The sequence below is a fragment of the Capra hircus genome, chromosome 3, assembly GCF_001704415.2.
Source record: "Capra hircus breed San Clemente chromosome 3, ASM170441v1, whole genome shotgun sequence".
Lineage (NCBI taxonomy): Eukaryota > Metazoa > Chordata > Mammalia > Artiodactyla > Bovidae > Capra > Capra hircus.
Window position 1 is genome coordinate 116880634 of NC_030810.1, and position 72089 is coordinate 116952722.

The following is a 72089-nucleotide window of genomic DNA, read 5'->3' on the forward strand; positions in this document are numbered from 1 at the left end:
CGTGTCCGACTCTTTGCGACCCCATGAATCGCAGCACCCCAGGCCTCCCTGTCCATGACCAACTTACGGAGTTTACTCACTCACGTCCATTGAGTCAGTGATCCCATCCAGCCATCTCATCCTCTGTCGTCCCCTTCTCCTCCTGCCCCCAATCCCTCCCAGCATCAGGGTCTTTTCCAATGAGTTCACTCTTCGCATGAGGTGGCCAAAGTACTGGAGTTTCAGCTTCAGCATCATTCCCTCCAAAGAAATCCCAGGCCTGATCTCCTTCAGAATGGACTGGTTGGATCTCCTTGCAGTCTAAGGGACTCTCAAGAGTCTTCTCCAACACCACAGTTCAAAAGCATCAATTCTTCAGCGCTCAGCCTTCTTCACAGTCCAACTCTCACATCCATACATGACCACAGGAAAAACCATAGCCTTGACTAGACGGACCTTAGTCGACAAAGTAATGTCTCTGCTTTTCAATATGCTATCTAGGTTGGTCATAACTTTTCTTCCAAGGAGTAAACGTCTTTTAATTTCATGGCTGCAGTCACCATCTGCAGTGATTTTGGAGTCCCAAAAAATAAAGTCTGACACTGTTTCCCCATCTATTTCCCATGAAGTGATGGGACCAGATGCCATGATCGTGTGCCTTTACTGGTGAGCTTTTCCATTTTGTAATTTTTTTGTTTCCAGCTCTGGCCTTTTTTTCTGCTTAGAAATTTCCATTAGCATTTGTCATAAAGTTAATTTGATGATGCTAAATTCTTTTCCTTTTACTTGTCTGTAAAGCTTTCTAATTCCCCATCAAATCTGAAAGACACTTACTCTTATAGTTTTCTTCATTGAAGGTTTTTCCCTTTAATCACTTTAAATATATCATGCCAATGCCTTCTGATCTGCAGAATTTCTACTGAAAAACTCAGCTGATAGCTTTATAGGGATTTTCTTGTATATTATTTGTTGCATTTCTCTTGTTATTTTTAATGATTTCTCCATCTTTGATTTTTATAAACTTGATTACTATGTGTCTTGGCATGTTTCTCTTTGGGTTAATTCTGTACAGGACACTGTGTTAATCCTGTGTGAGACTTGGGTGACTGTTTCCTTTCCCATGTTGGGGAAGTTTTCAGCTATTATCTCATCATTCACTTTCCCAGGCCCCTTCTCTCTTCTTCTGAGATGTGTATAATGTGAATTGGGGGGAATTTGATGTTGTTCCAGAGGTCTCTTAAACTGCCCTTATAGCTATGCGTTCCTTTTTTCTTTATTCTATTCCATGGCAATGATTTCCACCACTCTTCCAGCTCACTGATCCATTCTGCTGCTTCATTTATTCCGCTATTGATTCCTTCTAGTGTGTTTTTCATTTCAGTTATTATATTGTTCAACTCTATTTGATTGCTCTTTGCATTTTCTAATTCTTTGCTAAAAACTTCTTGTAGCTTTTTGCTCTGTGCATCCATTCTTCTCCTAAAATTTTGGCTCATCTTATGATTGTTACTCTGAACTTTTTTCTTAGATAGATTTCTTGCTGTTCTTGGGTTTTATTTTGTTTCTTCATTTGGAACATATTCTTTTGCCATCTCATTTTCTTAAAAGTTCTAGTTATACTTTCATGTATGTGGTAGGTTACATTACCCAACCTTGAAGAAGTGGCCCTCTGTATGGAGGTGTTCTATCTAGCTCAGCAATACACTCCCCTCTCATCACCCAAGGGCCAGCTGACCCCAGGGTGAGTTCAGCCCTGTGTTTGGGGACTCATTCCTTAGCTGTAAGCTCCTGGCTCTCTTGCTTCTGGTGTCTGCCCCTGGCCCAGATGCTTGTGCAGGCTTTCCGGTGTGGTAGGTCCGTGCCTGCCCACTGGTGGGTGAAGCTGGGTCTTGGCCCTCTGATGGGCAGTGCCGGGAGCCAGCGTGAGGAATCCCGCCCATGGCAAAGATCATGAGGAAGGAAGCCCGACAAAACACAAAGGCATGATCTGGCTTCGGGGGTTCCCGCTGAGTTTTCCTGGACATCTACCCCCCAAAACCAGAGTCTGTCTGCTTTATTACTGTGCTTTTCACTCTTCCGATATTCTCTGGAAAAAAGTTAATTCAGGGCTTCAGTCTCCTGCATCAGCTCAAACCCCTTTGATAGCTCTCTAACTTGCCTGACAGGTTCCCCCGGACTTTTTACAACTTGTGAATTGCTTACAGCCCCCCAACCGCGAAAGGCACAAAGCTTAAAGCATCTTAAAGATACAGAGCCTTTTCTAAAGAGCTAAAAATTATATTGGTGACGGGTTTTCACTGTTGAGTCAATGACTGCTGCAGGCCTCCATTTTCTTTATCTTTTAGGCACCTGAAGGATATTAATCAATGTAATTGGGATATAGAAATAGGAATATAGTAGTTTTGATGTTAGCAACACTAGACTTTTGAGTTAATTATTTTTCTTTGTTATAAATCACTGTGCTCCTTTTACTTACTATAAATTGTTGTATCTTTGCTATGTAAGAATGTAACTTTATTTAGTGCTTTCTGAGAGTGGCACCAGACTTTGGGAAGAACAACACTGTTAGGAAAAATAAGCCTTCTGGTTGACAAATCCTTATCAGAAAAGGGCTGTAAAATGTTAATTGGCCTTCTGGCCAGAAGATTATGTAAATCACCTAAGACTTGTGTATACAACTAAGTATGCAGAGAGAAAAGCCTGGTCTCGATAAGAGTCAGGGCTGCTGATGCTGCATAATTTTATATTATCCATTGATATCTATGTACAAAAAAATGTATAAAAGGCCTTTCTGGACAATAGAGGATGGGCCAGTCGCTGGGCTGGTTTCCCCCATGTCTCCTCTTTACTCTATTTTCTGGCTGAATTCCCGTCTGGGGCATGGAGGCTCGCCATGTCTACTTACTTGCCCCGGCTTCTAAGATCTGTGAGAGAGGGAGCCCAAGGCGGGGCACTCTCTGCTATTCAAATGGATGCTGGTGGCCTAATGTAGATGGCGCAAACTTCTTGTCCTAAAAGTGTTATTGGCTTTCCATGTAAACCAAGTTATTCAGACTCTTTTCGCCACTAGATTTTCCTACTATACTATTTCTTCTTAATTTCTTTTATATTTCTAAATAAATAAGTCTTTCCTCGCCTACGCTGTTCACCCTTCGAATTCCCTGGATCCACCGCGGCAGGACCCTGGCAGGGCAGGGCTGTGTCAAGGAGCAAGTCTATAGGTGGCTGTGGGCTCTGGAATTCTTTAGGTAGCCTGTCTGCTGATGGCTGGGGCCAGGTCTTGGTGCTAATGTCCCACAAGATGTCTGCTTCCATGATAGCTCAGGCAGATGAACACTTCCTAACATCTCCACCATCAGTGCCCATGCCCCAGGGGTAAATGACAGCCACCCTCTGCCTGCTCAGGAGACCCTCCACGACCAGAAGGAGGTCTGATTCAGGTTCCTATGAAGTCACTGCTGTTGCCTAGGTCCTAATGCACACAAGACCATACATGCACCCTCCAGGAGTGGAATGTCTATCCCCCCAGTCCTATGGAGCTCCTGTGCTCAAGCCCTACTGACCTTCAGAACCAAATGTGCTGGTGTCTCCTTTTTCTCATGCTGGGCCTGCAGGCTGCAGAGCCTGACATGGTCCTTAGAACTCTCACTCTCATGGAGAACTTCTGTAATTTATTCTCCAATTTGTGGGTTGCCCACCTGGGTGGTACAGCATTTGGTTATATCACAAGGGCACCCCTATTTACCATCTCGTGTGGTTTCTATTATATGTCTTTGGGGGTAAAATGCCTTTTCTGGTAAGTTCCAGTCTTTGTATCGATGGTTATTCAGCAGTTAATTGTAATTTTGACGAACTTATGAGCAGCGGTGAGCTCAAGTCCTGCTCTGCCATCTTATCCCAAAGTCCCATCTTTCTTATCATTTAGTCCATAATGCCTCATTCACAATTCTGAAACCCAACAGTCTCTGAAAACCAAGTTTTTCTATGGCTCATTTCTATAACTTTATAATGGTGAAACTTGGCCTAAATTGATGTAGATTATATATAGTTTTAATTTATCTTGCTTAACCTGAATGATCATACATCTTACTGCAGAACCAGAAATGTATTTGATTATGGGGTGCTGCCCCCAACTCTGCTAGGGTGTCTTACACTACACAATATATGTACTAGTAACTTTCTAAACTTCAAAAAATTCTGAATTCTCAAACACATCTGGCTCCAAAGCTTTTAGATCTACACCTTGCTAAAAGGAGCAAGCAGCAGCCAACTCACCCTAAAATTCTGGCTCTTTCCAACTGCTTCTTCCATAACTACAGGCTCAGGAGAAACTTGTAACTGCCTTCCTGGTTATATCAGAAAGTGTTGTACCAACGGCATTTCCCTCAGATAACAATGATCTAAAGCTCTCCATTTCCTCACTGCATGCTGCCAAACTGCTAAGTCAGTGCTACATATTTTTGACTTTTATTACAGCAGCACCTCCTCCTCATTCTAATTTCTATATTTTTAGAGTAGTCTGGAGTGCTGCAATAAAACAGAATACCAAAGAAAATGGCTTAATCAAAATAAACCGTTATTTCTCATTCATGTAACATCCTGGGAAAGCTATTCCAGGTTGGCAAGCAGCACTCTTCATAGAATCATGCAGGGCCCGAGGCTGGTAGCAGCTCTACCATCTAAGGCTATTCTGGTCATTGCCATTCTAGCTCAGGAGAGGCAAGAAAGGAAAGTGCAGGTAGTTTTCTGGGTCAGGTCTGGAAACAGCAGACCTCAGCTTCTGTTTACACTACATCACTCACACAGCCACACCTGACCACAAGAGAGGTTAAGAAATGAAGTATAGGGGACCCCCTGGTGGCCCGGTAGTCAGGACGCTGTGCTTTCACTGTCAAGGACATGAGTTTAATCCATGGTCAGGGGACTAAGATCCCACAGACCACATGGCATGGCCAAAAAATAAATAAAAATAAATGAAATGGAGCTGGACAATCTTTGCCAGCTACCATTTATGTACCATTTATGTACAACATTCCTGATCACACTTGTTCTAGCCAAGGATGAGCTCGGCTAGGTTATTTTTTGGGATTTTTAGGGATACAAAATATGGCAGAAATGGAAAAGGAGGGGCTAGTGATCCCTGTTAAGGCCAGGGGAAGGATTTGGGGAAAATCTGGAAGAGAGGAATGAATGAGAACATCTGTGACGTATGAGGAATATAAACACAAGTTGGAAATGAAGCTTTTCAGAGTAACACTGTAAACTGAAGTCCATTTTGTGGTATTCAGGAGAAATGCAAAAAAGAACCTGAAACTTTTGAAATTGTTTTTTGACTAATGAGTTATTTAGTTGGTAGCAACACGCTTGAAGCCACGATGGGTCATAGATTTACATGTGCAATAAGATGCTAAACTGGAAGTTTTGATTGAGACATGAGACAGCAAAGTAAAAGGGGAGAGAATACCATGCAGAGAGGTGTGAGCAGGCTTCCAAAACCCAATTACATGAGTGATGCCTATCAAAGGTACAAAGGGTCTGAGGGGCTGAGGATCAGAAAGGACTTAGGAACAGTCTTCCGTACTGAAGTTCCAGCCTACCCCAAGGGGTGTGTATAAGCGAGTGGTGCTTCCCGCGTACCTCAAGCATGGTGGGAGCACCTTTAAGGACACCGCTTTCGGAGCTTGTTAGATGTCCCCGGGAGGGAGGGCTGTGTGTTTTTTGGTGTGGAGAATGATAAGTTGAATAGATGAAAGAGCAGACTGCACTGGAAGCCAGCTTGCCTCCCTAATGAGGGTAAACGGTGAGCGAGTGCTGCTGGGGACCTCATGGAGGCCACCACAGGGAGAGGAAGTGGGCTGCAGCCCATCCAAATTCTGACCAGCAAGGGTCTCCTTGAAGGATGGTGGGAAGCCTACTGAAAGTCTGACCAAAGACACCACAGGAAAACCGGAGGCTGAGAGAATGATGGACATAACCTGTATTGTGAGAAGAGCCAGCAGAGATTCTGCTGGAGAAGCCAGGAGAAAGGCCCACAGAGAGTCAGCCATAATGACCTACCAGACCCAGAGAGTTCTAACCTGTTCATTCATTCAACAGATATGTATTGAGCACCTACTGCATGCCAGACAATGCTCCAGGCCCTCCAGCATGTATCAGTGAGCAGTGGAGCCTGTGTTCTTTAAAGAAACAGTAGGGGAGAGAAGACAAACAATAGCAAATGACATGATGAATATATGAATTATAGAGTATGATAGATGTTGAAAAGTGTTAGAGGGGATAAGATAGGAGTTATACTTATTTAAATGTACATATATTAATTTTATATTTAAAAAATATTTTTAACAGGGAAAGGATAATGGTAGTTGCATTTTTTCAACTTTTAAATTTACAACAATTCCAAACTTATAGAAAAGTTTTAAGAATATTACAGAGAACTCCCATATGCCTCCTATGTATATATATAAGTATATATTACATATTATCTATATATTATCAGTACAGCTCACAGTCTTATTTAATGAACTGTAGCTTATTACTATCCGTACTTATGTTAAAAATCAAAATTTTTTACCACGTCTTTACTTTTTAGCACAACAAAAATTTCCTAGGCTACCCTGGTCTTCAGCCATTTCCGCAGAATCCCTGGCTTCCCCTAGTGGGGAGTGGCATTTGTGTATTTGATTTCTTTTTGGCTGCACTAGGTCTTGGTTGCTGGTCAGAGGCTCTCTCTAGTTGCAGAGCACAGACTGTAGGTGCAGGGGCTCAGCGGCTGTGGAACGCAGGCTCTAGGGCTCAGGGGCTTCTTTAAATGCAGCGTGTGGGCTCAGATGATCTAGCTCTCCAGCTCTAGGGCAGGGGCTCAGCAGCTGCGGTGCATGGGCTTAGCTGCTCCATGGTGCACAGAATCTTCCTGTATCAGGGATCGAACCCATGCCCCCTGCCTTAGCAAGAGAATTCTTATCCACTGTACCACCAGAAAAGCCCAGGAATGGTATTTAGAAATCAAAACAATCAAGATCTGGGTCCTAGGTGTGTTCCTCACTACTTGGATGTCATTACCCTTTCAGCAGACAAAGTTATAAATATTTGTATATATATATTTATATACATATACGCATATACTATGATCTGAATATTTGGGTCCCCTCTTCAAATTCACCCTGCTTATTTAACTTATATGCAGAGTACATCATGAGAAATGCTTGGCTGGAGGAAGCACAAGCTGGAATCAAGATTGCTGGAAGAAATATCAATAACCTCAGATATGTAGATAACACCACACTTATGGCAGAAAGTGAAGAAGAACTAAAGAGCCTCTTGATGAAAGTGAGAGAGGAGAGTGAAAAAGTTGGCTTAAAGCTCAACATTCAGAAAATGAAGATCATGGCATCCAGTCCCATCACTTCATGGCAAATAGATGGGAAACAGTGGAAACAGTGGCTGACTTTATTTTTCTGGGCTCCAAAATCACTGCAGATGATGACTGCAGCCATGAAATTAAAAGACGCTTACTCCTTGGAAGGAAAGTTATGACCAGCCTAGACAGCATGTTAAAAAGCAGAGACATTACTTTGCCAACAAAGGTCCATCTAGTCAAGGCTGTTTTTCCAGTGGTCATGTATGGATGTGAGAGTTGGACTATAAAGAAAGCTGAGCACCAAAGAATTGATGCTTTTGAACTGTGGTATTGGAGAAGACTCTTGAGAGTCCCTTGGACTACAAGGAGATCCAACCAGTCCATCCTAAAGGAGACGAGTCCTGGGTGTTCATTGGAAGGACTGATGCTGAAGCTGAAACTCCAATACTTTGACCACTTGATGCGAAGAGCTGACTCATTTGAAAAGACCCTGATGCTGGGAAAGATTGAGGGCAGGAGAAGGAGATGACAGAGGATGAGACGGTTGGATGGCATCACCAACTCGATGGACATGGGTTTGGGTGGACTCTGGGAGTTGGTGATGGACAGGGAGGCCTGGCATGCTGCGGTTCTTGGGGTCGCAAAGAGTCGGACAAGACTGAGCGACTGAACTAAACTGAACTTCGAATTCACGGGTTGAAATTCTAACTCCAAGCTGATGGTATTAGGTGATGGGGCCTTTGGGAAGTGATTAGGCCATGAGGGGCAGAAAGAATAGAGTGAGAAACCTGAGACTCAGAAGAGGGCCCTCCCCGACCATGCTGGCACCCTGATTTTGGACATTCAGCCTCCAGAACGGTGAGAACTAAATTTCTGTTGTTTACGTAAGGCATCAGACTGTGGTACTTTGTTGCAGCAGTCCGAACAGACCGTATAAATATATACGTATATATATAAACCCATGAAAATACGGGAGGTCACTCACATTTATTTGCCTGACTGATAAATGTGTATTTTTCCTTTTTCCCAAGAGAAAGAAGAGAGAAGTTGAGCCAGCTGCGTTCAGTTTATTCTTCCCAGAGTCGCCCGTCAGGTTAAGCCATTCTTCCTCCCTGGGGACAGCCCGGGCAGGGGCAAAGAGGGGAACCAGGAGCCGCAGTAGTCGAGCTCTCTCCACCTGGAAGGAAAGGAGCGTGGAGATAGGTGTGCTTTCCCGATTCTATTTTCCTAGTAAAAGGTATCATTTTTATTTTTTATCTCCCTTCCTGTTTAAATATATGTATATTAAACAGTCTCGCCACTTCTTCCATCTATCCCTGGCTGGCCAAAGATTGCCTTCTTCAGTCATACCATTTCTTACAGCATCAGATTTTCTCATTTTTATAATAAATTATATACATTTACATATATATTTTTTATTTTTATAACAAAGAGCCTGTTGACCCTTTATTTTTCTACTTCCCCTCACAGCCAAACATTATCAAAGAGTTGTCTATACACTGTTATCTCTGTTTCCTCATCTGCAATTTTTTCAATCTACCTTTAATCAAACTTCCTTCCTTCCCCATCTCTCCTCTGACGCTGTCCTTATTCACGTCACCTCTCTTTCCAAACCTTACTTGACCTTTCAGCACTACTTGCCAGCTGACCACTCCTTCCTCCTCTGTCGTCTTGGTAACGTCATTCTCTCCTGGTTTCCCTCTGACCTCATTGGTAATGAGCGCTTACCTTCTTGTTTTCCTATGCCAGTTCTTCCTGCTTGACCCACCTCCAAATGCTGAGGAGCCCAACAGTAGGGATCTTTATCCTGACCCCATTCTATTCCATCTGTGTGTGACTTTAAATACCATCCACGTGTCTTTCATTTCTAAAAGTGTGCCTCACGCTCACACTGGGAGCCAGACTCTTAGGGTAACTATCTTCTCCTGGATATCTAAGACAAAATAAGACGTAGTGGAAGAGACCAGCTGGTTGGTCACCAAGTCCTTTTTAATACGGTTATTTATTGGCTGCACCAGGCCTTAGTTGCAGCATGTAGGCTCTCCCATCTTTGTTGTGGCAGGTGGAATTTTTCATTGTGGCTCTGCTTCCCTGATCTGGAATCAAACCTGGGCCCCCTGCATTGGGAGCAGGGTGTCTTAGCCACTGGACCAACAAGGAAGCCCCCTTGAGCTTCCAGCCAATCATTTCCTAGCTTCCCATGCAGCCAGATGTAGCTCTAGAGCAGGACAGAGTCACAAGATCGAGCTTAGATTCATGAGTCAGTACACAAACATCACCCACTGAATACCCACATTGAACTGTTTTATCAACAAGAAAAGAAAACTCTATTGTGTTCTGCCATTGCTATTTTGAGGTTACTTATTCAATAGCAATTAGCTTACCCAGACTATTAGAGATGTTAAAAGCTGAGCTTGACTACCTTACCCAAATTCTTTCCCCCACCAACTTGATAATTCCTCGATAACTGATTTCTTTCTCCATTCTGCTGAAAGACAAAAGCCTTGATTTCTTCCTTTTCCTTATCCACACATCCAGCCTACGAGCAAGCTCTCTTGGTTCTATCTCTGTATTATTCCAGTTTTGCTAAAGTAACTTACAAACTCAGACTTGCAGTGAGTTACAGTAAATATTTATGTCTCATGCAGAAGTTGGCAAGCTGGTTGTGCTCGTGCTAGGCTTGGCTGACCTTGTTTGTTTTCAGCCAAGTTTGGCTCCATATTGCAAATCAGGTTTGGGTCTGCAAGCCATGTATCCCATTCTGGGACTCTGAGTGAAGAAGCAATGCTTCCTGAAAAATGTTCTTTTCATGGTGGATGACAGAAGCACAAAAGAGACAACAGAAGTCATTCCTGCCTCCTAAAGCTTCAGGTTAAAATCTCAGTCACAATCTGTGACTTATCTTGCTTTCACTGTCTATTAAAGTAGAGTACTATTACTTCCTGGCATCTAGTAGACACTCAACGAATGCTTACGAAACTAATGTTAAATGAGAAGGTTCTGGAAAAGCAGTTTAAAGCTAGACTGTTAAAGAATCTTGGAATATTGTGTAGGAGAGTTTGGACTTCATTCTAAAGCTATACATCAGTCACCAAAGGAGAGGTCTGCTTTGAAAAGGTAACTATGACGGTTTCTGGGTGATGAATGTTTAAAGAGAAGCCAGTTAAAAGGTTACAGTCATTGTCTAGGTTAGAGGAGACTTGAAGCCCAAACTAGGGCAGAGGGACTAGAAAGGTGACTGCTTTGAGGTGTCATCAACAAAAATCAGTTAGTAAGAGCATTAATTAAGTGCCCTTAGTAGGCTCAGGCTTCATGCTATCTTTACAGGAGCCAAGCAAAATAGTCATTAGTATACTAACTTTACATTAAAAAAAAAAAAAAAAAACTTCAGAGAACTTATACAATTCCCCCGGCACCTCACCCAGAATCACACTGCTCAATAAAACACTATTCTGGAATTCCACTGCAGGAGTATCTGATTTCCAAGGACAAGGAGTGGAAGACAATTATCCAGCCAAGATAAGTGTTTAGATGATGTACTTTGCATACATACAAGTTTGCTGGGAAGGTAATAAGCGTGGTTTTGGTTACCCTGTAGGTTAGAGGCCTGTGATACAGTAAACTGTTCTGGCTGAAATAGAAACTGACTCTTGTTAGCTCACTGAACAGGATATTTCCTGAAAGGCTATGGAGACTCACAGAATCGGTGGTAGGCTTGAGGGACAGGCTCCATGAAAAGGTCACGAACCCAGGGAGTTCCAGATAATGAGGCAACAAAAACTAGCCATCTATATATTCATGAAACAGATGGTTATTGAGTGTGTACCCCATATCAGGCACCTCAGAGCCCTGGGGACACAGCTGCAAAAATTCCAGAAGCATCCTCACCTTCATGCAATTTTCATTCAAATGAGGGACTTGGGTCATAAATAAATCGATTGATTAAATCCAAAAATATGTCAGATGGTAGAAAATAACACAAGGAAGGGGGATAAAGAGTGCCTTGAGGAGAGAGAAGTTGCAGTTGTCAATGGAGTGGTGAGAAAAACCTCTCCAAGAGTTCTGGTCCATGCACTGCTACAGACACATGGATGAATGAGAAGTCCAAGTGTCCCCTGTTGCTGCTCATTCTCTTGAGTGTCGAAGTCTTAGAGTAATATTTGACTGGCAGAGATGAAGACATGTGCCCAACCCCTTAGCTCCTCTGAAATGAGGCAGAGGAAGAATTGCCATTCAACTCCGATATTTTGATAAGCACTACCTCCAAAGAACATACAGAAAATGAGAGATTCTCCCCAAAGAGAACAGGGTTTGGACTCTAAACAACCCAAATAACCACAGGAGTGGGTGTAATCAATAAGGCAGAGTCAAAGACGAGATTCATCAAAGAGAAGAATGAGAATGAAATAAACGACAGTGCTTTAGAGAATCCTGGATAAGTTTTAAGATACAAGTCGATGAAGAGGAACCAGTAAAGGAAAGTAGAAAGAAAAGCATCTGGAGAGAGCAGTGTTTGAGAATCCAAGGACAGAGAGCTTAAGAGGTCAAAGGCAACCTTATGGAGAAGCTTGGAAGAAGACACTGTAGATGGAGAAAAGAAGCAATAGTGAATGCAATAGGGATAAAGTAACCTCTGAACTAAAGTGTTCCAGAATTCATGCTGCTGTAAAGGAACTTGAAAATTACATTATCCTGTGTCAAAAGGAGTGTAGGACTTCTGCCCTCACTTCCCTGAACTTTCACAATAACCTTGTGAGAAAGAGCTTATCCTCACTTGGAGATGGAAGGAAATGATATAATACCCAGTGTTGGAGATTATAAACCTTTTCCTGGAGTACATCTTGTCAACAGATAGCAAAAGACCTTAAACGTATGTATTCTCTGACTCTTCCTCTTTAAAGGAATTTAGCCAAAAGGAATAATCAAGAGCATGCACACAGATTTATCTACAAGGTTGTACACTGGCTATAATAGTAAAGAATTGAAAACAAGCTAGTTCCAACACAAGGGGACTGGTATGTCCATGCTGTGAAATGATGTGCAGTCAGTACCAAACGAATGTTGAAGAATGAACTATTCAAGAAAAAAAAGAGTAAATGGTCTATAATTTATGAAGCAGAAAAAGCAGAGAAAACAAAAAGTATATACAGTATGATTCCACTTTTGCTTCTTATGGTTTCCTGCCACATTTTCCAAAATGTCTGCAATAAACAAATACTACTTTTATAAAACAAACACTATTTATATAAGACTACAGACCTCTCCAAGAAAATTAGAGATACCAAAGGAATAGTTCATGCAAAAATGGGCAAAATAAAGGACAGAAACACTATGGACCTAACAGAAGCAGAAGATATTAGTAAGAGGTGGCAAGAATACACAGAAGAACTATACAAAAAGATCTTAATGACCCAGATAACCATGATGGTGTGATTGCTCACCTAGAGCCAGACATCCTGGAATTTGAAGTCAAATGGGACTTAGGAAGCATCACTATGAACAAAGCTAGTGGAGGTGATGGAATTCCAGCTGAGCTATTTCAAGTCCTCAAAGATAATGCTGTTAAAGTGCTGCACTCACCTTATGACCCAGCAATCCCACTGCTGGGCATACACACTGAGGAAACCAGAATTGAAAGAGACACATGTACCCCAATGTTCATCGCAGCACTGTTTATAATAGCCAGGACATGGAAACAACCTAGATGTCCATCAGCAGATGAATGGATAAGAAAGCTGTGGTACATATACACAATGGAGTATTACTCAGCCATTAAAAAGAATTCATTTGAATCAGTTCTGATGAGATGGATGAAACTGGAGCCAATTATACAGAGTGAAGTAAGCCAGAAAGAAAAACACCAATACAGTATACTAACACATATATATGGAATTTAGGAAGATGGCAATGACGACCCTGTATGCAAGACAGCAAAAAAGACACAGATGTGTATAACGGACTTTTGGACTCAGAGGGAGAGGGAGAGGGTGGGATGATTTGGGAGAATGGCATTCTAACATGTATACTATCATGTAAGAATTGAATCGCCAGTCTATGTCTGACGTAGGGTGCAGCATGCCTGGGGCTGGTGCATGGGGATGACCCAGAGAGATGTTGTGGGGAGGGAGGTGGGAGGGGGGTTCATGTTTGGGAATGCATGTAAGAATTAAAGATTTTAAAATTTAAAAAATAAAAAAAATAAAAATAAAAATAAAATAAATAAAATAAAAAAAAATAAAGTGCTGCACTCAATATGCCAGAAAATTGGGAAAACTCAGCAGTGGCCACAGGACTGGAAAAGGTCAATTTTCATTCCAAAGAAATGCAATGCCAAAGAATGTTCAAACTACCACACAATTGTACTCATCTCACACACTAGCAAAGTAATGCTCAAAATTCTCCAAGCCAGGCTTCAACGGTACATGAACTGAGAACTTCCAGATGACCAAGCTGGATTTAGACAAGGCAGAGGAACCAGAGATCAAATTGCCAACATTCACTGGATCATATAAAAAATCAAGAGAATTCCAGAAAAACATCTACTTCTGCTTCATTGACTATACTAAAGCCTTTGACTGTGTGAATCACAACACACTGTGGGAAATTCTTTTTTTTTTTTTTTCTTTTTCTCTCCTTTTTTTTTTTTTAGTTTTAGTTTTTTATTTTTTAAATTTTAAAATCTTTAATTCTTACATGCGTTCCCAAGGGAAATTCTTAAAGATATGGGAATAGCAGACCACCTTACCTTCCTCCTGAGAAATCTGTATACAGGTCAAGAAGCAACAGTTAGAACTGTTGCTGAAACAGCAACATGAAACAATGGACTGCTTCCAAATTGGGAAAGGAGCATTTCAAGGCTGTATATTGTCATCTTGCTTATTTAACTTATATGGAGAATACATCCTGCAAAATGCCATACTGGATGAAGCACAAGCTGGAATCAAGATTGCAGGGAGAAATATCAATAACCTCAGATATGCAGATGACACCACCCTTATGACAGAAAGCAAAGAGGAACTAAAGAGCCTCTCAATCAAAGTGAAAGAGGAGAATGAAAAAGCTGGCTTAAAACTCAACATTCAAAAAACCAAAATCATGGCATCCGGTCCCATCACTTCATGACAAATAGATGAAGAAACAATGGAAACAGTGACAGACTTTATTTTGAGGGGCTCCAAAATCACTGCAGATGGTGACTGCAGCCATGAAATTAAAAGATACTTGCTCCTTGGAAAAAAAGCTATGACAAACCAAGACAGCACATTAAAATGCAGAGACATTACTTTCCCAACAAAGGTCCATCTAGTCAAAGCTATGGTTTTTCCAGTAGTCATGTATGGATGTGAAAGCTGGACCATAAAGAAGGTTGAGGATGGAAGAAGTGATGCCTTTGAATTGTGGTGCTGGAGAGTCCCTTGGACTGCAAGGAGATCAAACCAGTTAATCTTAAAGGAAATCAACCCTGAATGTTAATTGGAAGGACTGCTGCTAAAGTTCCAATACTTTGGCTACCTGACACAAAGAGCCAATTCATTGGAAAAAAGACCCCAATGATGGGAAAGATTGAAGGCAAAAGGATAAGGGGGGAACAGAGGATGAGAGTTAGATAGATACCATCACTGATTCAATGGACATAAACTTGATTAAACTCTGGGAGATACTGGAGGACAAAGGAGCCTGGGGGTCCTGCAGTCCATGGGGTCTCTAACAGTCAGACACAACTTAGCAATTGAACAACAACAATCTGTGTGATTAAGTACTTATTTGTGTCAAACAGGGATAACTGGGAAGGGAATGGCCAGAATTACTCTTGATTCTTCAGTCATTCCTTCTACCACCTCAGGCTGCCTTTTCTTACATAGAACAGTCACCAAGTGTCTTACTGCTGGCCTACTGCTATAACAAAAATACCACAGTATGGGTGACTTAAACAGTGAACATTTATTTCTCTGAATTCTGAAGCCTGGGAAGGTGAAGATCAAGGTGCTAGACGATTTAGTGTCTGATAAGAACCTTCTTCTTGGTTCATAGATGGCTGTCTTGGCTGTGTCCTCATACAACAGAAGAGCCAAGGGAGCGATCTGGGGTCTCTTTTACAGGGACACTTATGCCATTTGTGCAGGCCCCACCCCCATGAATGGTTGGATGGCATCACAGACTTAATGGACGCGAGTCTGAGTGAACTCCGGGAGTTGGTGATGGACAGGGAGGCCTGGCATGCTGCGGTTCATGGGGTCGCAAGGAGTCAGACACGACTGAGCGACTGAACTGAACCCTCATGAACTAACAGCTCCCAAAGGCCCAACCCATGAATACCTTCAGAGAGGGGATTAGGTGTCAACGTATGAAATGAGGTGGGAGTAGGGAGGAGTAGGGGAGGGGCGGGAGGAGGGATGGCGGGAGGTAGACCAAAAGACTACAACAAAGAACACCCTCAAACTATGGAAGCAAAGGAGTGGGGAAATGCCCCTCAATAATGTACAAATGCTTTCCTACCCTTTTATTTGCAGTGTTCAATGAAAACTGTTCTTTGCCAGAAACCCTAAAATACAAGGGGTTCCCTGGTGGGTCAAACATAAAGATCTGCCTGCTATGCAGGAGACCAGGGTTCCATCTCTAGGTTGGAAACATCCCCTCGATAACGGAATGGCTACCCACTCCAATATTCTTGCTTGGGTAATTCCATGAACACACAAGAGCCTGGCGGGCTACAGTCCATGGGGTCACAAAGACTCTGGGCAGGACTGAGCGAATAACACCTTCACTTTCCCTTTACTGAAGAAGTTGAAAGCGTGAGACTGGTTGGAAGTTGTTGAGACAACAGTAACTATTTTATGAGCCCTCAAAATACTTCCGGGTACGTGAATATGAAAAATTACTTACAAGGAAAAAAACACCCAACCTAGAGCCTTTCCAAGATCAAGATTCCAACCTTTCTACACCTCAACCTGGAAGCACAGGCTCTCATAGAGAGAGGAAGTACCCCTACATCAAAGACACTAGGGTTGGCTCACATGCGGTGATCCCCTCGTAGGATGTGGTGTCCAGAGTAAAGGGGTGACGGGCCTACTGAAGACACGTGAAAACTGGAAACTGGTGCTTTCTGCAGTAGACTGTTTCCGGGGCTGAGCTTACAGCACTTTTAAGTAAGCTCCACTCTTTCCAGCTTGACCCAGCCTGCAGCCCTCACTTAAAATCTCACCGCACCATGCCCAGACTAGAGGGCCTAATTGGGGCAGAAATTCGCTATCAAGGATCTCTGGGTCCCTGAGGCAGTGCGGTCTCGTTTCCGGAGAGCTGGAGCGGGCGAGCGGGCAGTGTGTGTGAAGAGGGGGGCGAATGGGTGCGGCCATCACGCTCGAAGTGCTAGGTGCCCGATTTTGGAAAAACTAACAACATTAGGGAAACACACCGGCTCTAACATCCCTAAACCCTTTCATCCGGTGAATGCAGCAATCTGGGACCGTGAGCGCCTACCCCAAACTAAGCGCAGCCAGAACATACGCACCCCTCCCAGGTAACCTCTGCTTGGGCGCCCTCCCACTTCGCGCACGCGCCCTTCCGCCCTCACCGCAGAGCGCCTAGAAGCGAACTACGGTGGCTCTGCTGGGGATAAATTATTAAGGTCCTACCATGCAGCCTGGGTCGGGAAGTTCCCCTGGAATAGGAAATGGCAACCCACTCCAGTATTCTTGCCTGGAAAATCCCATGGACAGAGGAGCCCGGTAGGCTACAGGCCATGGGGTCGCAAAAAGTCGGACACGACTGAGCGACTTCACTTCACTTCATGCAGCAAATGCAACCCGAGAAATATGAACTGGCTGGGAGAGTTTAGGAAGGCGGCCACGACGGCATTTGCAGAAAGGAACAGATAAATGTATTTGGGGGTGGGAGGGTTAAATCTCCCTGGAGAATGAAATGGCAATCCATTCCAGTATTCTTGCCTGGAAAATTCCATGGACAGAGGAAGACAACCGTAAGGAGGAAGAAAATTTAGACTCTGCCTCAAAACCAGGGGCCCGGGGGTGGTACTCTGAAGTCCCTCTCGGGCACCCGGAGCCCAGCCTTGGGGGTGTGGCCTTGTGCTGCCCGGGGTTGGGGCGGGGACTGCTCCGGGCCACGCCCCACTCTGATAGAGGCCAAGGACGCCGCACCTACAGTTCTGCGGCGCACTACGTTCTGCACCGGGTGAGCGAAGGTGATCCAGGTGAGTCCCGGCCCCTGTGGGCAGCGAAGAGAGTGGGCCTCGGGGCGGGGGGGGGGGGGGGCACTTCAGCTTCTGCGCTGGGCACTGCCCATATCTCTGCCATCTCTAGCTGAACCCAACCCTAGCCAGCTTGCTCGCTGGCTCCCTTCTTTTTTCTACTTTTCCAACCCTTTGCCCTCCATCCTCCCTATGATGTAGTGAGTGGAACGTCTGAGTCAGGCTAGCCTCGCTATCTGAAACTCAGGGAGATTCTCAAGGTCAACGCTTCCTCAGTTACTTCCTTTTTTCTCCCCCGTTCCCTGAGCTGTGTTGACCCCGGGCGCTTTCTTTCTGCCTCCCGGAGCCCACCCGACTTTGCCAACTGCATCTCTGGTGCACAGGATGGGCGCGCAGGGCACTGCAGGAGCAGCTGGCAGTGCAGGCCTGATGGGTGACACAGGTTTTTAAAGTGGCCTGCAAGCGCTGCGCCAGCTGCGGCTGTGCATGTGTTGCTAGGAAGTTTCCGGGAGGGCCTCCCAGGGAATTGTGTTTATTTTCCTCCGGCCTCATAGAAACATTTTTCCGTATGTTTGTATTGGAACCTACGAGTGGGTCATTTCCTACCTCCGCCTTAAAGCAAGAGAGGAGGCGGAATCTTCGTTTAGATTCTGTCTTGAATTTCAGAGGAGCCCTTCGTCTGATGTGGATGCAGGGAGCCCTAGGGCCCCAGGGGTGGGGCAGCTGCAGGGCGGTGGAAGGGGCTGGGGGCTGATTGGTAGCTTATTCCCCCATGTTCTGGCTTCTGCTAACACTTTCCTCACGAAGTTTACCGCTACGTTGTAGCTTCGGGGACCAGAGTGTGGGAAAAGAGGTAAAAGAAAAGCAAAGACGAAGAGTGTGGGTAGGAGAAGAGCCTCGGGCTTGTGGCGTTAATCCTCTAACAGAGAAAAACGGTTCTCGAGGGAAGGACTCCCAACTGCCCTGCAGATGTGGCTCTTTGCAGGTGCTGTAGACCTGGGCGTGGTCGTGTGGAATTGCCGCAGATGTTAGATTTCTCTGTCCGTGGGAGCTGGAGCAAGGGCACCCCATGGGAAATCTGTAGATCATCGGGAGCCTACAGTTTCTGGGAAGCACCCAAGGTTACTGGTCAAAATTACAGTCTGTGTTTAATTTAGGTCAACCAATTCAGTAATGAGCATATAGTACCATAGTCAGGGAATTGTTTATTCTCACAGAAGTTAAATTTAACTGAGTTTAATACGTTTATATCTAAAATCCAAACAAATACTTTCTGCCGGGAAAGACATTCTGTTAAGCTTCCCTCCTGACACAGTGTTACAGAAATAGAAAACTTTGTCAAGCCATTCCCCACCCCACTCCCAAATGATGTTACTATATATAAAACAGAGATACTGGTAGAGGTACTGTGTCCAGTCACAGAAACCGCATTTCGGGGCTTATTCCATAGATAAGGAACAAAACTGGAGAAGGGCAGTCTTACCCCTTATTTAGGCTTAATCCTGCCAGTTTAGGGTTCTGCGGAGATGCAGTTTGTGAAGGAGAACCTCTTAAGCTGGAGAATAGTAAAGGAGCTGAACCTACGTGGAGAAATCTGGAATGAAGTGAATGACAAACCAATCTATCAAAACATAATGTAGTGCCAGCTGCACAGATAGCAGTATCTAAATATATCCCCCGTGAAGTGAAGTGAAGTCTCAGTCGTGTCCGACTCTGCGACCCCATGGACTGTGGCCCACCAGGCTCCTCCGTCCCTGGGATTCTGCAGGCAGGAATACTGGAGTGGGTTGCCGTTTCCTTCTCCAGGAGATCTTCCCAACCCAGGGATCGAACCTGGGTCTCCCGTATTGCAGGCAGACGCTTTACCATCTGAGCCACCAGGGAATCTATATTCCCTATATTTCTATTTAAATATTCTGAATCTGTATTCAGAACAGCCTTGCCAACCACAATTGATCATGAACCGTTTACCTTTTTTAAGAGCACTATTTGTTTAAAAGAATATACTGCTACGGTTTTTTGCAACTGGTTTCATTAATACTACTTATGAGTATATTTATAATACTACTTATGAGTATATCATCCTTTTGAAAAAGAAGAATTCAGAAGTTACCAGGTAGGTTACTACTATGTAAAATAGAATTTTTGTATTGCCCTGTCTGGTGGCTAAGAGGTTAAAGCATCTGCCTCCAATGCGGGAGGCCCCGGGTTCGATCCCTGGGTCGGGAAGATCCCCTGGAGAAGGAAATGGCAATCCACTCCAGTATTCTTGCCTGGACAATCCCATGGATGGAGAAGCCCAGTAGGTTACAGTCCACGGGGGTCGCAAAGAGTCAGACACGACTGAGCGACTTCACTTTACCTTACCCTGTCTTTTATGTTGTCTATCTATTTTCCTATGGGGAAGTTATACTACCTTCCAAATATATTTGCAAATACCTTTAAGGATTTCGGCAATTAGAATCATCAATCCTCTGTTACCCTCTGAGTTCTTTCTTGAGTCCACCTACTCATTAACTGGAACTTGTATTCTAATATTTTGATGCCTTAATTCAATCTGTTTTATTTAACAGCCTAAGAAATTTACTTTTATCTATATGCTTTTTTTACTTCTCCAGCCTAAGAAATGTGAATGATTGTGACACAGCTTCAGTCTAAGTACAGACAGGCCTGAAGAGTTAGACTTGTTTCAGACAAGCGCCGCCGCCCGTGCAGTTCCTTCATTCAGAGGGACTCTGAATGGAGACTCACGGGAACTCAGCAACTGCTAAGAATTACCTACAGTCCACCCACATTTCTTGTGATGGAAAATCCACGTGGTGTCAGTGTGACCCAGAGGTTTTTTTGTTCCTCTTCAGAAGTCAGAGCTTAGTTTTACTCTGCCCCTCCAATCCTATATAATGCTAATTAAGGGACAGGCTGTATGGGAATCATAATATAAGAAGTGCCAATTTCGTGCTGCTTTGCTCCTTACAAACCTGTACACCTGAAAGACTAGAGGTTGGTTTTTTTTTTTTTTTTCCTGTAATATCTCCTCTGTCATACTGCAGTGCTGCTGCTACTGCTGCTAAGTCGCTTCAGTCGTGTCCGACTCTGTGTGACCCCATAGACGGCAACCTACCAGGCTCCCCCGTCCCTGGGATTCTCCAGGCAAGAACACTGGAGTGGGTTGCCATTTCCTTCTCCAGTGCATGAAAGTGAAAAGTGAAAGTGAAGTCACTCAGTCGTGTCCGACTGTTAGCGACCTCATGGACTGCAGCCTACCAGGCTCCTCCGTCCATGGGATTTTCCAGGCAAGAGTGCTGGAGTGGGGTGCCATTGCCTTCTCCAACTTCAGTGCTAACACTCATTAAAAAGAAAGGAAAAAAAAAAAACCAAACTTGGACCTTTTCCAAGTTTTTTTCTTCTTGCAATTAGAAAGCTCTCGGGCTTTAATCAGTCACAGACTTGGAGTTAATTATTAGCTTTCTATTCTCGTTAATGTATTTTATCCTCAGGAGAGGGTCTGGGGAAGTAGAAAAGTTGCTCCCCAACCTTGTTGAGAAAAGATATATAGCCAAGGGTTTAGTGCACGACTCTTGAGCCAGACCACCTGGCTGTGTGTGAATCTAGGCTTTCTCTGTGATAGCTGCGTGTCCTGGGCAAATGACTTAACCTTCTCATGTTCAGTTTCCTCATCTGCAAAATGGAGTAATAATATATCATAGGGATGCTGTGAGGATATAGATGAGTTAATATTGATGAACTACTTAGAACTGTGTTTGACACATAGTAAATAATGTAAATACGAATAATAATGTTATTAATAATTGTTGATTTTCCTACCACTCTTTGTCTAGTCTTATATCACTACTCTCCAGCCAACACTGGTCTCCTTTTTCTTCCTTATACAAGTGAAGCCCTTTCCTTTCTCTGCCTCTGTACTTGCTGTTTTCTCTACTATATTCTCACATCTCACATCACATCCTTCAGAGACCTTAGTTCAGTCTCGTCCCCTCCTCCCAAGTTGTCGTCCTCCTTTTGACTCCATTTTCTGGAATGTCAGGACCTCCTTTCTCTGTCTTGATGACCACTGTGACCCTGCACTGCACGTGGTACCCAGCATTCAGTAGGGGATAACACGGGGAAGGCCTCATCTTGAGGCAATACTGAGGAAGTAAGTAGGTGTGGACTTGGTTAAAGTGAGCATTCCTTCCGATGAAATGGTTTGTTCTGAATGGATTGTATCAAATCAGCTCCCTTGAATGAACTGTTGTTGTTCAGTCTTTGTAACCCCAGGGACTGCAGCACACTGGGGTTCCCTGTCCTCCACTACCTCCTGAAGTTTTCTCCAGTTCATTTCCATTGAGTCAGTGATTCTATCTAACCATCTCATCCTCTGCCGCCCTCTTCTCTCTTTGCCTCTCCCAGCATTGGGGGAATGCGTTGTTACAAGAGTTTTATTCTCTTCTGCATCCCATGACTTCTCCCTATTCTCCCCGCTGTCCTCTGAGGTTGGTGCCCTTAGACTATGGGACATGTTCTGCAGCCTGTCCCTGGGATCACGCCTCCCTGGAGGCCGGGCTCCAGATGGTCCATGGTGGCTCAAGGCTTCTAGGCCAGCGCATCAAGGAACTCTCGCCCGTAGGGTCAAGAATTCTTGGCTCAAGAATCTGTTTGGGAGAATTCATCACTGCACAAACAAGGGAACCCAGGATTTGTTCAGTCTTACAGTCTAGTATTCTTCGATTCCTGATGAGCTGACTTAGCGGTTCTTCCCAAGGGCAGTTCCATTAGGCGTGTGTGTTCAGTGTGTTTTCACGCTGAAGTCAGACTCCAGAGAAGAAGAGAGCAAGTAATTTGCTTTGACCTTAACAGAGTGTGGCTCAGACGGTAAAGTGTCTGCCTGCGGGAGACCCAGGTTTGATCCCTGGGTTGGGAAGATGCCCTGGAGAAGGAAATGGCAACCCACTCCAGTACTCTTGCCTGGTAGGCTACAGTCCATGGGGTCGCAAAGAGTCGGACACGACTGAGCGACTTCACTTAACAGAGGATGCCTGTCAGTGCAGGCTCATCCAACATAACCAGGAAGCATTCACGCAGACTTGAGCATCAAGCTGGTCCTTCACCAGCCCCTCTCCTGCTCCCAGCGAGTATAGTGGTATAGCCATGTGTCCTCAGCTCTGACAGTTCACCGAAACATTGGAATTAAAACGACGTATGTGAGGCTTCCTTATGGCCCTGGGGTAAAGAATCTCCCTGCCAGTGCAGGAGGCATGGGTTCGATCCCTGATCCAGGAGGCTCCCACGTGGCTGCAGAGCAACTAAACCCACTGCCCCACGACTACTGAGCCTGAGCTCTAGAGCCCAGGAGCTGCAGCGACTGAGCCCGCATGTCGTAACTATTGATGCTCCACAATAGAGAAGTCATTGCAACGGAAGTCCATACACTGCAAGTATAGAGCAGCCCCCTGCCTGCCACAAGTAGGGAGAACCTGCACAGCAGCAAAGACCCAGCACGGCTGAAAAAAATAAATAAGTATTTTTTTTAATGGCCTGTGGAACTTGAATATTTTATATTCCAAGCTGTGGCTCCTTAATCTTCAATGGAATAGATTTGGATCGTAGGACATTTATCTCTTAAAAAGACAGCTCTTCCATTCCCCTAACTTATAGCTGACTTCCACCTGCTGAGTGTTTTGCTAGCAGTGTTGATGAGGAATTAAAGAATGTGAGAAACTCGGAGAGACCCACTTTATGATCTGTCTCTGCTGTTTGCCTCACTTGGACTAATAATTGAGACTGGAGAAGTGATGGCCTGCCTATTCAACTGACTTTTCATTTTTAGCCCTTGGAGAATTGTCTACTGAATATGCAAAACAATTGTGGAGAATAGTTCTTCTTTCCTTCTTTTAACTGTCGTGTCTTCCTTTTAAAATCTAGCTGCCATTTGAAACTTTGACTCTCAAACAGATTTTACCATCTGTTTAGCATAGAAGTTACCAGACTGGCGTTTCAAAAATGTAGGATGAGCCCAAAGAAGCTTTTTTTCCTCTCCCATCATGGAAATAGAGAATTACGTTTGTGCTGCTTCTCTCCCAGCTCTTAACTTTCTCCATGGAGCTTTATATGGGCTCAGCTCTCTTGCCTGGAACTAATTTTGAGGCCTTTTCCTTTGTAGATACATCTGGAGGCAGAAACGAGGCTGGACGACTACTTCATTAAAAGGGTATAGGCTGAGTAGACCTCTGGCACAACTTCTGAGTTTTTGGAACCACCTCCCAGTGCTGGGTACTCATAGAAGTCCATTTGATATGGTCAGATGAAGCCTTTTAAGTTACCATCCTTGTATTATTCTCATGAAAAAATACCACATAAAATGTAAGTAAGGAAGATTGAATTAATAGCACAGGCAGCCAAATAAGGATTTTAATGAAGTCCTGGGGAGTGGCGCCCAGTCAGCTGTCCCTGCTCTAGCATTGGCCCACTCCTGGTACATTAACAATAATAATAATAAAAACTTGAGAAATTGCTGTACCGATGGAGAAGAGCAATCTTGCAAATGGAAGTAGGGGTTACCATTGCCCACTCTGGCTTTTATTTATTTGTTTGAGGGCAGAGAGGGAGTTGAAAGTTGAAATGCTCTCTCCCTTGAAATATGTGATTGATTTTCATTTAGTAAAAGATAAGTTGTTTTAACTTCATGACTCAAAAGTCATAAATTATTTGAGACTGTTGCCCAATGCTCCAGCTTGCCTTTTGCTCCATTTGCGCACGGCTGATTGTGCCTGGGGAATTTCTGTTGGCAGCTCAGAGGGAGTGGAGTGAATAGTGAAGGAGAGCTTTACCCCAGGAGTACTCTGCTGAGTGTAGTTCAGGAAGTTCTCTGATTAATCCTTTTGTAACTGAAGGAACCCCTGCCCCATTGAGATAAGGGGAGTGCTGGCAGAAGCGGGAATCGGAGGAAATAGTAAGTGAAGTATAAGCGCTGCAGTGGTGGTGTTTCTCGGAGAGTCAGCCAGTCATTCCTGCAGGAGAGTACCTGAGCCAGATAGCATTATGAACCCCATGCCTTCAGGCACTGGAAAAGAGCGTATCTTCTAGGGGGTGAGACAACACAGCCTCATTTGAGTCCTAAAGTGAGACTTGAAGGCGGTGCCTCGTAGCTTTTACAAAACCCACGCCTATTCACTGGTTGTACCAAAGACTTGTTGCTCCAAGTCCTGCTCCTTCCAACGCAGACGTCAAGGCCCCACCAGTCACCAGGGCATCAGTGTTTTCTGATCTCCCCCTAGAAACCCATTGGTCTGGTCCCATGCCCCACCTGCTTAACTACGCTTCCTAGGTTTTTTCCCTCCAACCTGATATGTGCTCAGAAAGTTACGTTTGGCCAGTAATAAACATTTTGATAAATAAAAAAGTTACAAACAGAAATGCTGCTGTTTAAATATATATATATTATAGGAGTAATTTGGTTTCTAAGGCATTCTCAAAATATGCAAACATCCAAAGGTAGAGCCCGAGGCTGGTGAGGGTCCATCGGGAAGACAGGCTGCCTGGGAAGGGGTAGGACTCGCCCAGGCCGTATTGGCGGGACTGGACAGCGGGGGCGAATTCAGGAGGGGGCGCTGCCCGAGATGTAGTCCCTTACAGCCCACTTGTCTCTTGACCTTCGACACATGGACTCCACTTTCTGCTATTCCCCTAAAGCCTGGCCGCACAGGGTCCCCCTCGCCAAAGTCAAGGGCATATTCTGTTCATGATTCTTCACAGAGGGGTCCACTTCTTTTCAGAATTCTTTCTTCCTTACCTTTAGGGTCTCTCCATTTTCATACCTGGAAAGCTCTTGCCATGTGTTGGAGTTGAATCCACCCCAAGGCTCACGTGGTTAACGATGGTCATGTTTGCTTAATCAAGCACCTTTCCCTTTGGAGAGTGATGCTTCCTCTGCCAACACTTAACAGTTGCATACGCTTTCTTCTTCTGCTCATCTCATCTTAGTTCCTTGAGGGAGAAGCAGGAAGTATTGAAATGTTACATGGCGTGTAAAGACCCTTTCGTAGTCTGGACCTGACTCTCTAACCTTGTCTCCAGCTGTTCTCACCGTTCACTGGAGTCCAGGCCTTCCCTTACCCAGAGCCTTTCTTTGCACTTGCTCTTCCCTCTGATTGGAATGTTCTTTTCCTCAGTGTTGCATGGCTGTTTCTTCTACATTCATGTGTCAGAGCAGAGGCTGGCTGCAGAAAAGCGATCTTCCCGCAGATGATCCTGCTATAGTAGCCCCCTCCCCCAGCCATCCCCTTTTCACCACTGTCTTGTATGTTCTCCGTAATAGTCACTGCTGAGGACTTCCCTGGCGGTCCACTGGTTAAGAATCTGCTTTGCAATGCAGGCGATGCAGGTTCAATTCCTGGTTGGGGAACTAAGATCCCACATGCTGTGGAGCAACTAAGCCTGCATGCCACAGCTAGAGAATCTGTGCACCATAATGAAGGGTCCTGCATGATGTAACTAGGACCTGATGCGGCTGCACGCACACACACACACACACACACACACACACACACACACAGTCATTGCTCTCTCAGGTTGACTTTGCGTATTTCATGTCAGTCCTCTGTCATTAGAATGTCAGTGTGCTGAGATCAGGGACTGCATCTTGTCCACTGCTATATTCCAACACCTAAACAGTGCCTGGCATAGAATAGACACTTTGTATACTGTGGTTGAATAAATGAATTAAATGTTCTCATGCTGTCCACACTAGGAAATTAACTTCTTCTGTCATTATGCTGTCCACATTAGGAATCTAATAGACCAGCTTTTTGCCAAATTTGAATCTATCCCAAACTATCAGAATTAATTCCTAAGTCAGAGCACATTACTGATTTGTAGAAAAGTCGATATCCTCCTTACTTAGGAGGTATTCACATAGATGGACAGATATGCATACTTGCCAGGACGTATGATATGTATTTGTGTTTGGATCAACATTTAATAAGTGTTCATACCAGGTGCTTAGTCTAGCTTATCTCATTTAACTCCTCAAACCATCCTGTGAAGTAAAAAGTATTCTCCAATTTCCAGAGAAATTAAATAGCATTTACAAGCTCCCAGAGGTGGGGTCTGAACATGAGTCTAACTGCAGCATTCTCACTGTCTGTGCTTCCTTAGATTTTCCCATAGCAGAAGACAAATCATAAACAGTATTCAAGTCTGCTAGGAATAAAAACATTCCCAAAAGGATTTCTGCTATTAAATAAGAGACAAGAATTTTCTAAATAAAAAGGAAAACTAATTCTTTGTAAACCTTCAGTTTAATGTTCTCTCAACTGTTTTGACTTAAGTGTGCCAGGAAGCAGTTAACTAGAAGCAAATACCTCTGTAATTACAGAGGAGAGAATAGAAACACTTCTGTCCTATTTCTGCCTTTCCCCAACCCATGTAGCTTCATTTTTTTTTGTTTTTGTTTTAGCTTCATTTTTGAGAGGAGTTTTTAACAATATTTGTTTTGGCTGCATCAGGGCCTGGTTGTAACATCTTTTTTTTTTGTAGTGCGGGCTTAGTTGCCCCTTGGCATGTGGGATCTTAGTTCCCCAACCAGGGATCAAACCCACATCCCATTGATTGAGAGGTGGATTCTTAACCAATGGACCACGAGGGAAGGCCCTGGTGGGGAGTTTTTGCACCTGGTTTCTGATTATTGCTATGAGGGAAAAATCTGGAATTGAGTATTTGTTTTCTTATTTGCCTACTTCCTCCAGTAGAACATGAACTTCCTGAGGGCAGGAGCCAAATCCAGCGTATCATCTTCTCTCTTACACCAGCCCATGGAGCAGCCGTAGTAGGCACGCAGTGAACCCTACAAGTCAATGAACACGCGCTCAGCCCCGTGCAGTGTGAGGGGGTCTGGCTACAGGGGGGGCTTACGTGACTAAAGCTTGCTGATTTCCATGGTCTGTGCTAGAAGCCTGCTTCCTTCTGGACGCTCCTGCTTCTCAGATAACCTGTTATAACATGCTGGCTATTAAGAGTTTGGAAAAAAGGGGCCTGTGTGCAGTTATAAGCTATGTTTGCTCTCTTAAAATGGTAATTCAAAATTATAAATTCTTAAATGTTTCCTATCATCATATATTCAAAGTGAAAGTGAAGTCGTTCAGTCATGTCCGACTCATTGCGACCCCATGGGCTGCAGCCTACCAGGCTCCTCTGTCCATGGGATTTTCCAGGCAAGAGTACTGGAGTGGGGTGCCTTTGCCATCACCTTTTATCACTGAATCAGAGCAAAGACAGTTAACGGAACATTAGCACACATAGTGTAACCTGATATATAACATTCTTGGGTATTTACTATGTGGCAGGTAGCTTGATGGGTGTTTAGAGACAGTGTCCCTATTTAGCTTTACAGCTACTGTATGAAGTGGGGTAGGTGCCATGATCATCTCCAGTTAACAGGCGAGGAAGTCGAGGCTGCTGAAAGACACTGAGTAATTTTCTTGAGGACACACAGCTAAGAGTATGAGATCCAGGTTCTAAACCCAGACAATTTGATTTCAGAACTGCACCCTTACCTGCAAGGCTGTGTACTGCACTTAGTGAGTAAGTAACAGGGTTCAAGCTAAAAGTCAGGTCTGATTCTTTGACTCCATTATAACATACTGCCTGTTCCTTTGTCTCCTCAATTACTAATTATTGTCAGACCTTTTTTTTTTTTTTTGCTGGTTTCTTTTTTAATTTACCAATTTTTAATTGGAAGATAATTGCTTTACAATGTAGTGTTGCTTTCTGCTATACATCAGCATGAATCAGCTGTAGGTAACGTATGTCCCCTCCATCTTGAACCTCCCCTCCAGGTTGTCACAGAGCACAAGGTCCAGCTCCCTGCTCAGCCAGCAGAGTCCCGCTGGCCATCCCTTTCACATATGGCAATGTATATGCTCTAGAGCTACTTCCTCAGTTCATCCCCCCTCTCCTCCCCCCACTGAGTCCACAGGTGTATTCCCTCTGTCTGCATCTCTGTTGCTGCCTTACTGTAGATTCATCAGTACCATTTTTCTAGATTCCATATATATTCATTAATATATGATATTTTTCTCTTTCTGACTTACTTCACTCTGTATAACAGGCTCTAGGTTCATTTACCTCACTAGAACTCACCCAGATTTGTTCATTCTCATGGCTGAGTCATATTCCATTGTGTGTATGTACCACGGCTTTCTTATCCATTCATCTGCCGATGGACATCTGGGCTGCTTCCGTGTCCTGGCTATTGTAAACAGCGCTGCAGTGAACACTGGGGTCCATGTGACTTTTAGAATTGTGGCTTTCTCAGGGTATGTGCCCAATAATGGGATTGCTGGGTCATATGGTAGTTTTAGTCCTAGTTTTTAAAGAAATCTCCATGCTGTTCTCCATAGTGAGTGACTTTATCAGTTTACATTCCCGTGAACAGTACAAGAGGGTTCCCTCTTTTATCCTCATTCTGTCTAGCATTTATTGTTTGCAGATTTTTTTTATCGTGGCCATTCTGACCAGTGTGAGGTGAAACCTCGTTGTAGCTGTGATTTGCACTTCTCTAATAAGTGATGTTGAGCATTTTCCCACGTGTTTCTTAGCCATCTGTATGTCTTCTTTGGAGAAATGTCTGTTTAGGTCTTCTGTTAGGCCATTTTTGATATAACTTTTGGGCATATATTTGCTATTTTCTTCTTTAATTTTTTCTATTATTGAGAAAACTAAGATATACACTTTGTTGTCTTTTTTTAACCTAACATTCTGTATTTTAAATCTGTTTCACCATCTGAAATATTTCACTATTTTTGATAATTATATTCTATTTTATGGCCATCTTATTTATTTAGGTAGTCCTTTTTGTTTGGACGTCTGTACCATTTATGTTTTTGCTGTTATAAACAGTGCTGAAGTGAATGTCTTTGAACCATATCTGTTGCCTTCCTGATTACTCCCTTAGGATTCCCAGTAGAATTATTGAGCATTTTAAAAATATGAACAGTATAAAGCATACTACCTGCTTTCAGGCTGTTGTCCAGATGGTTCTGTTTTACATGTCCCCCAGAAGCATGTAACACTGCAAAGTAACTAACTAAATTTTTATTTGTACAGATCATAAATTTTAATCTTTACAGCTGGTGTGTGACTAACCTTGAAAACTGCATGAAAATTAACAAGTGCTATTATACAACCAAGATAGTTACAGAGTAATCTATACTGGTCATGAAAGTTCAGTTCCAAAAGGACCAATATGTGTCTGTCACCATGTAGAAGGCAAAGTCTAGGGCAGAGTTCCCACCCCACGAACCTTATCTTGCTGGGTGGATATATGGGTTGCTGGTGACACAGAGCAGGTATATAATCAACGAACCGTGGTGTGCAGTCCGAATGAGTACTCCTGTCAAAGGGAGGTTTATGTTCCACATATCAGCTTCTCAAGCCTGTGCCCAGGAGCTATCTACTAGCTGCGGGTGGCCCAGCCTTGGGTGTGACTGGTGCTGCCTGGCACACGGCTGCTGTGAACTGAAGTGCCTCCCCTTTCCCAGTGCACACACCCGAACCCACGACAGGTTGCAAGTGTCCGGCTCTCTGTCCTGGATTTCTCAGAAAATAGGGATTTGTCAAATGAAGATTTTTTTTTTTTTTGACCCCTAAGTGAATTAAACGGATTCTTTTCTTAAAGAACAAGCTGTAAGCATTTTCAGTCCCCATGGGATTTGTGTCTTCATCAGCTATAGTGACAGAGCTTTTCTCTGTGCTCTGATCTCTTTCTCCAGGAATTCATACATCCAATTGCTTCCATTGTTTCAGTAGATACCTTAAGGGGGATAAAAAGGAAACTGACATGGGTTAGGCACATACTTGATGCCAGGCACTGTGCCGAGTGGAGGGATCATTTTGAAAGCCACCTGGACTTACAGCTTGCTTCGTTTATTCTACAGCTTTCTATAAGCACACACTCTGTGCTTGGCACGGAGGATGCTGGGCAGTTGGCTGCTCTCTCTATTCTAGTCCTGAGCATGCCAGCTGGGAAGTGCTGGCTGCAGTGCCTGTGAAGCAGGACTCCTCACTGGGTAAAAGTGCATGGAGGTGTCTGGGCGGGCTGAACAGGCTTGGCTCCGGCACTTGTGCAGGTGTCCGTGGCCCCTGCAGGGAGAGCCTCGGGGAGGGCCTCCTCTCTCTTCCTGCCCCTGGCACGTTTACAGTTTCTGACCCATTACACCGTCTTTTGCGAACCACCTACTTTAGCATCGGACTCTAGGTCCCCCTTAATGTAAATTCTCTGCCCTTCAAAGGTCTTGCTCCTGCTTCTGCTTGCCCCCACCCCGATTCCTTTTCCCCCAGTACCTATCACCACAGCAGCGTGTGAGGAGACTCACTTTCATTATGGTGTGACTGCCTGAGCATGTCCTCCAAAACGGCATTTATATTTGGAAGAGGAGCACAGCAGTAAACATTAATTTCTAATTGCAGATTTTCTTAAACATTTATGTATTAGTTATTTATTTGACTGCACTGAGTCTTAGTTGCGGCATACAGGGTCTTTAGTTGCAGCGTTAGAACCCCTAGTTGCAGTATGTGAGATCTAGCTCCCTGACCAGGGATCGAACCCGGGTCTCTTGCACGGGGAGCATGGCGTCTTAGCCAGTGGACCACCAGGGAAGCCCCAAATTGCAGATTTTTGAGCAGTTGCCTTTCCAAGTTCATTGCCAGCAGTAGAAACATCTGCTCAAAACTCTGTCCTGCCACCTACCTTCTTCTACCCAAACCCTTACAGGCCAGAGAAGCAGAGGCCAGTGACTTGGCCACGAATTCTAATGTTTTGCCAGGGCTAGTTGGAGTATTTGGGGGGAAATTCTACAGCCTGTTCTGGTCTTAGCTCTGCCTTCACCTCGCTACCTATGCCTCTATTTCCTTTCCTGTAAAATGGAACTTATGGGATTTGGGGGAAGATTACAAGCATGCCGAAAAGTCACAAGGTGACCCCAGGCTGTGAGGGAGCCCAGCCTGCCATCCAAAGCTGAGGTCTGAATGGACTTTCAGCTTGGAAACTTTGATCTAAACCAGATAGGGAAGTAAGTCGTTCAGTCGCTCTTTGCGACCCCATGGACTATACAGTCCGTGCAATTCTCTAGACCAGATTACTGGAGTGGGTAGCCTTTCCCTTCTCCAGGGGATCTTCCCAACCCGGGGTCTCCCGCATTGCAGGCGGATTCTGTACCAGCTGAGCCTGACCGTATAATTCTTAAACAGGCAACTTTTGGCATAGTCAGAGATAGCTTCATTTTCAGTAGGCTGTTTGGCCTAGACGTGTTGAACTCCAGGGTAATCAGGTAGTCATGTTTATTTTAATTTTCAAAGAGGTGTTTGGTATTCACTCCATATTTTTGTTTTACTATCTACTACTAAAGCTTTCTCCCCAAGCTGATTTTCTAAACTCTGAAAATGACTAACTCTAGAAGCGAATGAGGGCAGGGGAGCTTGGAGGGCAACCAGAGACTCCTTGCTCTCTGCAGCCACACGTGATGGCCCGGGAGAGGCTGACCTGGTGGTGACTTCGGTGCTGAGTCATGGGAATGGCCCTTTGCAGAATGTGTCCACGGTCCCAAATAAGAGGGTGGTAGGTACCCCTCAGCGTGCAGCTCCAGGTGAAGAAAGAATATAGCAAGGGAAACTGATGGAAATTATTGTGAAACATGGTGAGGAGTGAGCAGATTTTAGGATTTTGTTTTCAAATGTTATTTTGCAGATTCAAGGGAAACTTAAACTTTTAAAGAGCTGAGCTGTTTACAGGCCCCAGATTCCACACTGAGAAAGATGCTGTGACTGTAGTGTCAATTCAGCTCTGCATCGTCAAGTGGAATTGAAAGGGGACGTTGGAACCTAATCGGAATCTAAATTTGAATCCCAACTCTGCTACTTTCTCTTTTAGACCTTTGGAACATTACTTAACCTCTGGGCATTCTTTGGAAGATGGGGAAAATACCATCTTGTAGGGTTGTTAGTGAGGATGATTGGAAACATTTTTGGAGCAGGGTAACCCTCCCAGGTTTACGGGAGAGATGGTAGCCAGACTGTTAGCAGGGATGGAAGCTCTAGCTGAAGGCAGAACGCACACAGGAGCTGCCGGCCTGCGGCATCCGTGCATGTGGCGGGCCAGCGGCTGAGAGCTCGGGAAGCGTTGTCGCTCTTTCTCTGTGTGCTGCTGTGCCCTTTGGACATCTGGCGATAAAGCTCAGAGAGGTTGGAGATGCACCAACTACTTTGAAATTATTAGAGCTTCTTCCCAACCACCAAGTTTTCTTCTCCTTGGCCTTCCTTCTTTCCCTCCTGGGGCAGGACAGGAACTCAAAGAGCTGAAACTGCCGAATACTGAAAAATGCTGAGATGAGCTTTTTTCTCCTCCAAACATTTCATTAACAAAATTTTTCAAACATGCAGAAAAGTTGAAAAAATTGTACATTTATCGTACATATATCTAACACAGGTTCTAGAATTAATATTTTGCTATATTAGCTTATATTGTCATTTTTGATACATTTCAAAGTAAGTGGCATTGCAGGCACCAGGACACAGCATGGGGTTAGTTTTGAAGTACTGATTTGACGAACACCTTGGGTTCTCCAAGAGCTGCTCAGAGCCCCGTTCTGCTTTCGAAGCACTAAAAACAATTGCCTTCCCTTCCAGTGCGATGCTGCTGCTGTGCTAGCGCGTGCCTCAGGATCCAAGGGAGGCCTAGAGGTTCCTGCCCTCAGAGTGTCCCCCATGCCACCAGACAAACGAAAGCCTGGAGTCACCTTGCACTCACTGGTTTATACCCCGTTTCTCTCTCTCTCTTTCTGTTTTTCCCTTTTCGTCTGTCTGTCTCCTTCTGGTAATCTTTTAGCATTTTGCCTTATGAAATATTTCTTTAAATTGTGGTTTTTAGTGGCCAGACCATCCTGTGGCAATGACCCCTGCAGTGGTTTAGATAAATCTCACAAATGCAGTGTTGATCAAAGGAACTCCAGCACAGAAGAGCATGTGATCGTGAACTTTTCTGCGCGTATACTGCAGACGTCAGTCATTTTTTTAGAGATTCTGCTGGGTAGTTAATATCTCTGACTACCTCTTAGAGCCATCAGATCACTCACACCTCTTTTCCATCTGTAGCGATACACTTGCTGGTAACAGAGCATCGCACTCCTGAGACCTCCTGCGGCACAGCGCCCACGGTGCCGGGCGGCACCCTAATGTGTTCTTTCTCCCACAGAGTCAGGATGGCCGTGCTCTCTAAGGAATATGGTTTCGTGATTCTAACTGGTGCTGCCAGCTTCTTGATGGTAACTCATCTAGCCATCAATGTTTCCAAGGCCCGCAAGAAGTACAAAGTGGAGGTGAGTGGGAACACAGTGGTGCCCTTATAGGCGTGTCGGGGGCAAGAACCTGTTTTCAGCCACGGAGAGAGAGGTGGGATGCTAGTGGCGCTGGTGCTGTCCCTAGTAGAAACTCTGCCCCTGTCTGACAGGAGCAAAGAAAGTAATACAGGCCCCTGCTAGAGAGTCGCTTCGGCCTGGTTTCCCTTTTGTCTTTTCTGTAGAAAAACCAGGTGTGCTTTTGTCTGGAGCTCTTTGCTGGGAAGAGAGTTATTTCCTAAAGGAGGTTAAGCAGGGAACTCCCTGGTGGTGCAGTGGGTTAGGGCTCCATGCTTTTACTGCTGAGGGCCTGGCTTCAATCCTTGTTTAGGTAACTAAGATCCCACAACTTTTGAGGTATGGCCAAAGACAAAATAGCATTTTAAAGGGGGGGGGGGTGGTAAATAGCAGTTGTTTTCTGGTGTGCCAGTTTAAAACGATGTCTTCTGGTGATTTTCCTGTCTCCCGAGTAGCAAAGAAGCACGTGGTGCCACAGTTATCCCGTGCTTGCACATTAAGACGTAGGGGGCAGGTCTACCGAATGCTTCCTTTAGTTACAGCCCATCTAGAAGGGATAATGACTGAAGCGGTCCCTGGAGAGCAGCTTGAAATGTCTACTCTGTTGAATAATTGTAATTGGGCTCCCTAAGGAGAACTCCGTTTAAAGTTCCCATGTCTAGTTTCTTTTCTTCAATGCACACATCCATTACCATTCTCACACACGGTTTCGGTTCCCCTAGTACGGCAACCTTAAAGAATGTGGTATCTGATTGACTGTTGGCACGGAGCTGTTTCCCAGTTGCTGCTCGTAGTGCATTTCAAAGCCACCAGTGGTGGCATAATGTCAACAAGAGCACTGAATTGCGCGCATGCTGCCTCCATCCCTTGAATGGCACAGACAGACATCCTTGTCCTGGATATTAATAGACCCAGGCTGAATCTGCCTCTGAGAACGAGACCTCTCTCACTGCGTGTATTTAAGCAGAAATCGAATGATCATCTACCAAAGTTATGACCGAAGATGCTTTGGGGTGCACTGTCTTTAAGGCTGATTTTTAACTCTCAACACTGAATGCTACTCTTGACCATATGACCACACGCACTTTGTTTCCACAGTATCCTACCATGTACAGCACTGACCCCGAAAACGGGCACATCTTCAACTGTATTCAGCGAGCTCACCAGAACACGTGAGTGCTGGCCCGGCTGGGCCCCTGAGACTTCTGCGGAGTGGGTGCTTTCTGTCCTACACCTCAGCCCTTGGTTTGCTGAGTGATTGCGATGATGATCATGGATACTCATTAAAAGTATCGTAAAATGTGTTTATGCACAGATTAAATATTAAGCAGAATTAAGAGTTGTTAGGATGGTGAGAGACTGGAAAAAAGTTTTCTTTCCGTTTCTTTTTTTAAATTGAGGGTGATTTACCTTGTTGTGTTCATTGCTGCTGTGTTATTTTCAGCAAGGTGATTCAGTTACACCTACATTCTTTTCCATGAGGGTTTTCCCCAGGCTATTGAACACAGTTCCCTGTGCTATACAATAGGACCTTGTTGTTTATCCATTCTGCCTATAATAGCTGACATCTGCTAACCCTCAACTCCACCCCCTCCCTCCCCCAACATGTCTTTAAAACTACAGCACTCTTCTGCAGTATTTGCCACAAGTCTTCTCTGAACTGATGCTGAATGTCCCAGCCTAGGGCTGAGCGGCTTTGAGCTCTATAAGCAAGTGACTCTGATTCACCTCATCACTTTGTTAGCTTTGAGGCCTTGGATTCACTGTCTTCTGAGTTACCTCTAATGCCAAGCCAAGCAAAAGAAGGTGGATGATCTTAGTGGTCCGGCCTGCCGCCTCTACTCAATGATTATTTTTACTCTCAAATTTCTAACTTGGCAAGTAAGAATGTAAAAAGTTCTTAGTTTTACATGGACATACTTAAGTAGGGTGCTTTTCTTAAAAACAAGTGTTTTTCTATCCATTCCAGGTTGGAAGTGTACCCTCCCTTCTTATTTTTTCTAGCTGTCGGAGGTGTTTACCACCCAGTAAGTACTAAACACGCACAGCACAAGTGTTTTGTGGGGGGTGCGGTGGGGGTGGTAGGTAGACGAGGGAGGCATCTAATTAGATTTCGTAGATTTAATTCACTGAGCCTTTGGGGAGAGAAGAGGAAATGAACATTTAATGAACATCTTTGATGTCTAGGCACCACATATTTTTAAAGACTTAAATTCTGTTACTTCTTACAAGAAGCTTCCCTTGATGGCTTAGACGGTAAAGCGTCTGCCTGCAATGTGGGAGACCCTGGTTCGATTCCTGGGTCAGGAAGATCCCCTGGAGAAGGAAATGGCAATCCACTCCAGCACTCTTGCCTGGAAAATCCCATGGACAGAAGAGCCTGATAGGCTACAGTCCACAGGGTCACAAAGAGTGGGACACAACTGAGTGACTTCACTTTCACTTTCACTTCTTACAAAGTTTCTTAAAGCAGCTAGAATTTTTCCCATTTTTTTTTTCAACAGATGAGAAACCTCCTAAATACTGTATAACTTTCTCAAGATCAAATAACTAGACTAAAAAAGTCATAATTTGAACCCAGGACTATCTGCTCCTGTTCATGTTTACTGAGTTTTCCTTTGCTGTGTTTATTCAGCCAGCAGGAAGTTCCTGGACGCCTGAGGTTACTGCAGCAACCAAAACAGGCAGAGCCCTGGTCTCATGCACTGACTCTTAGCTGGGGTTACAGACGAGAAAGTAATGCAAGTATTGGGTTGGCCAAAGAGTTCATTTGCGTTTTCCCACATGGCTTATAGAAAATCCCAAACAGACTTTTTGGCCAACCCAATACATGATGTCAGTTCAGTTCAGTCACTCAGTTGTGTCCGACTCCTTGCGACACCATGCACTGCAGCACGCCAGGCCTCCCTGTCCATCCCCAACTCCTGGAGTTCACCCAAACCCATGTCCATTGAGTCGGTGATGCCATCCAGCCACCTCATCCTCTGTCGTTCCCTTCTCCTCCTGCCTTCAATCTTTCCCAGCATCAGGGTCTTTCCCAATGAGTCAGTTCTTCGCGTCAGGTGGCCAAAGTGTTGGAGTTTCAGCTTCATGCACCGTGTAGTATGTTAGAAAGTGGTGCACCCCACAGAGGAAGCACAAGCGGGGATGGTGGAGAGGAAATGCTGGGGGACCAGTACTGAGGGGCGCAGTCAGGAGGGGTTCCTTGCTGTGAAGGTGACACTTAGGCAGTTGGGAGGGAGCATGTGCCTCCAGACACCCCCAGGCGGGGATGGGCAGGGGGGGCCCTGGAGCAGGAGCCGGTCTGGTCTGCCTGTGGGCAGTGAGCAGCACAGCTTCGGCGGTGGACAGAGGGTGAGGGCAGGGCCGAGGGGGCACCTCGGCGCCTTGTAGGCTGCTGTGGCCCTGGGAGCCCTAGGTTTGGTCTGCACTGCACCTTATCTAAATAAAGCAAGGTTCTCTGGTTAGTTGCTGTTTGGGTCTTGCTTTGGACAGAAACTTTCCTTTCAACGGGCCAAATGTCCCCTCCATTGGGTTGTGACCAGAGGACCGGTACCTCACATTTCGGGTTCTGAGACTTCATAAGCGTCTGCTCCTGTCCTGCACCCCAGGATCCTGTTCCTTGAGCTTAGTTCTTTAAAAATACTCTGAGACTACTCTGAGGACAAGCGCCTAATGCAGCTCCTGGGTTTACAGAGTAACCTAATACAGGCTACAGACCTCCTAGATAGAGACATATGTGCCTGGGTGTTCATTGATAGTTGTTTCATACGCCTACCAATATTTAACACTCCGTAAAATCATGGAAACAAACAAATAAAAACCCTGAAGTAGGAACCTCACCCCACTGATGACAGTGCTGAGTTGGAAAGATGCTTGAGGACTGGGGCACCCAGTGACTCACGTCCTCACCTCTTCTCTCTCCTTCTCCCTGGCCTCCTTTGGACCACATGGGTTGTCACCCCAGCAGGGCGGCCAAATGGAAGGATTTTTCCATCTCTCATGAGTTTTTCCTCTGTCTTCTGAAGGGTGTTGGAAACAGGGAGACTGTCCCCCACCAAGACTCCATTTTCTGGGGTTCAGAACACAGCACCCTCTCTGGCTTTTTCTGGGCGAGCCCCACACGTAGGCGTAGGGCGCAGCATAGCCCCTCGGAGCGCCCTGGGGCCCCTCGCTGATGAAGCAGCACTCAGCAGCGGAGCGCCCAGGCTGCTGCCCACAGCGCTGCCCCCAGCCCTGCCTCTCCGTCGGCTTCCTCTCCTGCTGCCCTGCAGCCCCTAGGCCTGCCTCTCCAGAGCAGAGCCACCGTGCTCTAGCACCCTGACTCCTCCAGGGCAAGCCCGGCGGTTCCTGCCATCCCACCTCCCGAGGAGCAGGCCAGCAGTCAGGTCTGTGAGCAGTGCACAGAAGGATCACAGTGCTTCGATTCTCCTGACTGAAAGCAATTTCATTCTACCCTCACTTTGGTAGGGAGTACTTTACCATATCTGTGAAATCGCTAACTTTTTATTAAAGTGTGTAATCAATCCTCGATGTCAATAAACATCTGCCTGTTTCTTGAATGCAAACGCTGACAGAGCCCTTCTATTTTAGCGCATAGCTTCTGGTTTGGGCTTGGCCTGGATCGTTGGACGAGTCCTCTATGCTTACGGCTATTACACTGGAGGTAAGGACACGCTGCTGTCTGCCAAGGAAACAAAGTTAAAATCCTGCACTACTGCACTTCCTGCTTAGCAAGGCTTTTCAAAAAGCAAAGAACCTTAATTTACTTTGTCTTTCTGTAACTGGATAACCAAGTTGTAGCTATCAAAGTAACTTGATAACCAAGCTGAGAGATTGGTTATCTTCTTTACTTTTGTTAACCTTTGAATAGAATTTAATAACAAAGCTCATTTTTATTGAACGTTTTCAGTGTGTCTGTTGCTGTTCCTTAGAACAGCATAGCATTTACATAGGACAGCATAGCGTAGCTATTCCTTAGAACACTATAAACGACCTCAGCATATGTCGTTTAGCCCTATAAGAATTCCATGACATAGACAGTATTAATATATAGATGAGGACACAGGCTTAGAAAGATTAAGGCAGAGCTACTAAGTGTAAACTAGAAAGCCAGGATTCAAACCCAGGCAGGCAGACTTTAGATCCCCTGCTTCTCAGCAGTACTATAAATGGTGTTTCTGAGACGAGTGGGGAAGGGACTTTTCTGGCTGTGCTTACCTTTCGGAAGAGGAAAAAGGTTCCCAAAGATCCTAAAGCAAAGGTGCTCTAATTATTATCCTATAATTCGTTTTCAAGTCCAATACTATTGTGACGCTTTACATGCAGTATCTGACAGTTGACAGCTTAGGCTAAAGAGTTGCCTGACCTCTTAAGACCAAGTGGTCTAATGTACGACCCCAAGTGCCTTGATAGAATGGCTGGTGGATGTTGACAGCATTGTGATTGTGGAGTGTCCCCAGTAACTTCTGTTCTTTCCTCTTTTTTTTAGAACCCAGAAAGCGGCAGCGGGGAGCCCTGAGCTTCATCGCCCTCATTGGCCTCATGGGCACCACTGTGTGCTCTGCCTTCCAGCATCTTGGTTGGGTTAGAACCGGCTTGAACAGTGGGTGCAAGAGCTGCCATTGAAGAATTATAGGGTTTTTGGAAACTCTCATTCATTTTGAGTGACTTTTATTTTCAGTTACATTTTTTTTTCTTGAATAAAATCTTCGCTGGCGTGAGCCTCCTACCTAACCCTGACTCTATCATTAAATTCTTTTTGAGTTTTTATGTAAAATATAAGTATCCTGTTCCTGCTAAATGAGCGAGGGGCCACAGGTATTAAGCACCCCTTCTACCCTGCCAGAGGATCTTTACTTAAGGTGTGAGCTGAGAAAATGTCTAATTGTGAAAATATTTGTAACCATGCCCACTGAGCCACCTGGGAAGGGCCCCCACAATCATAACATGGCAGTGAAAACCTGAGGCTTGAGGGAAAGTCTTTTTGTGCTAGTTGGGATATAAGATTCTCTTATCACTTGCTAATATATAGAATGACAATAGGATTTTAAAAAATCTCTCCTGAAGATTGCTTCTAATAGTTAAAACCTGAACGTGAAGTTGCTCAGTCATCTGTTACTCTTTGCAACCCCACGGACTATAGCCTACCAGGTTCCTCCATCCATGGGATTTTTCAGGCAAGAATACTGGAGTGGGTTGCCATTTCCCTTTCCAAGAGATCTTCCTGACCCAGGGATTGAACCCAGGTCTCCCACGTTGTAGGCAGACACTTTACAGTCTGAGCCACCAAGTGACAGACTAAGATTATGAGAGTTAATAAAGATGAATCTAACTTTCTGTGTGTGTATGCTAAGATCTGATTGCATAGGTGCAAATGGAGGACACCCTTAGCAACAAAATACAGAAGACTTAAACAGCTTTAGCTGCCCTGGGTTTCTCTTACCTTGGACGTGGGGTATCTCTTCACGGCTGCTCCAGCAAAGTGCAGCCGCTTCTCCTTACCTTAGACGTGGGGTATCTCTTCATGGCTGCTGCCCCTGGCCTTGGACATGGGGTAGCTCTTCTCGGCCACTGCCCCTGACCTTAGACATGGGGTGTCTCTTCACGGCCACCGCCCCTGACCTTGGATGTGGGGTAGCTCTTCTCAGCTCCCACTCCTGACCTTGGACGTGCCCAATATGCTACTGGAGATCAGTGGAGAAATAACCCCAGAGAGAATGAAGGGATGGAGCCAAAGCAACAGCAACACTCAGCTGTGAATGGGACTGGTGATAGAAGTAAGGTCCGATGCTATAGAGAGCAATATTGCATAGGAACCTGGAATGTCAGGTCCATGAATCAAGGCAAATTGGAAGCGGTCAAACACGGGATGGCAAGAGTGAATGTTGAAATTCCAGGAATCAGTGAACTAACATAGACTGGAATGGATGAATTTAACTCAGATGATCATTATATCTACTACTGTGGGCAAGAATCCCTTAGAAGAAATGGAGTAGCCATCATAGTCAACAAAAGTCGGAAATGCAGTGCTTGGATGCAATCTCTAAAATGACAGAAGGATCTCTGTTCGTTTCCAAGGCAAACCATTCAGTATCACAGTAACCCTAGTCTATGCCCCAACCAGTAACCTGGAAGAAGCTGAATTTGAATGGTTCTATAAAGACGTACAAGACTGTCTAGAACTAACACTCCCAAAAGATGTCCTTTTCATTATAGGGGACTGGAATGCAAAAGTAGGAAGTCAAGAAACACCTGGAGTAACAGGCAAATTTGGCCTTGGAGTACACAATGAAGCAGGACAAAGGCTAATAGAGTTTTGCCAAGAGAACGCACTGGTCATAGCAAACACCCTCTTCCAATAACACAAAAGAAGACTCTACACACGGACATCACCAGATGGTGAACACCGAAATCAGATTGATTATATTCTTTGCAGCCAAAGATGGAGAAGCTCTATACAGTCAGCAAAAACAAGACCAAGGGCTGACTGTGGCTCAGATCATGAACTCCTTATTGCCAAATCCAAACTTAAATTGAAGAAAGTGGGGAAAACCACTAGACCATTCAGGTATGACCTAAATCAAATCCCTTATGACTTAGATTTAAGGGCCTAGATCTGATAGATAGAGTGCCTGATGAACTGCGGATGGAGGTTCATGGCGTTGTACAGGAGACAGGGATCAAGACCATCCCCAAGAAAAAGAAATACAAAAAAGAAAAATGTCTGTCTGGGGAGGCCTTACAAATAGCTGTGAAAAGAAGAGACGTGAAAAGCAAAGGAGAAAAGGAAAGATACACCCATTTGAATGCAGAGTTCCAAAGAATAGCAAGGAGAGAGAAGAAAGCCTTCCTCAGCAATCAATGCAAAGAAATGGAGGAAACCAATAGAATAGGAAAGACTAGAGATCTCTTCAAGAAAATTAGAGATACCAAGGCATTTCATGCAAAGATGGGCTCAATAAAGGACAGAAGTGGTATGGACCTAAGATAAGCAGAAGATATACAGAAAAGGTGGCAAGAATACACAGAAGAACTATACAAAAAAGATCTTCACAACCCAGATAATCACGATGGTGTGATCAGTCACACTCATCTAGAGCCAGACATCCTGGAATGTGAAGTCAAGGGCCTTAGGAAGCATCACTACGAACAAAGGTAGTGGAAGAAATCCAGTTGAGCTATTTCAAATCCTGAAATATGATGCTGTGAAAGTGCTTCACTCAGTATGTCAGCAAGTTTGGAAAACTCAGCAGTGGCCACAGGACTGGAAAAGGTCAGTTTTCATTCCAATTACAAAGAAAGGCAATGCCAAAGAATGCTCAAACTACCACAAAATTGCACTCCTCTCACGTGCTCGTAAAGTAATGCTCAAAATTCTCCAAGCCAGGCCTCAGCAATATGTGAACCGTGAACTTCTTGATCAAGCTCGTTTTAGAAAAGGCAGAGGAACCAGTGATCAGATTGCCAACATCCATTGGATCATAGAAAAAGCAAGAGAGTTCCAGAAAAACATCTACTTCTGCTTTATTGACTATGCCAAAGCCTTTGACTGTGTGGATCACAATAAACTGGAAAATTCTGAAGGAGATGGGAAACTAGACCACCTGACCTGCCTCTTGAGAAACCTATATGCAGGTCAGGAAGCTACAGTTAGAACTGGACATGGAACACCAGACTGGTTTCAAATAGGAAAAGGAGTACGTCCAGGCTGTATATTGTCACCCTGCTTATTTAACTTCTATGCAGAGTACATCATGAGAAACGCTGGGCTAGAAGAAGCACAAGCTGGAATCAAGATTGCTGGGAGAAATATCAATAACTTCAGATATGCAAATGACACTACTCTTACGGCAGAAAGCGAAGAGGAACTAAAGAGCCTCCTGATGAAAGAGGAGAGTGACAATGTTGGCTTAAAGCTCAGCATTCAGAAACTAAAATCATGGCATCTTGTCGCACCACTTCATGGCAAATAGAAGGGGAAACAGTGGCTGACTTTATTTTGAGGGGCTCCAAAATCACTGCAGATGGTGATTGTAGCCATGAAATTAAAAGATGCTTACTCCTTGGAAGGAAAGTTATGACCATCCTAGACAGCACATTAAAAAGCAGAGATATTACTTTGTCAACAAAGGCCTGTCTAGTTAAGGCTATGGTTTTTCCAGTGGTCATGTATGGATGTGAGAGTTGGACTATGAAGAAAGCTGAGCATCAAAGAATTGATGCTTTTGAACTGTGGTGTTGGAGAAGACTCTTGAGAGTCCCTTGGACTGCAAGGAGATCCACCAGCCCATCCTAAAGAGATCAGTCCTAGGTGTTCATTGGAAGGACTGATGCTGAAGCTGAAACTCCAATACTTGGGCCACCTGATGCAAAGAGCTGACTCATTTGAAAAGACCCTGATGCTGGGAAAGATTGAAGGCAGGAGAAGAAGGGGATAACAGAGGATGAGATGGTTGGATGGCATCACCGACTCAATGGACGTGGGTTTGGGTAAACTCTGGCAGTTTGTGATGGATAGAGAGCCCTGGTGTACTGCAGTTCATGGGGTCGCAAAGAGTCGGACACGACTGAGCGACTGAACTGAACTGAACTTGCTTTTTCTATGATCCAGTGGATGTTGGCAATTTGATCTCTGGTTCCTCTGCCTTTTCTAAATCCAGCTTGAACATATGGAAGTTCTTGGTTCATGTATTGTTGTAGTCTCACTTGGAGAATTTTGAGCAATACTTTGCTAGCATGTGAGAAGAGTACAATTGTGGGGTAGTTTGATCATTCTTTGGCATTGCCTTTCTTTGGGATTGGAATGAAAACTGACATTTTCCAGTCCTGTGGCCATTACTGAGTTTTCAAGATGTGCTGGCATATTGAATGCAGCACTTTCACAGCATCATATTTTAGGTTTTGAAATAGCTCAACTGAATTCTATCACCTCCACTAGCTTTGTTCATAGTGATGCTGCCTAAGGCCCACTTGACTTTACACTCCAGGATGTCTGGCTGTCTTGATTATTGTAGCTTTATAGTATTGTCTGAAGGCTGAAAGGATTATGCCTCCAACTGTGTTCTTTTTCCTCACGATTGCTTCAGCAAGTCAGGGTCTTTTGTGGTTCCATATAAATTTTAGGATTATATGTTCTATTTCTGTGAAAAATATAATGGGTAATTTGAGAGGGCTCACATTAAATCTGTAGATTGCTTTGGGCACAACAGCCTAATGTTTTAACAATATCAATTCTTCCAATCCAAGAGCATGGGATATCTTTCTATTTCTTTTAATCATTTCCAGTCTCATTTATCAATGTTTTACAGTTCTCAGCATATAAATCTTTCACCGTCTTGGTCAGGTGCATTTCCAACTATTTTAATGTGATTTTAAGAGGGATTAAAAAAAAAAAACTTTCTGTTATTTCACTGTTGGTGTAAAGAAATGCAATTCATTTCTGTATGTTAATCTTCTGTCCTGCTACCTTGCTGAATTCATCTATCAGTTTTAGAACTTTTCATGTGGAATCTTTAGGATTTTATCCATATATTATCATACCATTTGCAAATAACAACAAATTTACCTCTTCCCTTCCGATTTGGACACCTTTTGCTTTCTGATGGCTGTGGCTACGATTTCCAGTACTGTTGTAAATAGAAATGGTGAGAATAGGCATCCTTCCCTTGTTCCAGATTTTAGCAGGAAGGCTTTCAGCTTTTCATTAGAGTATCATGTTAGCTGTTTGTCATAAATGCCTTTTATTATGTTGAGATATATTCCCTGTATACCCACTTTGGTAAGAGTTTTTATCATAAATGTACGCTGAATTTTATCAAATGCTTTTTTTGCATCCTTTGAAATGGTATGTAGTTTTTGTCTTTTGTTGATGTGGTGTATCAAACATGGACTGATTTGCACATGTTGAGCTGTCCTTGGGACCCTGGGATTAATGCAGCTAGATCACCGTGTGTGATCCTTTTTATGTACTATTGGATATGGTTTGCTAATATTTTGTCGAGAATTTTGTGCATCTATATTCATCAAAGATATTGGCCTCTAATTTTCTTTTTTGATAATGTCTTTGTTTGGTTTTGGTATCAGGGTGATGATGGCTTCATAGAATGACTCTGGGAGTTTTCCCTCCTGCTCAGTCTTTTGGAAGAGTTTAAACAGGATTGGTATAAGTTCTTTTTTGCCTGGTAGAATTTCCCATGCCACCATGTCCTGCCTGCGATCTGCCGCACACAGTGGGGTATCACTCCATGACCTTGCTTCAAACATGTAAGATCCTCGTAGCCATTAAGACACTGAGGTCTCTGTTGCTGACTCCCGGCTCTTTCTTCAGTCTCAAGGATGGATAGGTATAGGGCTTGCAGGCCTGCAACATACAGCCCAACTCCCGTGAGCACAGACATTGGGAAATAAGGATGAATAGTGGAAGCTGGAGGGAGACTGTCCACTAGTGTGTGGGGCCCAAAAGTTGCAGGGGTAATCCTGAAAGCTGTGGGGCAATCCTGAGAGTGGCTGTCTTTGATGAATGAGAGCCACCAAGAGACTATGGAGAGTAATGGCCCCTAATGGCTTGGCTATTGTATCCAACTGAAACTTTGGTAACTGGTTTGGCTTTTACCTTGGGTGTGTGCACGAGTTCCCAGTACTTGAGTCTAAGTCCTGTTGTCTCTCCCTGGTTTTGACCCTTGTTGGAGGTCCTAGTAACTTGAATGACGATTCATGTTCCTCTGAAACTGATGCATATGAATGTGAGTGATATGTATTACTATTACTGTTATTTGTTTTAATTGTATTGGCTATTTAGAAACTGGAAAAGAAAAAAAAAAAAAAACCCTGAAGACGCCCAAGATGAGACTCTTGGCATTCTAAAACTGGTTTTGGCATGTCTGTGTCTCCAAATGGCATGGCCAAGATTGGTTTCTGGATGAGCTCTGTTTAACTGGCTTAAAAGAAATTAAGCACTTAAATAAATTTTCAGAAGTATAAAAGAAACTGGATAGAATGAATTTCAATTTCAGGTTCACATGACCTAGGAAATGTTCAGTACTGAATCGATATCTGGTATTGAAGCTACTTAAGCTTGTTGGTTTGATTAATACAGATATGTCTTTAGAGTCATCAATGATAAATGTGATACTTCTACTTCTGTTGTATACCTAGGTTTACTAGAGATCAAATAAGACCTTATTATGTCTGTTGCAAATCTGTCTGCAAGGAAAACAACTTAATATGACAAAACTTTGAGGAAATGTACATGAGATAAGAGCTTTTGGGTAAACTCCCTAGGAATAATTATGTTTTGTGAATGCTTGTCTAAAACAGTCTCTCCAGGTTTTGACAATGTAAACTAAGATAAATGAAGAGAATTCATTGACTATGTGGGTCATTTCAAATAGGATAAGATATCGGAACATTAATTGCTAGCCAAGTCTAAGTTTACCTACCTTCGCCTGCTTAAGAGAGGAAGACTGAAGCGTAAGTTTTCCAATCAGGAAATGCTGGAATGAAAACCAGTTCACAATTACTTGCTCCTTGGTTTTTGCCAGAGACTAAGGTTTTTATCAAAAAAGCAAGAGAGTTCCAGAAAAACATCTATGTCTGCTTTACTGACTGTGCCAAAGCCTTTGACTGTGTGGGTCACAATAAACTGTGGAAAATTCTGAAGGAGATGGGAATACCAGACCACCTGACCTGCCTCTTGAGAAACCTGTATGCAGGTCAGGAAGCAACAGTTAGAACTGGACATGGAACAACAGACTGGTTCCAAATAGGAAAAGGAGTACGTCAAAGCTGTATATTGTCATCCTGCTTATTTAACTTCTATGCAGAGTACATCATGAGAAACGCTGGGCTGGAAGAAGCACAAGCTGGAATCAAGATTGCTGGGAGAAATATCAATAACCTCATATCTGCAGATGACACCACACTTATGGAAGAAAGAGAAGAAGAACTAAAAAGCCTCTTGATGAAAGTGAAAGAGGAGAGTGAAAAAGTTGGCTTAAACCTCAACATTCAGAAAACGAAGATCATGGCATCTGGTCCCATCACTTCATGGGAAATAGATGGGGAAACAGTGGAAACAGTGTCAGATTTTATTTTGGGGAGCTCCAAAATCACTGCAGATGGTGATTGCAGCCATGAAATTAAAAGACGCTTACTCCTGGGAAGAAAAGTTATGACCAACCTAGATAGCATATTGGAAAGCAGAGACATTACTTTGCCAACAAAGGTCCATCTAGTCAAGGCTATGGTTTCTCCAGTGGTCATGTACGGATGCGAGAGTTGGACTGTGAAGAAAGCTGAGCGCCGAAGAATTGATGCTTTTGAACTGTGGTGTTGGAGAAGACTCTTGAGAGTCCCTTGGACTGCAAAGAGATCCAACCAGTCCATTCTAAAGGAGATCAGCCCTGGGATTTCTTTGGAAGGAATGATGCTAAAGGTGAAACTCCAGTACTTTGGCCACCTCATGCGAGGAGTTGACTCATTGGAAAAGACTCTGATGCTGGGAGGGATTGGGGGCAGGAGGGGAAGGAGACGACAGAGAATGAGATGTCTGGATGGCATCACTGACTCGATGGACGTGAGTCTGAGTGAACTCCGGGAGATGGTGATGGACAAGGAGGCCTGGCGTGCTGCGATTCATGGGGTCGCAAAGAGTCGGACACGACTGAGTGAATGAACTGAACTGAAGGTTTTTAAAGCACAAGATTATAATCAGTCATAATTCTAGTTATTGTAACTGAGTTCCTGTATTGATTACATTATAATCAAGTTTAACTGGGCCTTTTACAGTCTTCTGTCATTTACAGGCAGTTATTGCTGTACTCTGATGCTTCTGCAAAAAGTAGTTCAAGAAGATTCAGAGGAAGGACTTTTTGACAAGTGCAGGTCTCTGTTAAATCTTAGATTATATTGCTGAACTGGGTAAGTAACCAGAGAATCCTAAAGGAAAACCTGATGACTTCATAAAAAGTTGAAAGATTGGTAGCTAAGTTAACTGGTGAAAATGGTTATAATTTTTGTGGGTTTTTTTTTTCTTTATCTGGAGTATGATCTGTGTTATCCAAATATAGAGAAGCCCTTCCTTGAAGTTAATTATGACTTAGCAATTTGGTAAACTATACCTATGGGTAGAACTGAAACATTCTTCCCTTCTGCCTGGTCCCTTTAGAAATTGGAGATTCTTGGGTTCCAAGCAACCTTATCAGGTGAATAGGAAAGACTCTCTCTTGGCATGTTCAAGAATCTCAGTATTTGGGGGCCGTCTGTAAGAGGGGATTTCCACTGAGGCAGAGTCTGATGGCCGACCCTGGCTTGACTTTCCTGGCCTCGAAAGGTCTTTTGGGAATTCAGTCTGAGACACCTGAGGAGTTCCACCACAGCCAGTTTCGAGGAGCCTGTGCAGTCAATTGACAAATCTGTCTTGATTTGGCTGTGTTTAGTGGAAACGAAGGTAATTTTGGAGAGAAAAAAACTACATTTCAGTGGATATTAAATTCTAGTAGGTCCGTCTAGTCAAGGCTATGGTTTTTCCTCTGGTCATGTATGGATGTGAGAGTTGGACTGTGAAGAAGGCTGAGCGCCAAAGAACTAATGCTTTTGAACTGTGGTGTTGGAGAAGACTCTTGAGAGTCCCTTGGACTGCAAGGAGATCCAACCAGTCCATTCTGAAGGAGATCAGCCCTGGGATTTCTTTGGAAGGAATGATGCTGAAGCTGACACTCCAGTACTTTGGCCACCTCATGAGAAGAGTTGACTCATTGGAAAAGACTCTGATGGTGGGAGGGATTGGGGACAGGAGGAGAAGGGGATGACAGAGGATGAGATGGCTGGATGGCATCACTGACTCGATGGACATGAGTCTGAGTGAACTCTGGGAGTTGGTGATGGACAAGGAGGCCTGGTGTGCTGCGATTCATGGGTTTGCAAAGAGTCGGACACGACTGAGCGACTGAACTGAACTGAACTGTTAACTGAAGTCTAGATTTATGAAAGTTTTTCTGTTAGCCACACTTTTGCCCTGATGTTCAGGAGGAAAAGAAAATTCTCTAGTGAAGCTGTCACAGAGTATAACTACTCACCATATGTAACACTACTTGCTTTAAGCTATTGCTAAAAGCACATGAACCATATTTGTAACAATTTGGTGTAACTGACAAAGTATGTAGCCTCTAAAATGTTTCCCCATCAACATACCACAGAGCTTATCAACAGTATCTGATCAGTTTTCCGGCAATGTAGCAAACTAGGCAAATATAAAGGAGGCCTGGGTGCAGGAACATGGTCTGGACAGGAGTGCAGGCAGCATTCGCCCTTGCTTTGAAGGACATATACTTTGATTTATCAAAAAACTGCAATCAAAAAGGGAAATGATGGGGAAATCTTCACATACAGATATATGGAGAAGTCATTCTGACTTATATATGATTTAATTTAAACTTTACTGACTGGTGGAACCTGCATGGCACAGCTGCTTTGGCCATTGTGGAGGAGAACACATTTGAAAGTCCAGATGGAGGAGCTGTGGCTCAGACACCCAAGGTAAGGCTAGGTGGCCACTGGAGATGTGATTTTGGACATGTTCCTGTATATTACTGAAAACCTGAGTTTTCTGAACTGCAGCCCAGACCAGGACAGCTGTGGTATCCTTTCAGAATGTGGACATTGCTTGTGTTTTGCTTAACAGTCCTATCTTCCCTGTGCTGTGCCTGTCAGACGTCTTACATCTCGTCCCTAGCCTGAACAGAGGAAGTCTGAGAACCTCACTGAGAAATGAATCAGATTGCTAGGGGTATTGCAAGAGGCCACTGTTGTCTTCCTCTGGACTTCTGTGAAAACTTGATCTGGCTCATGAGACCACATGGGGGAGGACTGACCGTGGGGGAGGAGTAATACTCTTACCAGCTCCTGCTTCCACATGCCAATATGCCAGAAGGACCTGTCAGCAAACATTACCACACAATACCGCTCACATTTCGCCAGGGTGACTGCCCATGAGCCCCTTATCCCAGGCTATGCTGTGTGGGCTGGAATAGAGCTGGACACACAAGTCCAACTAGGAGCAATGACTGTTTTTCATTTGGGAAGACCTAATGTGTGCACTGCTAACAAAACACTTCTGGCTAGAGCGCTGGAATGCTTCCTTCAGAGCCAGGGTCTTCCCTGCCCCAGGCGGGTGGCTCTGGGTTTGTGAATGCTTCCTTCAGAGCCAGGGTCTTCCTGGCCCCATGCGAGTGGCTCTGGGTTTGTGAATACCAGGGGAGGCCTTACCTTTCTTGTAAGCAGACAGGGCACTGCTGCTCCTATTGGCTTCCTCTCTGCTAACCCAGTAAGTGCTTGGCTCCAAAATCGGTCCCCATTCTGGCAAATGACTGTTCTGGGCACACCAGGCAGCTTACTGTTGATACCCTTTGGCTGCTGCCATCTGTATTTGTGGTATTTGGTTGCAGTGCCCCCTACGTACCTGTCCCAGGATCACGGAAGAGAGGTGGAGGACGGGGACTGTGCGGGTCACGCAGGGGACGTAGGCATGGAGTGCACGAGCAGGTCCCCAAGACGGCTGTTCTCCTGCTTCCTGTACACTCCCTGCTCGACAAGGGCCTGCACCCTACATGACTGACCTCACATGACTCACCTTCCTGTACCCTTGCCCCCACATCAGCTAGTGACTGTTCTAGTCTTTAGATCAGAGTCTCTCCTCCGTGACCGCTTATCAAAGCAGTGGTGAGGAGCATGACCCTCTGCTAGTTTCCCTGGTAACAGGTAAGACAACCTAACCTAACCTCAATCCCCTCATAACTGGTATCCTCCCCTCGGGAGCAAAGACTGCCACCATGTCCTGCCCCCTTTCTGCTGCACTCGGTGGGAGCTTGCTTTAGACATGTAAGATCCCCCATCCATTAAACCACTGATGTCAGTCACTGACTCCAGGCTCATTTTTGGTCTCAAGGATGGGCAAGTGCAGGGCTTGTGGGCCCATGGGGTGCAGCCCGACATTTCTAAATGATACTCTAACTGGGTAGAGTATCCTAGGTTGTAGATTTCTCTCTCCCAGGACCCTGAGTCTATCTCCCCACTCCCTTCTGACTGATAGTCTTATGGAGGTTCCCTTGTAACTGCTTTTCTCTTGCTGCCTCTAGGACCCTCACTTTATCTTTTGTCAGTTCAATTATGTCTTGGGGGAGGTCTGTTTGGGTTCATCTTGTCTGGGACTCTCTCAGCTTCCTATACTTGGATATGTGTTTCCTTCTTTAGGTTTGGGAAGTTTTCAGCTAATTTCTTTCAGTTGCATGTTTGACCCCCCTTTCTCTTCTCCTTCTGGGATCCCTATCATGTGTAGATTGGCTCACTTTGTTCTCCCATAGGTCTCAAATATTGGTTTCATTTTTTTAATCTGTCTGATGTTCTGATAGGGCGAGTTCCATCATTTCATCTTCCAGATCACTTATTCGTCCTTCTGCATCGTTCAGTTTGCCCTGGCCAGGACCGTCTGCGCAGGTCTCTGTTCCGCCTGCCACGGTGCCGCCGCTGCACTCTCCTCCAAGCCTCTGAAGCTCCCTTTGTGTGCCGGCTGATCCCCCAGCCACTGAAGGGGCTTCCCGGAATGAGGGAACATTTCCTCTCTCACAGCCCCCTCCCAGGGCCGCATGTCCCATTCCAGTTACATTTTTCTTTTATCCTACCCAGAGATCTTTCCTGCAGCTCTGGTTCTATGAGATCTGCCAGCGCTCAGCGGGTATTCTGCGAGAACTGTTCCACACGTTGATTGTTTTAGATGTATTTGTGGGAGGAGGAGACTGCCACGTCCTTCTAGTCCACCATCTTGACCTCTGCCCATCCTTACTGTGTGAGGCTCTGAAGAGTCAAACAACGGTGCTTGCAGTGCCCAGCTCTGTCCTCCAGTGGCTAAGGGCCAGCTCAGGCTCCAGCACGAGGAGAGGGGGAAAGCATGAGCGCCACCTGCTGGTAAAACTTCATCAACCGTCAGCAACCAGAGCAACCTCGTGTTCCAAGGACCCCACCCACCCAGAGTTGGGCCGGTTTCCCTTTCTCCCCTACAGCATTTGCTTCCAAAGATACTCTCCCAACTCAATCGAAAACAGCTCTCTCAGTTCCCTCTCTTAAGCCGCGCTGTCCAATAGAACTTTCTGATATGATGGAAATATTCACCTCCACTGTCCACTACAGGAACCACGACCCACATGTGCCATGGAATACTTGAAATGTGGTGAGAGCAACTAAAAGGCTGAGTCTGCGTTTTGTTTTGTGTTTAAACAGCTACATGTGGCTAGTGATAGCACAGCAGTAGGGCAGTGGCTCTCAACCTTGACTGTCCCCTAAATTCACCCTGGCAGGAACCTTTTAAGAATACAGACGAGTTAGGCTAAATCCCAAATCAATTAAATTAGAATCTATTTTCAAAGCTTTCTCTGGGTGTTTCAGACATGTGGCCAAAGTTGAGAACCACTGTTCTAAAGGCAGTGTTTGGCAAACTATTGTGCTAAGAATCTCCTGGGGCTCTTGTGAAAATACAGACTCTTGATTCATAGGCCTGCTGCCCTGGGACCATACTGTGTACCAGGGCTCTACCCCGCGCTTCTAATCCGTTCACCTACACACACTGAGTACTTGTGAGCCCAGTGGCACGGCAGTTCTGGCTTTTAGTTTCCATTCTAGCCAGAGAGGATGTATTAAGCCTGTAATCTCAAATAGTGACAAATGCTTTGAAGTAAATAAAATAGCATAGTGGGATGAGGGTGTGTGCAGCTACTGTAGATTTAAGGAGATAAATGTTTAGTTTGGGGCTTTCAGGAGCTTATAGGGAGACCATGGGAAATCTGGAAGACATGCTCTCTGGGGAAGAGGGACAGTGAACGTGAGGTTCCTGAGGCAAGAACAAGTCTGGCAGTGTAACGCACAGGTGAACAGAGGAAGCGGCAGCAGTGAGATCGCAGGGCACGGTGGTCACGGTAAGGAACGTGGATTGTGTTCTAACTGACAGCCACAGTCGGTCTTAAGCCAAGCATGAGGAATTCTAGTTTACTGTGAGGAGACTGCTCACTGCTGATCTGACTTGATAGTTTTTCACAGCATCTCTTAACTGCTAAGGCTTAGTCTCCTTTTTCCCCTTTGCGGATTTTTTCCCCTCAATACCCTAGAAAGAAAAACATAGGTCTTTAGGTATTAAAAAAAAAAAGGAATAATTTTTACTTCAAATGAGAGTCAAATTCAGAAGTAGGCACTTTGGAGAAGCCAGGGCGGAAATTGCCATTGTAAGAAGCAGGCAAGGGTTCGGGGCTGTCCAAACCCCCATCTCTGGAAGCTCCTGGTAGGATGGCTTCCATGCTGCTGTCAGCAAACTGTAACCAACTTTCATTCTGCCAGATTTTTGCCTTAGGCAGCAAGAGACTTTAAGGTAAGAAATAGAGGAGCAGGTGGAAAGGGGCCCAATGGTTACCTTTTATCTGAAAAAGACCTGCCCAAGTGAGCAACTGCTTCTATATGGAATCACTGAAAAGCCAGACCAGAGATCAGCACTCTGAGCTACTGCAAACGAGTGAGCCAACATGAGTCTTGGTTTTCCTCTTTCCCATTAATACAACTCCAAGACAGTTTCTATCAATAGCCATTAAATGATGGTTTCCCACAAGAATTTGTCAACCAAAGAAATCCTAAAATGCATATGAAGGAACATGAGCTGAATACATTTACACGTGGCTTCATCAAGATACAGGGTTAGTTAACAGTTACTACTTCTAAGAAAATCTTGGGAAAGATATGCACCCAAATATTAACAGTAGTTACCTCCAGAGGATCAGATTAGATGGGAGGAGGGAGAAAGAAGGATACCTTCTGCTTAACTTTCAAAAGTGAATCAAAATACTAGTGGAGAAAAAAAGATTCCAGGAGAATTTAACTAGATGACACAACTTCTTCTAAACCAAAGAAGGCCTGGACTCTAGGCTAAATCATGTTTCCTTAAATATATTTTATATATACATTATTTTCCTAAGATGCTTCATTAACAGCTAAGAATCTTTGTTCAGGCCAATTTGTGAAATACAATAGCTGTTAACGTCTGGAACACACTGGACAAGGCTGGGGTGGCAGCTGGAATAATGCTCCCCATCAGGTATGCCCACGTCCTAATTTTTGGGACCTTTGAATATTACTTTATATGGCAAAAGGAGTCTTTACAGATATGACTAAGTTAAGGTTCTTGAGAGATAATTATGGGCCATCTGGTCAGCCCCCAATCCTGTCACAATTGTCCAGAAACAGGGAGATCTGCCTACACAGAGAAGGGCAAGGGAAGCAGGGAGACTCGATGCCAAGCTGTTGGTGCTGAAGACAGAGGAGAGGCCACGAGCCACACAATGCACTCTAGAGAAGGAAAAGGCAGGAGGGTTCTCTCCTAGAGCCTACAGAGGGAGCTGGGCCCTGCTAACACCCTGATCTGCCCAGCGAAACCATTCTGGACTTCTGAGTTCCAGAGACACAAAATAATAAAGGTGTTGTTTTAAAGTCCCCACATTTGCAGTAAACTGTCATAGGAAATGAATACAAAGAACTAAGGACTAGGAATCGTGGAAGAAGCAGAAAGCACAAGAATGACAAGCCCACATTCCTGGGTTGGAACCGCGCTCCTCAACCTATGACTTGACTATGGTCAAGACCTTTCCAATTCTGAGTTTCTTCATCTAAAAATTAGGGCTAAGAACTTCTTCATGTTTAGTGTGAGTATTTGATGAGAAGGGAAGTAGCAGATGGAGCAACCTAGCTGCTTTCTCTTCAGAGGGACTGCTAGAAACTTGTTTTATCCAGGCAGTTCCTACTGCTGAAGTCACACCAGGATCCCCTCAGATATGGGGTGAGATCCCTGTTGGCCTTGCTCAGTATCCATAACCCTCTGTACAAGTATCCATCAAGAGAGGACCCTGTGTGCAAGCATCCACCAAGAGAGGACCCTGCCTGCAAGTGTCCACTAAGAGAGAGGACCCTGTGTGCAAGCATCCACCAAGAGAGAGGACCCTGTGTGCAAGCATCCACCAAGAGAGGACCCTGTGTGCAAGTATCCACCGAGGGAGGACCCTGCGTGCAAGTATCCACCAAGAGAGAGGACCCTGCGTGCAAGCAGCCACTGAGAGAGGACCCTGCGTGCAAGTATCCACTGAGAGAGGACCCTGCGTGCAAGTACCCACCGAGAGAGGACCCTGCGTGCAAGTACCCACCGAGAGAGGACCCTCTGTGCAAATATCCACCGAGAGAGGACCCTGCATGCAAGTACCCACCGAGAGAGGACCCTGTGTGCAAGCATCCGCTGAGGGAGGACCCTGTGTGCATGTATCCACCGAGGGAGGACCCTGTGTGCAAGCATCCACCGAGGGAGGACCCTGTGTGCAAGTATCCACCGAGGGAGGACCCTGTGTGCAAGTATCCACCAAGGGAGGACCCTCTGTGCAGTTATCTATCAAGAAAGGCTGATTCAACTGTTCTCATCCTCTAATTACAGTGTTTTCCCACCACAGTATACATAAACAGATGCAGGCCCGGTAACAAGAATCATCCCTCATCTCTTAGCTACTGTGATGATTAATTTTATGTGTCGGTCAGTCTGGGCTATATGATGCCCCAATGTGTCTATGAGGGTGTTTCCAGAAGAGATCGGCGTTTGAACTGGTCAACTAATAGGCAAAGCAGATGGCCTTTCCCACTGTGGGTGGGCCTCATCCTATCCATTCAACACCCCAACCAGAACCCAAAGCCAGAGAAGCAGCAGATCCACCCTCTGCTGGAGCAGAGAGTCCGTCTTCTGCCCTTAGACGCCAGCAGCACTCCTGGTTCTCAGGCCTCAGGACATGGACTGAATTACACCACTATCTTTCCTGGGTTCCAGCTTGCAGCCAGAAGACTATGGGCCTTCTCTCTCAGCTGCCATAATAATCTCATGAGCCAACTCCCTAAGAAATCTTTGCTTACACTCACCTGTTCTACTCAATTGGTTCTGTTGCTCTGGAGAACCCTAATACTATTAAACCTAAATTACTCCCCTGAAAGGATGGTAAGGCAGCAAGGTAAGGATTGCTGCAACAGTCTGAGACGTCACTGTGAACTGACAGCCCTTCTAAGACAGGCCCTGTTCTTAACACAGAGCCCAGAAGCCTGCGTGGGCCACTGATAGTTCGTTACGGCAACAGAAGCCTGCCTATGTGTACTCACTGCAAAGAATGTCGAATCCTCTGTCTTAAACATTTAACTTTAGCCTATCCTGTGTCCCCCTATAGCGCTAAGATGTGTTTAGCTTCAAAACACGACACTGAGAGGACTCTCGGTGTGATTTATTTAGTTTCAGTATACTGCAGAGGCATACAAAGGATCTGTACATTTAAAAGGAAACCTTTCCATCGTAAGAGCGCAAGCTGTAACTCAAGGACTGGAGCTGATCCCCCCCCAACCACCACCACCATCACCACACGCTGGCTCTGGCCAATCAGTGTCCACGCCCCACTGATCCGCCTATTAGCCAAGCCCGCTCTCCCAACTGGGAGCCTTCTCTGTGAAATGACAAGGGACCATGGACTTCAAAACGCCAAGGAACAGACATCTCTTCTGACACGCCCAGGAACCTCTAAAGGCAAGTATTCTTTAAAGCATGCTAAAATGAACCCATGAGTGGGTGGGCTCCATGGAAGCCTGGAGGGCTCCTGGTCCTCCCCCTGTTCTCTGGAAAGTTGTTGGTGACTCTCAAAGATTATTTACAGAAATCTGCTTTGAGGAAAATCAAGCTTTCTTGATTAGTATATAAAAGCCACTTAGGCACATTTTCACTTAGGAAACTGAGCCATTCAGAGCATCACTGAACCATTTTCCTATCCTGAATGACCGATATTCTGGGTCTGAACCATCAGGCGGCTGCACTGCCAGTCGTGACAGCTGGCTCTTGTTATTCACTGGGGTCACTGCGTGGGTTCAAAAAGCAGACTCCACGTCACCCATCTCCACACACACAGTCTTCAGCTGCGAATAGTACTCAATTGTCACCCGGCCGTTCTCTCTGCCGAATCCTGAAAGAGAGAGACAGGGTGAGGACGCGCCACTGACGGGCCCCAGCCACGGCGGCCTGCAGAGACGCGCAGGGCCTGCTCCCGGGCTGCGGGAGAGCGCAGCGGCACAGGATCTGGGAGCCAGTCCTCCCCGCAGGCTGTGGCTGTGGAGCCAGACGTGCGGAAAGGCACCCACTGGCCTTCAAGGACAGGGATAGGGAAACACTTAGGCTTCATTTCTTACCAGGTTGAACCTTAACTTCTACTATTTACTCTTCTGGGCTAAGGTCTAAAGTGTTCAGACTTCCAAACATTAGAGCATTCTCTACAATTATCAACCTGATGCCTTTAAAAGTCAGTGCTAACTTAAAACCTAACTCTATATAATACACTTAGTAGCCTCCTCTTATATTGAATCTTTAGGAGCACCAACTATTTAGACTCTGCCCACTCATGTCGGGAGTGGACCCTATAGGCCCTCAGGCTACTCAAAGCCAAGACACCACCCAATCACTAGTGGATGAGGTTACGTGCTAAAAGGACAGCCTTCCTTGTGCTCCTGCCCCAGGCTGAGGCAGGCTATGCATCCAAAGGCCTAGGCCCAGTCTCCACAACTGCATGTCTCCAGGGAGCACCATCCCAAAGGTGACATACTCAAAGGCTGGGTAGGGCCTTCTCTGGCTTTTGTTCCTTTTCAGATCCTCTCAGCATGGAGCTCACTGGGCGCGTTAGGCCAGCTCTCTGTCCTCTCATCTCATGTAGAACTATCCATGGGCACTGATGCAAAGATGCAGATTAAGGAAGGGAGAGCTGGGTGTAGAGGCCCCACTGAGGCCAAAGCTGCAGATCCCACACAAACGGAGGGTTAGGAACGCACAAAACAGAGTCCTGACTCCTACCCTGCATTTGAGTCTGTGTGATGGCCTCTCCAGGTACCCCACAGGGGCAAGAGCCTAGAGATGTATGAACAGAGAACGCCAGGGCGATGCCAAGCACACCACCAAACGAAGCTGTCAGACTAACACCCGCCATCTCACCGTCATGTGTCAGCATTCATGTGTCTGCCAACACTGTGATGGCTCTAAGTGCCTGCCGAGAGACTAGGGGTCAGCCTCTTAGAAAGGTACGTCTACAAAGTCCAAACCAATTTTCATGCAGTCAAAGTGTTCAGTCGCTCAGTCTTGGCTGCCTCTTAGCTTCCTCATGGACTGTTGCCCACCAGGCTCCTCTGTCCATGGAATTCTCCAGGCAAGAATACTGGAGTGGTAGCCATTCCCTTCTCCAGGGGATCCTCCTGACCTAGGGATTAAACCCAGATCTCCTGCATTGCAGGCAGATTCTTTACCAATTGAGCCACCAGGGAAGCCCAATTCACAAAACTGGTGAAATCAGCAGCAAGTGCCAAAGAAAAGAACCTCAAAGTAATAGCTATGCTCCTGATGCCTCAAATCTCCTAACAGACTATTATAAAGTTGCTATGGTTAGGACACCTCGAAGTGGTTTTATGCTTACAGCAATTATAGACTGTGAGGAAAAAAGTAATGCTACTGCTCACAAGTCAACTTATACATCAGAACCTTTGGAGAACTTCTGGAAAAAATAAAGATGCTTGGCTTTCCTTCTCGTGGATAGTGGGCCTGGGGAGGACGAGGAATTCATATACGTTTTGGTAACTCTGATACACACACAAGTTTAGGAACCTGATCTATTATGACCAGTGTCTCCAGAGACGAGAATTTTCCACAATTCCCAACTCCTCACCTGACTTCTTATATCCACCAAAGGGCAACTCCACTGGACTGACGTTATAGTTGTTAATGAAGCACATTCCAGCCTGGAGCTCCGCCACCACTCTGTGGGCACGCTGGATGTCCCTATGAAGAAACAAACTGCATTGGTTAGTCATAGTTTCTTCTGCTGCAACTTCAACAGGAAACGTGAGACTATCACTTCTAAGAGTTTCAAAACATTGCCAAATTCTTATTTCTTCACAATGTGTCTTAAAATCTTATACCATCCAGGCAAAACAGGTAAGAATTTGAATTTTGTAGTCTCATCCAAAAGCATCTATAAAATATGTAGCAGCAACGCGGGTGCTAAAACATTCAATGGGGGAAAAGAGTCTTTTCAGCAAACAGTGCTGGAACAACCGGAGGTCCACATGCAAAGGAATGAAGGAAGAGCCAGCCCTTTCTCACACAGTGCACAAAAATTAACTCAAATGGGTCACTTAACTAAAATATCAGACTGAAAACCATAAAACTCTTCAAAGAAAATAGGAATAAATCTCCACGACCTTCCGTTAGACACAACCTTCTCAGACAAGACACCAAAAGTAACAGATTAAAAAAAATAGAATTATTTTGATCTATAAAAATTTTAAAAGTTTGTACTGCAAATGAGATTATCAGGAAAGTAAAAAGACAACTCACGGAAATGCAAACCACAGCTACAAAACACTGCTGCATATCCACTAGGATGGCTAAAACCAAAAGAGCAGATAACAGCAGTCGCCGAGTGAGGATGCGGGGAAGCTGGAGCCCTTAAACTTCGCCGCTGGGAATGTAGAGCACTGCTGCCAAGTTAAACAGAGAGTTTCCATATGACCCAGCAATGCTACTCCTGGGTTTATACCAAGCAAAAATGAAACATACACTCAAAGAAATTTTCACACAAAGACTCATACATGAATGCTCACTGGAGCATTATTCATAATAGCCAAAAAGTAGAAACAGCCCCAATGTCTATCAATATGTGAGTGAATAAACAAAATGTGATCTATCCATACAGCAGAATATTACTCAGTATACAAAAGGGCTTCCCTGGTGGCTCAGACGGTAAAGAATCCGCCTGCAATGTGGGAGACCTGGGATCCCTGGGTTGGGAAGATCCCCTGGAGAAGGGCACGGCAACCCACTCCAGTATTTTTGCCTGGAGAATCCCATGGAGGGAGAAGCTTGGTGGGCTACAGTCCATCGGGTTGCAAAGAGTCAAACGTAACTGAGCGACTTTCACACACACACAGTAGCAGAAAGGAATAAAGTAGGGATACAGACTACAACATGAATGAACTCTGAAAAGAAGCTAGTGAATGAACTACGTGAAAGAAGCTAGTCACGAAAGGTCACATCCTGTATGATTTCATTTATGTAGAATTTTCAAAATATGCAAATATACAAAGACATACGGTAGATTAGTGGTGGCCAGGGGTCGGGGGAGGGGAGAATGCAGAGTAGCTGTTAATGTTCTTGGGATGACAAAAATGTTCTAAACTTAGATTATAATGATGGTTGTACAATCTATAAATATACTAGAAACTACTGAATTGTACACTTTAAATGAGTGAATTATATGGTAGGTGAATCATCCTAACAAAGGTTTTTTTTTAAAAAAAAAAAAAAAAAAGGAGTTACCGTCCTCTATAACCAGCCTTTGTATTTTGGTGGTGAAGCAAAGGAGCAAGAGAGACGTAATCCACTCTCTCCTCACATCAACAAAAGCAGCTCCTCAGAGAGGGCTTTTAGGACAGTGAGACTGCCTTATTTGACACGACAGCACTGGGTCCGTGTTATACGTGTTTCCAAATGCACAGAACGCACACCAAGAGTGACCCTCACGTGAACCATGGTCTTTGGGTGATAATGACGTGTTCACGGAGGCTCATCAGTTCTAACAACTGTACCACCATGGGCGATGCTGATCATGGGGAGGCTGTGCACACGCTGGGGCGGAGAGCCTGGGAAATCTCTGTACTTTCCACTCAATTTTGTGTTGCACCTAAAACTGCTCTAAAAACACAAAATCTGTTAGAAACAACAACAAAGGAGCTCCTCGTTCTTTCCTTCAAACTCAACTCATCAGGTCCTCAAGGGAAACTTGGGTCTTTCTCCCCAAGTGCCTCACCACAAAACTACAAAAAAACAACAATGGAAAAAACCCCCAAAATATATCACTAAAGAAACAGCATATTCCCAATTGTTAAGCAATCTCAGAAAACTGTCTACTATTGCCAAAAGACAAATCAGAGTTTGTATATAATCAAACAATCTGCAATCATTTTCAAAGAAATTTTACTCCCAAATCACTGCTTGCTTTTCAGCGGTTTAAGTTGATGTACCAAGATAGTAATCACATTACTTACAATAGTTAAAACTGGAAACAGCAGCCTAAATACACAATAGAAGGCCCACATGTGTTACAATGCATCCCAATTTAGGGACTACTATAAAGCTATTAAAAATCATGTCTTTGAAAACTACTACCAGTATTTATATGCTTACAGGTTTCTAAATTCCTTGACATGTATTTTTTAATAGGGACCTAACACGATGCTTTACATAGATCAGAAACTTAAATATGTATTCACTGAATGAATGAAAAAAAGAATAGGATGTATCAATAAAGCTAATATCTTAATTTAAACTCAGCAGCAGGGTTCTGGCTGTGCTGCTACGTTGGCATCTTCTGACTCTACCTGAAGCAGATAGAACATGCTGATGCAAACGCAATGAGGGCGAACTCCAGGGGAGGGAGAAGATGAGTATCTAAGAAGACACAGCAGCCCTATTTCTTCAAAGCTACGTGAACTGTCCTTCCCCACCTACCTGGTGAAGACACCAGCAGCTAGTCCAAAAGTGGTGTCATTGGCTCTTTCCAGAACCTCAGCTTCAGTGTCAAATGATAAAATGGACATAACTGGTCCAAAGATTTCTTCTTTCACACAGGTCATGTCATCCTGGCAATTAGCTGCAAACATTATTTTAAAAACCAAACATCAGTGAAGGAATTATCTGAATTCTGGCATGTCAAAATTCCTTGTTCATAGTAAACAGTGAAATACACAGCTTTAGAGAAAGGTCAATGCAACATTTCCAGTGTGATTATAAATCAGAGCATCCTTCCTGTATGACGATTAACACCACCTACTAAGGAGTCATGGCCTTTGTGCTCACTCTAAATCTACTTTTTTATATTCATCATAAGGACATAGTTAGGGCTTCCCTGGTGGCTCAGACGGTAAAGAATCTGCCTGCAATACAGGAGCCCAGAGTTCAATCCCTGGGTCGGGATGGTCCCCTGGAGAAGGGAATGGCTCCCCACTCCAGTATTCTTGCCTGGAAAATTTCACAGACAGAGGAGCCTGCTGGGCTACAGTTCACGGTGTCTCAAAGAGTCGGACACAACTGAGCAACTAACACTTTCACTTTTCAAGGACACAGATAATAAGGTGGACAAGGATATACGTACAAGGATTTCCATCACAACACTCCTGTGACAGTGAAAACGAGAAGCAACAAACGAGGCATCCAAAATAGAAGAGACAGTCATGTGAACACAACACACCCCAAGGATAAACTTCTATGAAGCCTCAAAAAGTAATGGTTTTGAAGAAAATTTAAGAAGCAAATGCTTATGATGAATAGTCACTGAAAAAATACAATTGTATATATCATCCCAACTTCTGTTAAAATGTCATGCAAGATTAACATCTTTTACACTTTTTCACATTTTCTTAATAACTGTGACGGTAGAAGGAGAAACAGTATTTTTAAAAAGAAAATACAATGTAAAAAATAAACAGAAATAACTGAATGGCTGTGCAGTTAATATGAAAATGTACTTAAGCGATTAATTCCCTAAAATGATTAGATTCACACTTTTTAAAATACACATGTATACCTACAGAAGCTCATATATTTAGATGTGCAATAGTGAACCCCAGTGACCTTCAAGAGGATGGTGCTTTTATCTCACTGTGGCTGAAAGACAGCTCATCTCAGTGCTAGCAAGGAGTGAGATATGCGTCCGTAAGGCTGTGTGATATATGTAAATGCTGAGGCAGAAAAACAGCCATAGAGCCCTACTATAAATACCAGCTTTACACCAGCCAAAGCTAAAAACCAACTACTCACGTATCTACAAAGACGAGGACTCTAAAATCTCCTCATAGATAGATCAGAGCCTGTATATACGAAGTGAAAACAGCTCTTTGTTCCTCTGTATGTTACAGTGTACTCTGGGGACACTGAAACTATCTACGAAGGTATATTCAATAATGTTAGGTGGTGACTAAGGATAGTTTATTGTGACCTAAATCTCTGAAAACTGATAATCCATGCACCATTTTTAGGGAAACTGTTAGAATAGTAAATGATTCAAGACAGTTCATTACCCAGCTGTCCCAGAACAGAGTTCGTCTCACGCAGGTTGATAACAGAGTGCGGCGCTAATATGCTCTACACGAGAGTCAAGAGACGAGGGGATAAAGCAGCAGCTCATATGTGAGAAAAGGAGAGGTCCCTGCACTGTACTTTAGCCCCAAATCTAGTAAATGAGTCAAAAGATCGAGCCTCTGGAATCAGTCTCAAACTTTAATGTGCATAAAAACAAACTGGGAACTTTCTTTCCCTTTGAACTTTTTATTTTGTATTGGACTACAGCTGATTAACGATGCTGTGCAGTTCCAGGTGGAGCGCGCAAGGACTCGGCCATACATGTACATGTATCCATTCTCCCAAAACGCAGGTCTTGAGGTCCTAGCCCCTCAGAGTTACATTTGGGGGTCTAGGGCAGAGACCAGAAACCTGCCTCTACCAGTTTTCCAAGTGATACTGACACCGTGGACCACAAGTCAGACTTTCAGAATCACTAGGATGAAGTGAAGGTAGTTAGCTTCCTGTTCTTTGCATAAGTTCACAGCTTAAAAAAATTTTTTTTTTCCTAATTGCAAAATACACATTCTCAATTTGAGTCTGTTGTAGTGAGAGGGATCAACCTAGAAGTTGTTACACAGAGTGAAGTAAGTCAGAGAGAGAAAAACAAGTATCATATATTAATGCATATTTATGGAATCTAGAAAAGGTACTGAGGAGCCTACTTGCAGGGCAGGAACAGAGGCAGTCATTTTTACGATACAGACTTGTGGACACCGTGCGAGGGTCGGCAGGAAGCAGAGGGCGGGACGAGTTGGGAGACTAGCGCTGACAGGCCACGTGTGAACAGACAGCGAGAGGGGAGCTGCTGCGCAACACAGCAGCGTGAGCTCGGTGCTCTGTGATGGCCGAGATAGGTGGGTTGGGGGCGTGCGGGAAGGAGGCTCAAGAGGGAGATGTGTCTATACTTATAGCTGATTCACATTGCATAGCAGAAACCAACACAACATTGTAAAGCAATTATCCTCCAACTAAAAATAAACAAACATAATCTACAGAAAATCTGTAGTATTCAGCCATGCATAAAGTTTAACAAAAATCACCTTTAATCCAAGCTTCTAGAGGAATAAATCCACTATCAATAATAGGATGCATGTTCCCTGCTCCTTCTTTGTCCCATGCACATATGTGGTTTTTCAGATTTGGGATAATGCCACATACACTATTGTTTAACCTGTATTTGCTATTTAAAAACATAATGTAAGTTTTCCCTCTTCTTTAACAGCTACAAGCTAATTCATGGTATGGATGCTAAATTTACAGCCTTTGAGCCTCAGTAGTTGCTTTTCTAGCAAGGGCTAAAGGTTAAACTGAATCAAATCAAATACCAAGTGTTGAAAAGTGGCACCACTATCAACCTCAGGGACAAAAATCAGCTGAATCTATCTTCAAGATAAGGTGTAAGGAATCATACAGCATTATTCCATCTATAGATAGTTTTTTAAAGCCAAGAAAACTGTCAGTATTTTTATAGTAGACACTAACAAGACCAAACAGTCTAAGACAGTGTCACCCGCAGGCAGGAGGGAAGGAGATGGATGAGAACAGCAGGACCACCATATGCTTGATTGTCCAAACCAGAAGACTGCTCAGACCGAAAGGAAATGCTAAAAAGTATTATATCAGTTAAGTTTTAATATTAGTATGCTGTCTGACAGATTGGTTTCATTATATTGATGATCGAAAAGTTCAATGTAAAACACACTCTTTACCAAGTTTCTTGAGAAAAGAAATTCATTACTTCAGTTTTAATCAAACATGAATTTTCATTTTTGGGGCTGCCTTGCTTCTACAACAACAGGTGTGTACCTAGTTAAGTCCCAGGTAATTGATAACATCATCCAAGAAGAGAAGGGGCAAACGGGGGCTTCCAAGGCAACAGAGAACTTCTACTTCTTGCATCTGAGTAGAGGGGACGCACAGTTCTGACCCTTGCCTTACACCATACGGACAGTTTATAAATACTTTTTTTCTATCTAACATTTAACTCAAACTGTTTAAAAGCAAACAAGTAGAGGACATACTTAACACACAAGGTCTCATGTAATACCCATCCTTTAATTTTGGGTCTTCAGGTACAAAGACGTCTCCACCACATAACACTTTAGCACCCTGCCAAAAAAGAAAAGAAGAATGCATACTTTATGTTAAACATACAACCTCAATGTGCATTCTGGAAATGCTACCCGTGTCCTGAACAAATGGACACTTGGTCACTCTACTGCAAGTACAATGCAGAAAACGGCTCCCAGACGGACATGACCACAGGAGAGGGCGCAGAGCAAGTAACCCAGGAGGAATTACCCTTCCCCTCATCTCTACTTGTTTCTTACCTGCTCCTCTGCCAGTTTAACAAACCCAAGGACTCGCTCCAGATGTGGTCGGTTGATGAGGGGACCCATCCTCGTATCTTCCAGAAGGGGATCTCCAATTTTTATCCTTTGGGTCTGTTTCACCACTTCCTCTGTAAATTGATCAAGAATTTCCTTTTGCACAAATACCCTTGTACCGTTACAACAAACCTAAAAAACAGACACAAATTATATGTAAGTAAGGGGTAAAAAGCTTCCCCAGTGGCTCAGCAGTAAAGAATCTGTAGGCAATGCAGGAGACACAGGAGACATGGATGCAATCCCTGGGTCAGGACGATCCCCTGGAGGAGGAAATGGCAACTCATTCCAGTATTCTTGCCTGGGAAATCCCATGGGCAGAGGAGCCTGGTGGGCTACAGCCCATGCAGTCACAAAGAGTCGAACATGACTGAGCACAGCACAAAGGGGGGAAAAGGAAAAGGGAAAAAAATCCAGCAGCTTTAAATTTAAAAGAAACAGGGGACTTCCTGGTGGTCCAGTGGTTAAGGCTCTGTGCTCCCAATTCAGGGACACAGGTTCCATCCCTGGTCGGGGAACTAGATCCCACATGCAGCAGCTAAGACCCTGTGCAGCCAAAAAAAAAAAAATTAAAATTAAAGAAACAGTATACTGTCTTTAAAAGTTAGTTCCATTTCTAAAAAATTATCACCATACTGAACAGGATCACACATGTAATTGAAGGCATGCTACCCTACACACAAACTCTCTGCCCCTTGAAATAAAAGTTAAGCCTTCGTTTTTATTTAAATTTCTTTAAGGCAATTAATAGATCTACATGACTCATAAGACTTCTCCTGTTTTCTCACCTCAGGTGCTCAATTTGGTTGTATATTTTGAGAACAGGAGGTTAAGAGTGGAAGGAATTGAAGAGTAGAAACAGATCAAGAACTGAGATCTTGAGTCTAATAAAAATCTAGAGCATTTCACAGTCAATGTTTGTCTTTAAAATCACAAATAATGAGGAATTCCTTGGTGGTCCAGTGGTGAGGACCCCATGCTTTCACTGCTGGGTTCCAGGTTCAATCTCTGGTCGGGAAACTAAGTAAGATCCTATATCCTGGGCGGTGCAGCCAAAAAAATAAAATAATAAATTTTAAAGTAAGATCTCAATTTAAAATAAAGTGAATATCATAACCATATTGAAGGGGGTGGTGAAAGAAGAACTGACCCATTAATTTCTGAACACAGATTTTAACTATATATCCTTTGGCTAAAACCAAAAAGAACTATAAAAAGAAGGTTGCAAGCTAGTTAGAAGGTTTATTTTTCACAGTAATGCAAGTACAAATCTGAAACTATTATAAACATATTCTAGGACTGAGCAATTACATGTATTGTGAGTAATGGATGCTAAATGTTTCACTATCAGAGAAGGAAATTATGAACATGGAAGGAGGAGGCTAAAATAAACCTTGTAACACTGGAATGACTGGAAATAGCTGTATAAACTTATAGCCATTAATATAAACAGATGTAAATAGATGTGTGTGTGCATACATACACATATGCCAAATATCAATATGTATTCCCTGGCTCTGGACTCTGAGAAGACACAGAAGCGATCATACTCCAGCAGAAACAAGTACATCTGGCACCCAGATCTTCGTTTCTAAAAACCGCTTGCCATTAAATGGAATCAAGTCTTCTTAGAGAAATAGCTCATTCCAGAGTTCCACCACAGAATGCACAAGATGTGTTTAGAACACCTTGCTATGCCAGGAAGTAAAACAGTGCTCAAAGAACAATGGGGACATATCAAAAAGTCACAGAAAGAGGCTCCCGCCAGCAGAATCTTCAATTATTTGAGCATCAAAATAAATAGTAATAGTAACTCACAGAATGAGGTAAGAATCCATGGGTTCATGCTGATAAAAGTAAATGAATGAACAACAAACTAGGAAGGTGGTGAAAAAGTTCTTTCTTGCAACAGGCAGTAAACCAAATAAAAGTAGAAGGAATAACAGAACTGGAAACTCACCACTTGGTGACCACCAGAAAAAAATGTTCTAGGGGACATCAAAGGGTGCTAAAACTAGTAGATCCAAGTTTGACATGGAACAAGGTAGTCTCACTTGATCTCCCACAAGACATTTATTAACCTCAAAGGAGAAAACTGCAACTTCACTAATAAAGACCCAACTGAAGTGGGTAATCAAAGTCAACGACACCACTGTAAAATACCATTTTTTGTGGTGTTTGCCAAAAAGCCATAAACTAAATCCAATAAAAAAACAAAAACTAAACAGACCCAAAATGAGGAACATTTTACAAAGTAAATGGGTTGATTCTTCTAAAATGCCAAGGTAGTGAAAGATCAGAATGACTTTAGAACTATTCCAGATTAAATGAGATTAAAGAGACACCACAAGTAAATGGAACACATCTTCCTGGATTAAATCTTGAACCAGCAAAGAAAAAGCTGTTTCTAAAAGGACATTAGTCAAACAAATGCAGAAATCTGAATAAGGGTTATGATTGAATAACAGTACTACATTAACACCAAGTTACGGATTCTACTAACCATATTGTGCTTATTCAAAAGAAGGCAGTAGGCTTCCCTGGTGGCTCAGATGGTAAAGCATCTGTTTGCAATGCAGGAGACCCAGGTTCGATCCCTGGGCTAGGAAGATCCCCTGGGAAAGGAAATGGCACCCCACTCCAGTACTCTTGCCTGGAAAATCCCATGGATGGAGGAGCCTGGTAGGCTACAGTCCATGGGGCCCCAAAGAGTCAGACATGACTGAGCGACCTCACTTTCACTTTTTTTGAGAAATACACATATGAATGGAGAGGTTACGGATCTTCTGTCTGCAACTTTCAAACAGTTCAGAAGAATACAGTAACATACATATGTGCGCACAGACAGTAGGTGAAAAGTGAAAGTGTTAGCCGCTCAGTCGTGTCCAACTCTTTGCAACCCCAGGGACTGTAGCCCACAAGGATCCTCTGCCATGGCGTTCTCCAGGCAAGAACACTGGAGTGGGTTGCCATTCCCTTGTCCAGGGGGTCTTCCTGACCCAGGGATTGAACCCAGGTCTCCTGTATTGCAGGCAGATTATCTTCACTGTCTGAGCCGCCAGGGAAACCCATGAAAAGACAGACAGAAAGGTAAATGCAATGAAATGTTAACACTGAAGAACCTGGTTCAAAGGTATATGGGAATTCTTCGTATTATCTGCGCAACTTTTCTATAAGTCTGAAATTATTTCAAAACAACCAGCTTTAAAACAGGCTGTGGGAGGGGATATATGTATACCTATGGCTGATGCATGTTGAGGTTTGACAGAGAACAACAGAATTCTGTAAAGCAATTATCCTTCAAATTAAAAAATAAATAAATTTTAAAAAACCAAACATGCTGTGACATGAAAGGTGAAGACTCCCTCTAAACCTCTTTCAGGGTCAGGTACACACCTCGCCTTGAGTAAGGAAGTTGGCCATCAGCGCGCCCTTTACAGCATTCTTCATGTCACAATCTGAGAAGATGATAAGTGGAGACTTGCCTCCAAGTTCCAGGGTAACAGGTTTGATTCCTTTAGCAGACATCTCCATGATCTTACAGAACAAGAGCAAAAGCATCGAGAAGTTTAACACCAATGAGATTACAAGCTAGGTTAACTAGACTGTGACCCTGAAAAGTCATGTTGAACTACGTGTGACCTGCAGCCTTGCTCTCAATATACTCTGTCCTTAGTCTGCTTGAAGTAGTCTTTTCCAGAACACTGAAGAGAATCTACAGAACTGCATATCCTGAAGAGGGAGTTCATTTAAGACAACCTGTCAATTCATCTGTCATGGGAGGAAATTCTTTTGTATTCTTTTGTATTGCTGCAACTGTGTTCCAGGCTGACAGAACTCAGAGCACAAATTAAGGTCAAAATGATGAATCTGAACAAACTGGGACAACACCCGTTATTCAGAGGCGGCAGCTACAGATGAAGTAAGTCACCGAAGAATACAAATTGCAGCCCAGGGTCTGGCCTCTCAGACACAGGCAGAAGATGACTCCCGTCCCCAGCGGGCCTAACACACTGAGCGGTTCTAACTACTCCTTCACACTTCTCAAGTACACTTCAGACCTTGGCCCAATAATAGGTACAGCCTCCCTGCCAATACAAGCTAGGAAAAATCAGAGGCTAAGCCTCCAGCACACGCTCTGGGGAGGCCTGGCATAGCCGCACCAAGATGTCCTAACCAGATGCCCCTACTGTTTCACTCTCACCTTTGAGCCGGTGGGCACGCTTCCAGTGAAGGAGACTTTGGCCACATCACGATGCTGACACAGGAACTGGCCTGTGGCAGCCCCTCCTTGAACCACGTTGAAGAGCCCAGGAGGGACTCCAGCCTCAGTATAGATTTCAGCCAGCAGCAACACGGACACGGGCGTGAAGGGAGAAGGCTTAAAGACCATGGCGTTACCTGCATTACCGAGACAAAAACACAGACAGATTTTTTAAAGCTGAAGATCCTCTGAAGACAGGACAAGGAGGACATGTCAAGAACAACTCCAGTTGAGAAACACTGTATGACATCCCTTATATGTGGAATCTAAACAGAAATGATGCAAATGAACTTATTTATAAAGTAACAGATACAGACTCACAGACTCAGAAAACTAACTTATGGTTGCCAGCAGGCAAGGATGGAGGGAAGGGACAGTTAGGGAGTTTGGTATCAACATGCACACACTGCTATACTTCAAACTGGTAACCAACAAGGACCCACTGCAGAGCACACGGAACTCTACTCAACGTTATATGGAGCCTGGATGGGAGGGGAGTTTGGGGTAGAATGGATACATGTATATGTGACTGGCTGAGTCCCTTCACTGTTCACCTGAAATTATCACAACACTGTTAATCAGCTATATGCAATATAAAATTAAAAATTAAAAAAAAACAACTGTTTCCTGTTCCCTATCAAATGCTAGGCCAAAAATTATTATTAATAAGTAAACCTATCTTTTTCTTCCCTCCTTAGTTTCTCTCATGAAACAGACCAAGCCACACACTTGCAATGTCTCAACCAGTAATACCTTATATATCTACAGCTTTTCACATATATTAACCTCATTTAACATTTGCAACAGCAGTATGAAGTAGGTATGATCAGACCCATTTTATAAAAGCTGAAACTGAAGATAAGTAAAGTTAATTAATTTGATGAGTCTGCAAGGCTAGTAACTTAATTCTATTTCTCCTCTATCACAGAGAAATGTGTAAAACGAACATGAAGCAACAAGAAAAAAGCTGCATTTCAACACAATGTTTTAATACTAGAGCTCTTTTAACCTGAGAGTTTTTTCTAAGACATAACGTCTTCTTTCCCCACAGATTCTTCTCTTTAAATAGTGCAAGAAATCTTTTTGTTAATCAACCAAAGCTTCTCTAATGGAAACTTTGTCTTTCATTTCTCTTAAGACACCAATGAAGAAGTTTATTTTCTGCTTCCTAAATGAAATCAAACTCCCAAGTGCTACCTGCTACACAGAAATTGATGCTCAGAATTCTTGTCCATAAAGGAAGAGAACTTTCAAGTAGCACAAATCTAATTCATTTGACAGTAAAAATAATAATGAAATCTCCAAGACCAAAATTAACTTTCTTCCTTCCCATAAACAAAAATAAATAAAAATGGGAATAATGTATAACCTCAAAGCTCCCTAGGGGGTGGGGCAGGGGTGAAATTATGCCAGGGAGAAAGGGTAGCTCACAGGCGGAAGAATAAGCCATTCTTACCACAAGCCAGAGCTGGAGCCGACTTCCAGCAGGCGATCTGAAAGGGGTAGTTCCACGCTCCGATTCCAACACACACCCCTAGTGGTTCCCTTCTAGTGTAACCAAACGATCCACCTGGGAGCTGGATGTGTTCGCCTAAGGGGACAGAGAGGGCAGAGAACAGTGTAGGGCTGCCTGCCCCAAGGGTTCACCGGCGCCTGGACTCACTCTGGACTCCAGCCAGACCACCCACCTCTCATCCCCCAGCCACTGGGCTCACCGCGCCTCTGGTCTTTCGTTCATTCTAGTTATTCTCACACTGCTTCTGCATGTTCTCTCCACATTAAGAATCCTTCAAGCTAACTAACGTTCATTCAACTCAACATAATCTTCTAAAGATTTACCAAGCATCCACTACATAGCTCAGATGAAATGCAGCAGAAATGGGGAGAGACTTGGCAGCTGAACAGTCCCAGGGCCCTCAGCCTCAGCCTTCTCACCCCACTGACCTCCTGGGCCTGGCCAGCCCGGCCAACACGTGAACTGATGGACACTTCCTAGACAGTAAAGGAAAATCTGTTGCCGAGTAAGTAAAACTAATAAATATGATGCTCTCACTGAGTCTTGCAAGAACTGGTTTTTGCACAATCTTGTCTACACCTCAGCTGCAAGGTTAGGTGCTTTATATACTGGGCTGGGCAAAACGTTTGTTCAGGTTGTTCCATACAATGTTATGGAAAAACTACAACCCAATACCTCATCTCATCTAATCCTTCTAATAACCAATAAGATAGGGATGATCTCCC

General features: G+C 44.2%; 2 protein-coding genes across 5 annotated transcripts in view; one reads left to right on the forward strand and one right to left on the reverse strand.

The window, feature by feature from the left end:
* MGST3 (microsomal glutathione S-transferase 3) lies at window positions 16997-39679 on the forward strand. Of its 4 annotated transcripts, XM_013975063.2 has the most exons (7): window positions 16997-17543; window positions 23701-23748; window positions 33784-33907; window positions 35042-35115; window positions 35913-35970; window positions 38537-38609; window positions 39435-39679. In XM_013975063.2, exons 3-7 carry the CDS (start codon window positions 33791-33793, stop codon window positions 39569-39571), a joined length of 459 nt encoding a protein of 152 aa, XP_013830517.1. In that variant the 5' UTR covers window positions 16997-17543; window positions 23701-23748; window positions 33784-33790; the 3' UTR covers window positions 39572-39679.
* ALDH9A1 (aldehyde dehydrogenase 9 family member A1) overlaps window positions 56263-72089 on the reverse strand; it is a 28476-nt gene continuing 12649 nt past the window's right edge. The window contains exons 4-11 of the mRNA XM_018046433.1: window positions 71305-71439; window positions 69789-69985; window positions 68981-69121; window positions 65528-65716; window positions 65219-65306; window positions 61587-61728; window positions 58744-58856; window positions 56263-57003 (exon numbers count right to left, since the gene is read on the reverse strand). Of these exons, the coding sequence (XP_017901922.1) occupies window positions 56909-57003; window positions 58744-58856; window positions 61587-61728; window positions 65219-65306; window positions 65528-65716; window positions 68981-69121; window positions 69789-69985; window positions 71305-71439 (1100 nt within the window). The 3' untranslated portion in view covers window positions 56263-56908. The remainder of the gene's footprint in view (window positions 57004-58743; window positions 58857-61586; window positions 61729-65218; window positions 65307-65527; window positions 65717-68980; window positions 69122-69788; window positions 69986-71304; window positions 71440-72089) is intronic.

Coding starts and splice junctions, on each gene's coding strand:
- MGST3 (XM_018039331.1), top strand. CDS start 23,842: ATGAAGCCTTTTAAGTTACCATCCTTGTATTATTCTCATGAAAAAATA. Junction 23,901..33,783: donor GAAAAAATACCACATAAAAT/GTAAGTAAGGAA, acceptor TTTCTCCCACAG/AGTCAGGATGGCCGTGCTCT. Junction 35,971..38,536: donor TCGGAGGTGTTTACCACCCA/GTAAGTACTAAA, acceptor CTTCTATTTTAG/CGCATAGCTTCTGGTTTGGG.